Here is a 72,089-nt window from a genome sequence, read left to right as displayed (position 1 = left end):
GAACATCCTACTGCGAAGGCCCAAATATATGCCATGGCCGTAGTTGTGTCGACCTAATTCAGGAGGATTGCATTTCCCTTCCAAGGAGGAATTACAATTGTCGACCAACAAACATTTCTCCCCAACAGTTCAGAAGTTACGGGAAGCATTCCAATGATCCATGGAAGCAATCATTTGCTTCAAAATATTGGAGTAGGCCTCCTAAAAGACCCTGCCTTAATGGGTACTTTTGCCCTGCCACCTTCGAGTAATCTGGCGGAAGTGGCCATAGTGGAAACCTGCAATATGAAATCTTCTATATCTAATGGATTTGGAAGATTCCTAAACATTTTGTCAGCATGGATCATCGCCACTTTAGAAATATTGTAGCAATCAATTTTCTTGGCCTGGGGGGCAAACCGAAATCAACACTCATCAAGTCATGAGGATAGTTATTTTACTGTGCCAACGTCATTAAAAAATGAAACAACTCCCTTTCCAAATCGAGTCTTTGATTGCGATCTCGTAAAATCCAAGACGAGACTTTCAAAGATCTCAACGGTAAAGCTTCATTCCAACCACCGAGATGAATGCAATGAACCTTGGGGGCATGCACCTTGATTTGCGTTATTATGCTGGGGGCAGTTTACCCGTTCCTTTACCGTACGAAGGAAGTTCGTCAGATTCGTACCCGACCATCTATTCGGTCCCACCTCCAAGTAACCTAGTTGTTTCCTTTGACTGGAATATACTAGGCAGACCCCGTTTACCGGCTAGTGTACCATTCCAAATCATTGCTCAAATATATAGAATGGTTATGGGTGGTACGATCATAAATGAAGGGGCTTCTATGAGTATCCTTTCCTCGACTGCTTGGAAAGCGCTTGGTTTGCCATCATTTTTGCCTGAAATGAGAAATTTAACAGGCTTTGACAAAGGAACCAGTCGACCGTTAGGAATCCTTCCCAATGTGCCCATAACATTGAGAGGGAAAAATATTCACATGAACGTACTGGTAGTCCAAGGACCCCTGGATTATAATCTACTCCTTGGACGAGACTATATTTATTGCATCGAGGCCATTGTCTCCTCACTCTTTAGAGTAATGTGTTTTCCGCACGAAGGAAGAGTGGTCAAGCTCGTAGACCAGCTTTCATTCCCCGGTTCACGCATAGCAAATAGTCATATACCAACCCTGAATGGTCTTTTCACGTAAGGAATGTCTCATCAATCCATAGTCCGTCCACCCGATGAGCGCGAGTGATTCAGGGGACATGACTGAAACCCACGGGGCATGCACCCTGGTCTTCTTCGACAGGAAAACTTTAGGTATAGGGTATGTTTCCACGAGGGATATATGACTAGTCTGACACACCCATCCGTTTAGGAAAATGGGATTAGACTGGAATAAGATTCCCTCGTGAAAGTTATGTGAGTGGAGGCGTCTGCGCCACTCACCTTTGTCTATTTCGGTAGACATCGCCGAAGAAGTGATTGTTTGTGGTACGAATAGAACAATCTTTGGTAACCTGAGAAAGGTAGGCCTTTCCCGATAAAACAAATGTTTTGTTTGGAAATTGAGGGGTAACCTCGAAACTCTATTTCACTATACCTGGGGGCATTCAAACATTTTGGCATGCAAGCAAAGAGTGACCATTTATCTTTTTTATTGGATTGGTCGTTTCCTAACTTGCATAAAGAAAGGATGAGGGGCAAAGCTTTGAAAGTATGCCATTTTTAGATGAGAAATTTTTATTATACGTCTGGATCAAGCAGTTTTAACGCGGACTTCATGCTCGTTAAAAAATAAACGTAAGCAATGAGCAAATGTTTCCCCCAACGTTTAAGCTCATTAAAAAATGAACCAATTTCCGGTAAATAACCATCGTGAATGTAGTACTTCAGCCTTTGAAGACTTGGTCGTTTTCTCATTATCACCTCCACTTTGTATTGGCCGGTCATTCACCTCCACTTGATTGTTTACCCCTTTTGAGGAACAGCTGTGAAGAGTGATCTTGTTAGCCATCCTTGTGACACTGCCGTGATTGGAAAATTCCAAACCTTACCTGGAATCAACTGCTACCCGAATTTATCACTTGTTGCTCAAATACGACTATCCTTTAAGCTCTTTTCAACTGACTCGTAAAATATGAAAAGATTGCCAAGCCATTGGCCTCTACAATGCGTTAAAATGACCGGAAGTGATATCCCTCCTTCATATTTTAATATTTTTGGACCTGAGGGATTATTACACAAAAGGATCGAGTGCTTGTTTTGTTCGGCTCGTTAAAAGTAATGAAAATTCATCCCTTCTGTATTGTTTTATACTTTTTCGGACTTAAGGAATTAGATGATGAAAAAGGATTTTTGGAGTTTCCTTTACGTCCCTTTTCAGACTCTCTAAAATTGAAAAGGACCGAGTTATCTTTGATGTTAAACTCGTTAAAACCTAATAGCGACAAACTTGTCCATAATAGACAAGAACAAGTTTCACTATCTCCAAGCTTGTTAAAACATAGCGATAGGTTTGCCCGAAGGGAAAATTATAGAAGAAGCATATGTTATCCTCCTCAATCTTGACAAAAATAAAGTGGTACTGGTCAGCAATTACTGGGGAAAAATTGGGAAGAAATCTTGAAGAAACTTTGTTGGTAGCAAGTCACTCTTGAACATAACACTTTCACTCTGCATCCAAGTCAGGTTGGGTTGTTCCATTCACTGGTCACATCACCATGGTTCCATCACACCATCCACATTTGGGGTTAATGCTACCAATCCATCATGTCAAGTGTTGCCAATATGTTCAAGAGAAGTCGCTCAGAGAATTCACCTGTGTCTCACCCACTGCAATACATTTACGCTCCATTCTTTCATGACCACCACCCTGAACCTTATATCACCAGATCGTTTTCACCTCCATTAAAATCATTTGCTTCGTTCCATGTCATTGATGTGGGATTCATTAAGGCCCTCCTATGACGGATCACTTCTTGTCCACATCAGCTCATTATCCAAGGAGTCGATCTAGGAACAACCCTTTTAGTACTTTGAAGCTTGCATGCCTCAATGGCAAGTTTCTCACTTCCGGTGACAGGTTTATGTCAATGGCCTTAGATCAAAAGATTTTGCATGGTGGTCGATGCCAAGTCCCTTATGCATACCACGGGAATCGTACTGCAGTACCTTGAGGATCATTATCATTATCGACGATTCCTCTCACGCCTGTTAACAGCTTACATCACTGGCTGGTAATCAGGCGATGTCTTTCCATGTTCGACTCCAAAAAAACTCTCAGATGGATCGATTTGTACTTTGACTGAAGATCAAACGAGATTGAAGACCCCAGATCTAGTTTCATCCTCCGGGTTTCGATATATATTACGGAAAATAAAGACATCAAATGTACATCATTGCTACATAGATAATCATCCAATCTAAGGGATGATGGCTCTACCAGAATCATCAGTCTACACTCAGACGATTGTCTGTCTCATGTACATGAAAAATGAATTTATAAAGTTGAGCATTGGAATGCTCGCCTCAGCTAGATCATGAAAATAATATGAAGATAATGTATTGTATTGTATCTTATTACAAGTTTCCTTCCAGCTTGAAAGAACTTCAGATCCTCATGATAAAGAATTTCACCCAACATAAAAAATATTAACAACCTCATACTTTAGGGGGCAACTATTATAGACATTTTTGGGCACTGCAACCCCAAGCATAAATTTCCATAAACCAAGGGCTTCTAAGTCCCTAAAGGTGTTGTTCCAACCCCTAAAAGAACAAGGTCAACTAATTACAGCATCTCCCAGAAGTTCTCCATGAAAAACCACTCAGAACTGGTCAAAACTAGACCATTTCACCTACTCCATAGGCAAAGTGCATTGCATCCCACCTAAATACACATAGTAGGTGCATTGCATGTCAAAAATCCCTTCTATGTGGTGCGATGGGCGAAAAGGGACAAATGGCAGGGTCTATCCGCGAGGTGGAGAAGCACAGAATCTTCCAGAAACTTCTCCTGTGACACTTGCCTCTTTGAATTCGACCAGGGATGAGTAAGAGATCATCAATCTCCAAGTGGAATCAAGAAATATCAAAGGGGAGACACTAATCAAATCTCAAAAGCTGACTCACCTCCCTTGTAGACATCTATATATGGATCCCTCATCCCAGCGATCCAGAGGCTGGAATTTTGCATCTTGTAAGGAAGTGTTGTTGGTTTATTGGTGAAATATCATAGTGTTGGGTGATCTAAGCTTTTCCTGAGGTGAAGAAGGGCTTCTTGCTGAGAGGATGATGCTGGGTCAGAAAAATTGGTTGTAATTCTCTTGGCTCTTTCTTGATTATCAATAAAGTTATTCAAGTTTTCCTCCATACTCTTGTATGATTTATGTTTTATGCATTTGTATGGTTAATATACATATGATCCTATATTGCTTATGAGAATAGATCTATGTTCTCGTATAGTTTTATGCTATTTTGATTCTACAAGTACTCTGTGAAGCTGGGTATACAGGGAAGCAAGTAGCAAAGGACTATCAGAAGAGAAAGGAATCGAGCAAGGAACCAAGCGCAAGACAGAGGTTGGTCTCCTTTATTCTTCTCTCATATATCTTTCATAAAGGAAAACGAAAGTAGTTTTAAGTTTGTTTGTTTCTAAGGGAGCTACCAACCTTAGTGGGATTAGCAGCTCTGCATAGACACTATTCGCGGTAACACGCAGATTGAGGACTCACTCGAAGTAGAATGGGGGGATGTTGGAATTAGGTTTCCGCACCCTTCAGATGTATGAGGGGTCGATTTAGTCCAACTTTGAATACCCTAGTGTAGGTTACTCCACACACTTTCTTGACCTGGAAGGCCTTCATGCCCTGTTGTATTCACCTTCGCGTAGCACTACCCAAGTGGTGTGGAGATTTTGCACTACTAGAGCAGTGATCTACACTATTTCCCAAAGTTACACCGCGGATCTTACTTATCTTCTTATAATAGGTAGTTATCCTCATGTAAATAGATACTTTATCTTATATTCACTTATTCAATATATTCATATAAGTTCACACAAAAAATAAACAGTAACCTTACAATGTATGCCCAATACACTTCAAACCATAAAACAGGAAACAATACACAAAAATAATGTAAAACTTCTCTTTATTATAGCTTTAATCAATTATAGACTCAACCTGCCCTGTGCACTCAACTGCAGGGGTCCTCACACTCAGCTCCAGACTACTAGGCCTCTTCACACTTAGCTGCACAGCCTTCTCCTACTCTACAACCCAATGACTCACCCTATACTTAGATCAGACTCAATTCATTGTGATTCGTCTATTTCAATCTTGCCTTATTGTCTTTTTACAACTTAGATCCTCACTTTATTTACACAATCCCATCATCCGTGTACCATGGGTATATCTCTCAAGCCAACATTACATTACAAAAATGAGGGCAGACAATCCTCTGACTCATTTACAATCTTTGCTCTCCACGCCCATGAAACACAAAGTATTTACATTAGACTTAGTCAAAACTTGGGCTCTAAGCCCGAAAACTTTCCTTGGGGGATCCCATGCCCAAAAATTCCTACCATGTCTCCATCATCCATCCTCACTTTGAGGCATCAAAAACCAATTTTTAAGCATTTTTCAAGCTTCTACAAGGTTTCTTGTAGTTACTACAAAAAGATTGTGTGGTATTACAGGATGTCCTGAAAACTACAGGAAAGGAGTTCTAATTGGAAAAAAATTATGCAAGCCTATTATAGGTTGAAAAAGAGGACCCCACACTTCACCAAATCATGACCATACCTACCTATATGTCCATAAAAATAAAAAAAATTCACAAAAAAATGAAAACAAATACAAAGAAAAAGAGAGTCCCAGGGACATGCCTCCATTGGCCTCACTCACCTATAACTCCATCTACCTCATTTCCATCTCTCCACTCCAAAATCACCACCCATCCCCCCTCCATGTAAAAAAATATAATGAAGAAAAGGTAGCTACAGGATCTCCTATAGTAACTACAGGATCCCCTATAGCATCCTGTGTTACGACAACAACAAATTATCTTCGCATTCTACTTCACCACCCATGTAAATAGATAATGCCAACATCCCTACAGGCATTCTGACTCCTATGCAGAGCTTAGTAGTAACAACAAATACCAAACACATGCACACCACAACAAAACAGACAACTACATCAACAAGAAGAAATCAATACAAAGATGAAAAATGGAGAGCACTTTCCTGAGAAACAAAAAGCACAGCAACGTCACCCTCCATCATGCATCAACCAAGTGAAGGAAGGAACATGTATGGTACCTCATCTAAAATCTTCCCCAAGTACAATATTGTAAAAGTGTAGGAATATGAAAAATTTTGTTTTTATAAGCTCGAGGTGGCCAGTTAACTTGGCCACCCTCAGCTCGAAGACAAAAAGTAAACTCTGATTTAGCATGCCATGTTTCAATGTCACATCAAGGATCATCAGTTGAAAATTTGGTCGAGTTAAGTTTTGTTAGAGTCAATGATGATTATGAGGGGAAGCTACATGATAACCAACGGTGAGCCAACAGTCTGAATGAGGAAACCTTGTACACTTCTATCCAAGACAACACTCCAAGGAATCAACCATAAATAGAAAAAAAATCCAAACTTTGATGCACCCATCATTCCTTTTGAGATCAGGGAGACTGGGATCACCTTGGAGAGACATCAAGGAATAAAACATTTGGTAGCCACCCTACAGGAAGTGCATAGAGCTTCATGAAGCATTGGAAATTCACAAATAACACAAGGGGGGTGCCTAGGGTCCATTTATTCAACTAGGTGGACCATATATCTTGCGTTTTGACTTGTTAGCTAGGAAAGGGAAAAGAGAAACGAACCTGAATTTTCTAGTAATTACAATGGGCCAAGGGTTTAGAATTTTTTTTGTTAAGTTAAAAAAAATTGTGTGGGGATAGAAAGAAAAATTGCATTCATCCTCCAAAAATTTGGAACTATCACTCACCTTGAAAAACACTAAATCTATCCCACCAAATTCCGTACAGTTAGCTCACTAGATAAGACAAATGATAGAAGGATTAAATAGAAGGGAACCCACAAACACATCCAGGATACGCCTCCATCCCCTTGTGGTAAAAATATCTAGAAGGCATCACTCATTGGGATTCTTTGAGTTACTCAAAGGGCATGATGATGATGTAGCTCAGGAATTTTCCATGGCACTCAACCCTCAGGCTAGAATGAGTGCTATTACTATAGTAAGAGGACGTAAGAGGACTGTCAATTACAATTAATCCTAAGGTAATTAGCATAATCACTATACTTCCTCAACGGGTGCGATGGAGAAAGGAGGATAAATCTAGAAACACATTTGCTAAGGAAAAAAATATTGAAATATGAAAATCCAATTGAGAAGAAAATGTGATCAAAAGGGAGAGCCTTCTCTATCCTTGGAATGAGGTGATCTATCAAATTCTCAAATATATTCCTTCTGAAGGGAGGCTCAGTATAGTCTATGGCTACCAATTTAGACTCCTCCATGAATTGAGATTTGCAGAGGAGTTACCCATTGATAGAAGATTCAATGTACCCTACTTCTTTTTGCAGTCAATAATAGACATGATCTTAAAGGTAGAAGAGGGGAAACACCAACAATTGGGACATCATGGACTCATTAAGTTAATACTAGAGGATGTTTTGAGCTAACTAAGAATTCCTGTTGTATGGTCCACATTTAGAGAGATGGACAGAGAGGTTGTAATTGAAATCCAAGCCCTTGAATATGATAGGGACCCAACCTCTAGTGGTGAAGAGGTGGCATAAGATGATGAATAAGAACCAAAAGAAGAAGAGGGGGAGGCATAAAAATATAAAATAAAGGTGGAAGAAGGAAAAGAAGGATATTAAGATAAAAGTGAAGAGGAAGAGTAGAAGGAAGAAGCAAGCCCTGAGCAACATACCAAAGCAGGGGATGAATCTTGATGGTTGTCACCTTAACCCACTGAGAAGGAAGAAGTCGATGTCTTGACTACCTTAAGCACACCTATCAAGTCGAAAGTGAAAACACAATGGTATACTCCCCTCTATTTCAAAATATGAGAAGCATGAGGACCAAACAGGAAAGGCCACAAACACTCACCAGAATTCCAATCATAATTGAGGAGTCACCAAAAAATAAATAAGAGGTAGCTTCCTTGGAAATAAATTTAGTTAAAGAGGTTACATCGCCTATGTTAGGAAACCTGTTACCAAGTCAACGTAAAAAACGTAAGATAAGGCATATGTGACCCCATATTAGAGAGGAAAAATACTTCTACAGGATCCTTAGATAGTCCTATACGAAATTATGTCAGTATTATAGGAAATGCAAGAAAATCTACATGAAAGACAACATGGAGAGGAAAGGAATTTGAAACACAAGTGCAGGAGGGGGAAACTTCCCAAAAAAATGCGAGTGGGAATTCCAAGCACTGAAGGATCCTATCCTAGAGCCAAATATGAGCTCTAACTACAAATTCAATGCGCGAGGCAGAGTAGTACCATAGAAAATTTTCATCCCTCTTCTTTGAGATTGAGAAAGAGAGAGGAAGGACACACCAGTGGATGCAAATTTCGAAGTCAGAGAAGGTAGAAGATGTGGTCCATATGGAAGATAAAATTCTAGAGATGGGTAGGGAGTTGATTGAGATAAGAGATAGGGAAACAATTATGATAGCTCAACTACATTCATGAAACACATGGCTAAGGAGATAGTGGCATGAAGAAGAGAGCTAATTGGCCACTGTGGCAAGCCTCTCCATGGAGGCACTTCAGTGGAGGATGCCATCAAGATCATATGCACTATACCTCAAAGATAAATGGCTACAATTTTAGATCAATACACTAGCACAACATGGGACTATGCCTTTCCAATAATATAGCAGTTCAGTGAACTATGTGACAAGATCACTCTGGAAGATAAGGCCAAGGTATCTGAGTTTTACCTACACAACTTGGCCTTAACAAATTTGAATGTGTGGGACCCCAATTCAAAGTTGGGGGATTTACAACTAATGGACCTTGCATCATGGATGATTCATGATGAGGCCAGGGCTAAGGAGGTGAAGAGAATATTGGAAAAGGAGGAAAAGGATCCCCTTTACATTAGAGCAGAATAGGTAAATTCAATTATTGTCATTACCACCGAGAACATCATCTCCAATGATTCCCATCTTGCACAAAGATACCTAGCTACACAAGAGCAGGCCATTACCAACTTTGAATACACCTTGAGGTTTTTGGGAAATGAAAGCCAACAAGCATGTCAGAGGAGATGGAGAAACCTACCACATAGTCTGAGGATTAGATAATACCATTCCCCTTAGAGGTTGAGGAATGCACTAGAAAGGACCCCACTGAATAAGAATGCCATGTAGAGACTAGAATTAATTGTATTGGATTGAAACGTAGTCCACCCTTGTTGTTGGGTCTGAGAGAAGGTAGGAAGGAAGAGGAAAGAAAGCAGTGGGAAGAAATAGAGAAAAATGTATGGTTCTATCCTCAAGAGGAAACTCTATCAATAGAGGTCTATGTTAGGTTGTGTTATATTCCTTCCATCAACAATGGAGCACCCCCTTCATTTCACTGACTGTGCAGTGAGTGGATCACAGGGGGTTTGAGGGAGGCAGTTATCTCCCCTCTAAGGGGTCCAGGGCAGCGCCTCAGGGAAATTTTCTTTTAGACCCTATATTAGGTGGCTAGACCTACCTATGGTTTTGTGCATCGTGTTCACACATGGTTTTGTGAATGATGGCTTTCAGTCCATGGTATTGGATTCTTCGGCATGTATATAGATGTATTGTGAGATTGAAAGGAACACAATGAAAAATAAATTTTGTAGTCCCAGGTTTTGGATCCAGGGGAAAATCTTTGTGTATATTTGTTTTATGTGTTATGCTCTCGCTATTGCTTATTTTCAGTGCTTTAGAATTCGTATGCAGGTAATTTTTGTATGGGTTTCAAACCTACATTTGGTATCAGAGCTTTTTTGGCTTCAAGGGGATGCCTTTGTTGCTGAGGGGTTTCATTCGGACCTATGGTAGACACTATTCAGTGGGAGATTTGTGGGATCAATTCCGGTGGTGAAAGAAGATGGCGAGTAGTGGAAATATAGAGATCGAGAAATTTAACGGTCAGAGTTTTGAGTTATGGAAACTCAAAATGGAGGATCTGTTGGTAGATAAAGATTAGTGGATCGTGGTAGATCTAGGTACTAAGCCAACGGGAGTGTCTGATGAAGAATGGAAGAAGTTGGATCAGAAAGAAAAGAGAAAAATACGATTGTGTGTCTTAGATTCAGTATTTCTGAATGTATCAAGGGAAGCTACGGCTAAGGCTTTGTGGGACAAGTTATGGACTTTGTATCAATCTAAGTCTCTGGTGAATAAATTGTTCCTGTGGAAGAGGTTGTATAACCTGAGGATGAAAGATGGAGACTCGGCGAAAGAGAATCTGAATGCATTTAATACGATGGTAAGTCAGTTATTATATGTTGATATTAAAATTTCAGATGAAGATAAGTGCACTGTTTGTTGTGTTCTCTACCATATTCATGGGATAGTCTAGTTATTGCAACATGTACCAATGCAACTGCCTTGCAGTTTGATGAAATAGTCTCATCCTACTAAAGGAGGAGATGAGATGGAAAAATATGGAGAGCCAGAATGGTGGTTCCTTGTCTGTACAAAGAAGGTCCCAGAACATAAACAAAAAATATTCATCAAGTGGGAGATCTAAATCTAGAGGGAGATCTAAATCTCTAGGAAAACATATAAAGATGTACTGGAAATGCGGAATGAAGGGCACTAAAAAAGGGACTGTAAATCTAAATCTCTTGATGATGCTCCTTTTCCTAAGGTGAAAACCACCTTAGATGAAGGTGTGGATCTGTACTTGGCTTCTTCAAGTACACATGTAGATCATGAGGCATGGTTGATTGACTCAGGTGCACCCTTTCACTTTGCTCCCCATAGAGAGTATTTATGTGAGTATGAGAAATATGATAGTGGTGATATCTTCTTGGGGGATGATAGGAAGACTAAAATCATTGGACATGGAAAATTTAAGTTGAATTTGCAAGGTGGAAGGATTACAACACTTCTAGGTGTTCTGTGTATTCCTGCATTGGCCAAAAATCTGATTTCTGTAAGCAAGTTGGATAATGTAGGTGTAAAAACAGTGTTTGAGAAGGGTACCTACAAGATGGTTCGAGGAGATCTGGTATTGATATGGGGATTTTGGATTTGAACTCTATACAAGCTGCAAGGTAGCACTACTTTTGATGGGTGCAATAGCTTTGTGGTTGCTAAAAGTGGAGCATAAAATCTAGTGGTCTCTGGAGAAAAGACCATGCTATGCATCAAAGGCTTGGAATATTGGAGAGAAGGGCCTTCAAATACTTCATGGTAAAGGTATGGTAGAAGGTATGAGTAATAGATCTCTGGATTCTGATTTCTTTGAAAATTGTGTGTATGGAAAGCAGAATCGAGTGAGCTTTTCCTCTGGTGGTAAGAGGGTGAAACAAATATTAGAGCTTGTGCACAGTGATGTGTTTGGACCTATGAAGTTTCTGTCACTGGGTAATTATGTGTACTATGTATCATTTATAGATGACTTCTCAAGGAATACATGGATATATTTCCTTAAGAATAAATATGAAGTCTTTGAGAGGTTTAAAGAATTTAAGGCTCTGGTGGAAATCTAAACAAAGAACAAGATAAAGGTGGAGACTTTTGCAAGAAGGAATTTGAAGAATTATTTAAGAAGTGTGGTATAGCACGACAGAAGACTACTCCATATGCACCTCAGAAAAATGGAATTGCAAAACGAATGAACAAGGTGTTGATGGAAAGGACAAGAAGCATGCTCAGTGGTGTCAGGTTAGGATAGGAATTTTTGGCAGAGGCGATGGAGACTGCATGTTACTTGGTCAACAGATCACATTCATTACTGTTTGTTGGCTTTCTAGGCCCCGACCTAGGTTTAGTGTTAGTTAGCCAAACAAATTCCTACACTACTGGCCCTTTCGGTATCAGCGTGCAGAGCGTGGACCAAAGTTTGACCTGAAGCAGTATGGGGGGATGTTGAAACCAAGTTTCCACACCTTAAGATGGTTTTGATGTCGGCTTATACCTCATGCTCCTGCCTTCACACAGGTGCCTAAGCCTTAGGACTTACCATTCTACCTTTGATCCCACCCTTCAATACCACCGCAAATGTGTATGACTAACCTTCGCACAGCCCTAACAGTGGTTTAGGTACTTTTGCACTGCTATGATAGTGTATTGTATAGGTTCCCTAGTTATCTCAAGTGTTCTACTTATTATACCAATCAATTATAGTTATCTTCACGTAAATTGATATTCTTACTTGTGCTCAATTCACATATATAATCACATAAATTCACACATCAAATAAGCATTGTAATATAAACCAAAATTGTAACGCAATATAATCAGATGCATTAAGAGTGACTTAAAGACACAATAATTGCAGAATTCTCTCTTTATTGATATGTTCCAATTTTATACAAAGTCTACCCACCATACGCACACAGCTGCAGGGGTCCGCACACTCAGCTACGGACTTCCACCCTTAAGGCTTAGCCACCTGCATGAAGGTAGGATAAGGAGGTATAAACCGACATCACAACCATCTCAGGGTGTGGAAACTTGGTTCCAGCATCCCCCATACTATTTCGGGTGAGACTTTGGTCTGCGCCTTGCGGGCGAATGCCGAGATGGCCTGTAGTGTATGGATTTGTTTGGCTAAGTAATGTTGAACCTAGATAAGGGTCCACAAAGCCAAAAAATAGTTCTTTTTCTGAGACAGGAATATGCATGAGAGATGTGTTATGTCATATCACTGGAATCCAACTAAGAAAGAGATCAAAGACTGGTTGCATAGAAAGATCCATGAATTCGTAGCACGGGAGAATAGAAATCTACAACTAACAAGAACAGTGGCTAGATAGGTACTTGTATACAGAAATCCACGAGATCCTTTTTTGTTCCTTTCCAGTTGAGTTATACGAGTGGATCGCGAAGCTAGAAGATAGCCAAGGAAAGTGGAGGCTTGACGGTCGTATTATCTGGACCCCAGAGTTAATGCAGAGACTGGAGGCATCTGTGGATAATATCACCTCTGTTGTTGATCATTGGCTCAATTGCATCATACGAGGATTTGTGACTAAATTCCCTGTCGATACCTCATTCAATTACAGTGAAGTGGAACTATGCTTTTTCCAAAGTCAATGAGGTAAGTACTTGAACTCTTTAAATACTTTGATTAAGATGTTATTGTGCGAAAAGTAGGTTATGTAGCTATGGTGATGTTCAGAGGTACACGAAGTGGAAATACTTACAGGAACGAAGGAAGAAATGGTCCTAAAGATAGCCCAATGATTTCACCTCCCTTGAGTAGCGAAGGAGGAGTAGTGTAAGTTTCTCCACAAATTGTAGTTCAGTTGATAAAACAAGGGTTCTTGTGACTACCAACTCCGCCTACACCACCTCCACCTTCACCACCATCACCTGGGACCTTGTCCACACCACCACCACCTCCACCACAATTCAATATGGTAAATTTACTGAAGTTTCCTTTGTTTAAAGGCTTTGGAAATGAGGACCCAAACTAGTTCTGGTTCATCATAAAAGCTGTATGGGAAGTTGAGGGTGTCACAAATGATCACATGAAGAAGGAAATGTTTGATATCACTTTGAAAGATCACATGCTAAATTAATACATCAAGTACTCTAATGATTACCCAAATGATGGGTTGATAGAGATCTAGACCGTTCTAAAGAAAGAGCTTAGTAGGCCTAAATATGAGGCGAAGTCAATTGTGGGATTCAAGGAAATCGCGATGAAACTAGGTGAGATCCCTTGGGAGTTGTATCAGAGATTGAAGTGTAAAATCTGCGAATCTAATATGACTTTAATAGATTAGCAACACCATGAGTGGTTCATGTCTTCGCTCCTACCTCACCTAAGGGTTTCACTATCACAACATAAGATTATGAATTAGGAAAAGGCCTTGAAGATTGCAATAAGACTTCATGAAACATCGATGTAATGATCGAAATCTAGGGATTCAGAAGATCCACATGCAGTTATAAAATATTTGCCTCGAAATGCAAAGCCTGAAGTAGGACAAAACAGTTCGGCCAAAGGTGTGCGAAGAGGTATGGTGTCTAAAATGTAAAGGTGAGGGACATGACAAAGACCACTCCACGGTCTTTGTGAATTATATTGCAGGAGCAATACCGATGCCTTTGAGGTTAAAAGCCCAGGCAAGGTCAATCGTGGGGCTTCCGTTGTGGTGTGCTATATGTCAGGTAGCAGGGAAACATACAACTAATAATTGTCATTTTTTGCAGATGTTTGTACAAAATCCTCAACAATTGTTCTACAACTTCTGTAGTTTGGTAGGGCATGATGAGTGCAATTGTGGAAGTTATGGATTGATGATAGATATAACACCCACATATAGAGTTTAGGCAAAAACACAACCTCCTGACGAGGGTGCTAGGATGGCACAGATAGGCTTTTAGGGGTACAGATGAGGCTGAGGCAGAGGAGGACCTGGTAGAGGTCAAGGATAGCTAATCTATTACAATTGTGGAGGACCAGGACACTATGCCCATGAATGCACTAACCAAATGCATTCGTCATGCAAATATTGCACTCACTTTGATCATGAGACTAAGGATTGTCCTACGTTAATAGTAAGGATATGTTAAAGGGGTGCTACCCCTATAGCAGACTCAGAACTTGCAAATGATGAGGGTTGAGCCTCATGAAGAAGATACAAATGTGAATATAGATATCCGAACTGGAATTTCAATGGGAGAAAACAAGGGGAAACAACCTGAGGACAACGCATGGGTTCGCAAAGCTCTAGAGAAGGAGTATGAATTTGATTTGGAGCATGCACGCGAAATGTTCATGGAATGAAAGGAGAGCTTCACTGATGACTCTACCTTAGGGCGTCAGGATAAACATGTAGAGGAAATGGATCCTTCTATGCTTACAACCTTTCTAGAGACCTACATGAAGTTGTTGCGCAATAGAAATGTTGTGAAGGTGTTACAAGAACTTATAAATAGATTTTCTAGAAACACTCTTCGTGAATTGCGAATGGTATGAAAGATTGGTAAGCATAAGGAAAGGATAGGTTGTGAGTTGAGACTCATCATGCAGATTGGAGAATATGAAATGCATCAAGTTATTCTGGATCTGGGGTCAGATGCAAACATTTTTCCAAAGCATATTTGGGAGCGGATGGGGAGACACATGTACAATGGTCTTTGATTCAGTTAAGGATGGAAAATCAATAGAAGATCATCCCCATGGGATGACTATAAGGAGTAACTATAGATATTGAAGGCACATGCGCATTAGCTGATTTTGAAGTAATAGAAATTGTGGATGACAAAAACCCCTACCCTGTGCTCCTTGGCATTTCTTTGGCTACTGACATGAATGGGGTAATCAACCGAAATATGTGAAAGATGATATTTGAAAAGAAATCACTTCGCTTAACAGTACCCCTAGATCCTACTGAAGGATCGCGCCATATTGAACTGGTCCGTGATTATGAAAGCGATGACGATTTTGACTACATATATAAGATAACAGTGCAAGACCAAGATTGGGTGAATCCAATAGTAGATGGATGAATTACATGGGATCGTGAGAGTTCCTGCAACTCAGACTCTAACGAAGAATTCGATCACTGACATAATCAGCTACGTGAAGTAACTACGCTTAGCTGTAACATGATGACCGAGTCGCTGCGTTGTGTGTCGTCAGAGGTAAGAAATCTACCCATTTATGATGGCTTTAATGATGTGGATGTGTTTTTGGATGCATTTGAGACGGAAGTACCAAAGAAGCAGCACTTCCAGGCTTTGGATTGGGCACTGCGGGCTACGCCCATGAGATGGTGGGGTACACACAATGGTAGTTTTGGTGATTGGTGTGAGTATAGGAGAATGATGAGAACACTCTTTGGGAAGCTGAAGGTATGAGTGAAAGATAAGTATGATGGGAAGGATGATCTCTGTGAACACTTGGCCAAATGGGATATGGCTTATGGAGCAAAGTCCCGACCTAAATGGGTACACTTATTTTGTCACACCTTGGATGTCATCCCGATGAACTGGTACTTAGAGAAAAAAACTCAGCCATGGAATAGAAGAATGAGATATTTTGCGTGAAGGGTTCATAATGACATTTAGCTATGTAGACTAGTTTGACTGTATTGATGAAGCGCTACAAGAAGTTAAAACAACGATATTTATGATATTGCAGGATCCTTTGGATATGGTTCAACCGGATTGGACTACTCAGCTGAGCCACACGATGGAATGCTATAACATGACTGTTTAAGAAGAATACAAGGACCCCCAAAAGATCAACATCCTTGAAACCAAGGGTCACCATGAGGTCAAGGGACCAGAGATCGAGAACCCTAATATAACCGCGTCACTGAAAACTAAATAGATAAATATTGGCACGGAAGCAGAACTCAAATTAGCGAATATTGGAGATTACTTGGATGATGCAACAATAGATAAGGTTGCCAAATTGCTTTGTGAATACCAAGATTTGTTCTATACCAAGTTTATAGAGTTAAAAGGGATACTAAGAGACCTGGGCATTATGAAGATCACGTTAAAACCCAAAGTGAAGCCAGCTAAGAAAATACCTTACCGTCTCAATCCAAAGTATAAGGAGAAGGTCCGCTTAGAGTTATATAAGATGCTCGCGGCAGGCATCATTGAGCTTGTAGAAGAATCTGATTGGGTGAGCCCAATGGTGGTATAGTAAAAGAAGCAGAAGGATGAAATAAGGATATGTGTAGATCTTAGGAAGCTAAATGACACTTGCATGCATGATCCTTTCCTGACTCCATTCACTCACGGGTTATCTGGTTACCATCAAATCAAATTCACGCTTGAAGAAAGAAGCAAGGCGACCTTCACGACTAAATGGGGATGTCTTCAGTACGCCTTAATGCCATTTATATTAAAGAATACGCCTGAAATTTTTTCACACATAGTTATTGTTGCATTCAAAGACTTCATTCATAAGTTTCTGGAGGTGTACTTTGATGACTGGACTGTGTTTGGGTTGGTAAAACACCATGTGGCAAGTTTTCACTTAATGCTAGATATGTGTTCAAGGTAGTAGATTGCACTCAATTTGAAGAAATGTTTGTTTTGTGTCCCTTTTTGGACTCTACTTGGTCATGTGGTATGTAGACAGGGATTGATGGTAGATCCCATGAAGATCGCAGCGATAATTAACCTGGAGGCACCAAGGAGTGTGAAATAGTTGCACGCAACATTGGGACATATGGGTAGTACAAGAATGTTGTCAAGGGCTATGCCCAAATCACCATGCCTATGGAGAAGTTGTTGAAAAAGGATTTCATGTTCTGTTGGAATGAGGACTATCAGAAAATCTTCACTGTGTTAAAAGGAAAAAAGTTCACCGTACCAATTTTAGTCTTCTCAGATTGGAAGAAGGAGTTTCATGTACATGTAGACGCGTCATGTATAATATTAGGAGAAGTGCTAACACAGGCTAGTGATGGAGAATTGGACCATCCTATAGCATTTGCAGGCAGGAGGCTATCTAAGGCCGAGAGGAACTATTCCACCACTGAGTACGAAGGACTAGCCATGGTATACGTTCTCTAGAAGTTTAGAAACTATTTTTTGGGTGGACATTTTAAGATTTATACGGATCATTCTATGTTGAAATACCTAGACAATAAGCCTGTGTTGGGGGGGAGATTCTACAGGTGGTTGTTATTATTCCAAGAGTATGACTTTGAAGTTATTGTGAAGACTAGATGACTGAACGCACGACCAGACCATTTGTCGCGCATCGAAACAGGGAAAGAGCCCACCAATTTGGAGGAAGGATTATTTGACATGAAATTATTTGCAGTGCACATCACGGATGGTGACTTTGAAGGCATCATACACTTGCTAATGGCTGGAACTTCCCTGGAAGGCTACACCACCTAGAAAAAAAAGGAGTTAGTGGTGTGTGCACCAGACTTTTTTTTCATTGTCGGACATCTATACAAAATGGAGTCTAATGAAGTATTACAATGATCTGTACCAGATTTTGAAAGAAGCAGTATCCTTGCGGATGCTCATGGGGGTGCTATGGGAAGCCATTACGCGGGAAGGGTGACTGCAAAGAAGATTCTATGCGTAGGGTTGTAGTGGCAAACCCTCCATCAGGATTCAAAAGCATACTGCAAGGTGTGTGACATGTGTCAAAGGACTGGTAGTCCATCATGGAGAGATGAGTTTCCTCTGAACCCACAAATGACGTTACAACCTTTCGATAAATGGGTAATAGATTTCGTGGGATCCATTCAGCCTCAAGGAAAGAATACAGGTGCATAGTACATTATCATCAGACTGAGTATTTCACTCAATGGGTAGAGCCACAACTTTTGAAGGATTCCACAGGTGCCACTATTGCGAAGTTTCTCTTTGAGTATGTACTGACGTGATTTGGGCGCCCAAAGATTTTGATGAGTGATCGCAGTACGCACTTTCTAAATGAAACGATTAACATGTTGATGGAGAAATTTCAGGTATATCACCAGAAAAGCATGCCTTATCATCCACAGGCTAACGGGACAGTGTAAGCATTCAATAAGGTACTGGAGAACACACTGACCAAGGTTTTCAATGCTTAGCGAAGTGATTGGGACCTACGCATACCCGCAGTACTATGTGTGTATCGAACGATGTGTAAAAAGTTGACTCAACAAATGCCCTTTAGGCTTGTATATGATGTTCAAGCAGTGATGTCAATGGAATACATTGTGCCTTGTCTGTGCATAGTGGCACTCACAGGTATAATGGATCATGGAGCCCTAGAAGAGAGGCTCATGTAGCTTTATGAGCTCGAGGAAGAATGGTTTCTGGCTAGATTTCACCAACAGGTCCAAAAGCGGGACGAAAAATCATGCCATGATCAGCACATTAAGTTTCACACCTTTAAGGTAAATGATCTGGTTTTGTTATATGAAAACAAGTTTGATAAATTTCCAGGGAAATTCAGGATGCACAGGCTAGGGTCCTATGTCATTAAGGAGATTACCAATGGTGGAGAATTTCAGTTGGTTAAATTGAATGGAGATCCCTTCCTAGGAAAGGTGAGTGGTAGCCGATTGAAGCCATACATTGGTGATCTGTCCATATGACTATATGAAGGTAGTATAGTATTATTGCTTCAGGCAGCTGAAAGGAGGCACGAGACTATAAACTACACTGCCCAGGTTGGGACACTACCCGATCAGGGGATTATGAGGAATGAGGAGATGTCATAGGGTTTGCAACAGAGAGGATAAAGTTGTGCTACTAGGGGATGCACTACGCAGATCAGCCAGAAAGTGACCATTAAATTCATTGTTCATGATTTGATGATGATAATGCGGCCAAATGGAGCATGTGGTGAGCATTTAAGATGAAATTTATGGGTAACTTATGTTTCAACATCGTCAGAGACTACAATTACTCCAATTATCTCTGGTACATCTGCCTTTACAGAAAAATTTCTACAGTTACAAGAGGACACTAGAACTGATCCTAGTGTAACAATAGACACCTCTATTCCTAAAGCAGCTCCACCTAAGACTGATCTAGAAACTGAAGTTCACTTACCTGAACATCTAGAAGTTCAGTTCCAGAATTCAAAAGGTGTCGCCCCTCTAGTATCTATTACTGCAGAATCTACAATTTCTTCGGCTCCAGAAATATTTTATGGACCTAACGGTCTACCTCTTCCACCTGGATTGATTGCCATAGAAGATACAATAGAGGATATTCCACCCAGTACTCCAGTGCATTTTGGAACTGGAATCCACCTACATCCTTCTATTACAGAAGTTAGTCCTTGTAATCATCCTTCATAGCAAGTTCATGTCAAATCGCTAGGAAATATTTTGGATAGACTGAATATGTTTGAACAACCATCAACATCTAGGACTATCTCAACTGACACAGCTACGGCAGAACTTCCTGTGGTCGTTCCTATAATGTTTGTTGGTATACCATCTATCCCAACTAGTTATCAACAACAAGTTGGAGTACACTCAGGGACTGTTTCGACGACATGGTATGTTCCTATTTCTTCATCCAGAATCTCATCTGGTATTTCTTATGTTGAAACTCAACAAGTTGATCCAATGTGTCTTCAAAGGCCAATCTACCCTTTAAGTACTGGATTTCCACCATATGGGGGGAAACATGCCTTTTCATTGTTCCCTCCTGGAGAACAACCATATGAGAGTTTACAACAAAATTCAAGTCAAACTAGAATTACATCCAGCGGTTGGGTACCAATACTTCCTGAACAACCAAGGGTTGTATATTCAATGAAACTAGTCCATATTGTGTCGAATATTCCCACTACACCTACTATTGTGACTGTATCGCAAGTACACGCGCTACCTATTGTATGTCAACCTCAAGTCTCTCAGGTTGCAATACAACAACCTCTCATCTCAGTGATTCAATCACAACCTCAGGTTAGTGCCTCCTTATCTGGAGTGACTCAGGCTCAAACATGTGCTATCACTCTTCCTCTTTGTCAATCATCTAGTATTGGACAATAGAAAATGGTCCAACAACCATGGCCAGTACAATATCAACAATCAAAATTCCAGCAATCATACCAAGGACCTGAGCAACAAGGCTTTGTAAGTAATGGACAACCGCATTTCTAAAGTGGTTATCAACAACCATACTATAATGGTTATGCCCATCAACCTTATCAAAGTTACCAACATCAAATACACTATGCTGGTATGCAAAGACCTACTACTCAGGCGATTGCATCCTATCCTGGGTGTGCTTCGCCTAACCTGAATCAACAATTGCCTTTTGTAGCAACTCTAGAATTACTAGATCTAAACCAACTGATGAATGATCCAATTGCTTACGTCCCTTGGTGGCCTGCGATTCCTCATAAACTTCCCGCTAATATTCCTAAATTCAATGGAAATCCAGGTGAAGATCCATCGAATCATGTGATGACATTCCATTCGTGGTGTTCATCCAACACCTTGAATGATGATTTTATTAGGATTCGCCTTTTTCAGTGAACGTTAATTGGTCCAGCTGCAAAATGGTATATATAATTGCTTAGAGCTTCGTTTGATAACTTCAACACCCTTGCCACTACCGTTTTAACCCATTTTCAGTTACCCATAAGGTACAAAACAGGGACAAAACTCCTTACCAACTATAAACAGATGATAGCCACTCACATATCTGATCATATTCATGAGTGGCGGTGTCATCAGAGAATGGTAAAGACGTACGTTCCTGATCAGTTTTTAGCTGAATGGTTTATAAATTCATTGTTACCCTCTATTCCAGAGGATGTGGCTAAGGGAGGAGTTGTCATTGAATAGCAAGTCACTGCTTGTGCACAATATTTAGACTTGATCTATACTTAGTCTAGCATGCTCTATGAAAAAATTCATGATGCTCTTAGACCAGAATTTTTTGTTCCTGTGCCTCTTAAATCAGACAAGGACTCTCATGCCAGCGATGGCATGATCAGTACCAGAAGCATGAAAACCGAAAAGGCTACATGTAGAAAATCCCATACGATTTCTAGTCAAAAAGTAGATGAAGAACCTCTCGCCTTGGAGGTTAATGCCGTGTCAACTAACAAAGGCAAAAATCCTAATCAACCAGGGGGCAAGAAGAAATAGGAAGTTCGACTCCTGAGAAATCTTCTGGGAACCCTGTTGGGAAACTAAAACCTCGTTATCCATGTTTAATATGTAACGATGAACATTTCATGAGAGATTGTCCACATCGAGCTGAGGTTGCGAAATTTTTAAAAACTTCAACTACCTCAGCGGTGTTGACTGATCTGTTTCCAAACCCAGAAACTAACCTGGTTGCTATAGATCATGCTTCCAAATCCCAAGTGCTTATGCTATCCATCTTGAAATAGCAAAATGATGCTTTGATATCAACAAGGAATAAAGATTATGGGAATCCACAGTCGTCGAACCACAAGGCTACAGATCAACCCAATAGTTCGACAATAGCTTCGCCAGAAGTTGTTTTACCAATCATTCCTGAATTAGCTATAAAACCACCCAAAGGAGTAGTACATAAATCAACATTTAATCCTCATGCTTGAGCAGCAGAGGATTATAATATAGTGGAGGATTTGGCTCAGTCATAATCCCCTATGTTGACACCTGAAGCAATGCAGAATTGCCCCTCCTAAAAGCAGGCTTTATTATCAACAATAGGTGGTATTGATCCAATGGATTCCAATCTTGTGGCCTTTAACCATAAAGGATACGAACCTCAGGTAGCAGCCCAACTCGCTTTCTTTCTACAGGTAAAAGCCCTCAACAAAATTGCTCATCAAACAATCATTGATGAGGTGGCATCTACCTGTATTATGTTAATGAGTTGCTGGAAAACTTTAGGCTCGCCACCCTTGTCATGATCATCAACGACATTAAAAGTGTTCGATGGAAGAACATACACGCCATATGGGATATTAAGTAACTTGCAAGTTGAACTAGGGGCAAGACAGTAGAAATTGAAGTCGAGGTCATTGATGGAAACCTTGACTACAATATCTTAATGGGAAGGCCCTGGATTTATGCTATGGCTGCCGTTGTGTCAACATATTTTAGAAAGATTTCATTTCCCTTCCAAGGCGGAATTACAATCTTTGACCAACTAACCTTTATCCCCAATAGTTCACATGATACTTGAAGAATCCCAATGATCCATAGAAGCTCTCAATCACTTCAAAATGTCTGAGTAGGTCTCCAAAAGAACCTAACTTAATGGGTTATTTTTCCCTACCGCCTCCCAGTAATCTGGCGGAAGTGGCCACAGTGGAAAGTTGTCATAATATCTTCTACATCATCAAATATTAAGAAGAACTCTGACCATTTTGATACTATGGCTCAACGAGGATGGTTCTTATCTTGTGTTGACCTCGTTACAAAATGAAACAAGGGTTATGAGGATAGTCCTTTTAGTGTGTCAACCTCATTAAAAAATGAAACAACTCCCTTTCCAAATCGAGTATTTGATTATGATATCGTAAAATCCAAGTCAAGTCTTTCAAAGATCTCGAAGGTAAACCTTAATTCCAACCACTGCGTTGAATGCAATGAAGCTTGGGGGGCATGCACCTCGATTTGTGTCATTATGGTGGGTGTATGCGAACTTATAACAAGCATAGTTTTTTGTTTTAAGCTTATGTAAACATGAAACGGAATAAGAGCAATGTTCCCATAAGGTTGAAGCTCATTAAAAAATCAACCTGCATTGAGCACATGTTGGTACAAGGTTCAAACTCATTAAAAAATAAACCCGCCTTTGGTAAATAATCTTTGTGATTGCTTTGCTATCAGCTCTTTTGAACTTTGGTTGTGTTCCTTATATCACCTCCATTCATTTGGCCGACCATACACTTCCACTTGATTATTTACCCTTTTTAGGAACATCTGTGACGAGTGATTCGGATTTCCACCCTCTTCACACTGCCATGTTTTGAGAAGTTCCAAACTTACATGGAACTAGCTGCTACCCAGAAATAACACTCGTTCCTAAAAAACGAGTCCCTCTTAAAATCTTTTTAGACTCATTAAATATAAAAATATTGTCAAGAAATTGGCCTCTCCAGCTCGTTAAAGTGATTGGAAGTGCGAGCCCTCTTGTATTCTAATCTTTTGGACGTGAAGGATCTTTCCATAAAAAGATTGAGAGCTTGTCCTTTTTGGCTCACTAAAGTGATCGAAAAAGTCATCCCTTTTGTATTATTTTAATATTTTTCGGACTCAAGGGATTATGATACGAAAAAGAAATGTTGGAGTTTCATTTTCGTCCCTTTTCAAACTCTCTAAACATGAAAAGGACCGAGTTATCTTTGTCATTAAACTCATTAAAACAATAGCAACAAACTTGTCCATCTAGACAAGAACGCGTTTCACTGTCGCTAGGTTCACTAAAACATAGCGTCAGGTTTGCGCGAAGGGAAAATTATAGACCAAGCATATGTTATCCTCCTCAAGCTTGACAAAAATAAAGAGGTATTGTCAGCAATGACTGGGGAAAAAGGGAAGAAAACTTGAAGGGCATTATTAATAGCAGGTCACTCTTGAACATGACACTTTCACTCCATCACTGTGATTGAGTTGGGTTAGGTTTTTTCGTTCACGATCACCATTGGTCCTCTGTACCATACATGGGGTTAACACTACCAAGTCCACATCAGTGTCACCAATATGTTCAGGAGAAGTCATTCATAGAATTCACCACCTAGCAAATGCCTCATCCACTGCATTACATCCACCCTTCATTTTCCATGAGCACCATTTCTGAACCTTATATCATCAAATCGTTTTCACCTCAACAAAAATCATTTTCTCTATTTCGCATCGTAGATGTGGGATACATCAAGGCCCTCCTATGACAGGTCACCTCTTGTCGACATCAACTCATTATCCAAGAAGTTGACTTAGAATTAACCCTTTCAGTACTTTGAAGCTTGCGTGCCTCAATGGCATGTTTCTCACTTCCAGTGACAGGTTTACATCAATGACCTTTGACTAAAAGACTTTGCATGGTGTCTGACATCGGCTTGTATATTCACACCACATGAATTGTAATGTAGCACCTTGAGGGTCATCATCATTATCCATGACTCCTCTCACGTCTATTAACAGTTCACATCATTGGCTGGTAATCAGGCGATGTCTTTCCATGTTTGACTTCAGAACATCTTTTCACATGGACCGACTTGTACATTAGGTGAAGATTAGATGAGTTTTGAAGACCCCATAACTAGTTTCATCCATCTGAGCTGTGATATATTCAGGAAAATAAAGACATCAATTGTACACAAAAGTTGCACATATAGTCATCTAAGCCAAGGAAGATGACTCTTCATGTGAAGAATCACCAGTCTGCAAGAGAAGATGATTATCTATCCTATGTACATGAAAATGAATTTATAAAGCTGAGCATGGGAATGCCCGCCTCGACTAGATCATGAAAATAATGTGATGATGATGTATTGTATTGTATCTTATACAGGTCACCTTCTAGTACAAATACCTCGGATCCTCATGATAAAGCATTTCACCCGACATGAGAAAATTTATGACCTCATGCTTTAGGGGGCAGCTGTTATAGACATATTTGGGCAATGAAACCCCAAACTCATATTTCCATAAACTAAGGGCTCCTTAAGTCCCTAAAAGTGTTGTTTCATACCCTAAAGGATCATGGTCAACTGATTACATCATTTCCCAGAAGTTCCACCTAAAAAACGACTTAGAACTGGCCAAAACTAGACCATACAGACTACTCCATGGGCAAGGTGTGATGCATACTGACTGCCAAACTAGCCAGGTTCGATGCATACTGAAATGGCCTTCTGTGCAGTGGAATGAGAGAGAATAGACAAATGGCAAAGATAGTTTGATAGGTGGATGATCATGGAATCTTCCAGAAACTTCTCTTGTGACACTTGCCTCTATGAATTCGCCCCGAGATGAGTAAGAGATCAATGAAATCTCCAAGTGGAATGACACTAATAAAAAACCCAGAGCTGACTCACACCCTTGCAAGATATCTATAAATGGATCCCTCATCTGAGAGATCTAGAGGCTAGAATTTTGTAATTTGTAAGGAAGTGATATTGGTTTGTTGGTGAGAACAGACATTGCATTGTTGGGTGATTTGCTTGTTCATGAGGTGAAGAGGGCTTCTACACTGGGAGGATGATGCTCGATCAGACAGTTGGGTTGTAATCTTGTCTTTCACTACTAATAATAAAGTTCTTTGAGTTTTCCTCTATATAATCGTGTGTTTATGAATCTTTTGTTTATGAATGAAATTGTATGGTCAATGTGTTTCTGATTCCGCATTGTTTATGATGTTTTAGATAGAGATGCTTTGATAGTTTGTTGTTACTTTGACTCTACAAGTACTCTTTGAAGCGAGACAAGTGGGAGAGGAGTGGAAAATTCCATCAAGGAAAGGAGAAATCAAGCTAGGATCAAAGCGAAAGATCCAGGTTGGTCCTCTTTTCTTCTCTTCCATCTATCACACTTAAAGGAACTCTTGAAAAACTTTCGTTGTTTATTTCTAAGATAGATACCCATCTTAGTGGGACTAGTGGTTCGAATTGACACTAGTTTTCCCTGAAACAGGGGGGCCCAAGACAACTTGCCAAAGGTACAAGGAAAGAAAAGTGCCGCGAAGCCGAAAAAGGACACAGGAAAGTGGTGTGAGTTTCATAAGAGCTCCACTCACAACGCAAGTGAGTGTCGGGCTAAGCAGTCACTGTTGGTTGAGCTAAAGGTTTTAGAATTGGATTTATATTCCAACTCTGAGTTAGAACCTGACAAGGGGAATGAAAAAGGGAAGCATATTATCAATGCAGAGCCCAATGGCACCTTTGCCACCACGAAGATCTAGAAGGAGGAACCCAAAGATCCAGAAGAGGAGGAGTGTCTCTTCCACTCCCAGATGTGGGTAAAGGGCTCCCCGCTATAGTTCATTGTCAACATCAGGAGCCAAAAGAAGCTCATTTGGGTAGGGGCCGCGAAGCAACTGGGCTTACCAATCACAACACATTCACAATTGTACAACATTGGGTGGATTAAACAAGGATGGGACATTCACGTGAGTCAGCAGTGTCTCCTTCCATACAACATCAAGCCCTTCACGGATGGGGTATTGTGTGAAATTTCTCCCCTTGAAGTTTGTGATGTATTATTAGGATAACCATACTTGTGGAAGTGACATGCTATGTATGAAACAAGGCCCCGTGTTGTTATTGTTACTTTGGGAAATAAGTTGTACACGATACCAGAGGTATCACTGCCTACCACCATCTCTTTGGTTACTACAAAACAATGAAGTAAGCTCATTTTCAAAACCGGGAAATTTGTTTTCCTGATGATCTGCACTCAAGGAAAGAAGAAGATAGTGGCCACGACCTCTAGATAGGGCCCCTCTGCACGACAACTACAGATGGACAAGGTCATGGAGGAGTATGAGGACATCTTCACCTCCCTTGCAGGGGTTCCTCTGCACTGTGAGGTGAAGCACTCTATCGATCTAACCCTAGGTGCGTTGGTGCCTAATGAACCAAGCTATCAACACTCTATTCTAGAGAACGATGAAATCAAGAGGTAGATTTAGGAGCTGCTGCAAAAAGATCACATCCATCTGAGCTCATCACCTTGTGGGAGCCTGATCGTGTTGGTACAAAAGAAGGATGGGACTTTGTATTTACTATCGGGTGCTGAACAAGATCACTTTCATAATAGGTACCCGATCCCACGGATTGATGGCCTCCTAGACCAACTAAAGGGAGAAAAATATTTCAACAATATCGATTTGAAGTCAAGATATCACCAGGTACCAATCCAACCCTCCGATGTGTGGAAGACTGACTTCAAAGCCAAGGAGGGCCTTTTCGAATGGTTGCATATGCCTTTTGGATTAATGAATGCTCCTACAACCTTCATGAGGATAATGTATGAAATCTTGTGGCCATTCACCAACTCATTTGTAGTGGTATACTTCGATGACATCTTGATCTTCAGCTAGAGGTTGGAAGAGCACCTCCACCACATCCGACAGGTTCTCCAAACACTGTGGAAACAAAAGCTATGTGCCAATTTGGAGAAATGCACTTTTGGCATGACGCAGGTTTAGTATCTAGGATACATTATTGATGAATAGGGGGTGCATGTGGATCCAACCAAGATGCAAGTCATTTGGGATTGGCCATCTCCAACCACTATGACAGAGCTTCGCAAGTTTCTAGGTCTTGCCAACTTCTACTGCATGTTCATGTTGGGATTTTCTCCTATCACTTGGCCCTTGAGTCAAGTCACGAAGGGAGGAGCAAAAGAAAAATTCTTTTGGTCTAAATCTCAATAGAAGGCATTCACAAAGTTGAAAAATTTCCTTTTCTCCGCACCAGTGCTCACATTACCAGACTTGCAATAATGATTTGAGGTCAAGACAGATGCCTCTGACTATGCTATTGGGGCAGTCCTTACTCAATACGAGCATCCAATGGCATATCATAGTGAGACACTTCTAGACACAGTTCGGAAGTATCCCACTTATGACAAATAGATGTATTCCATTGTGCAAGCCTACTGACAATGGAAGCATTACATTTTAGGGAAGGAAACAGTCATCCACACAGACCACTGACCCTTGCAGTTCATACAGACCCAAGTGAAATTGCAGAATTATCACCATCAGAAGTGGTCCACATACCTACAAAAATTCCATTTCATTATCAAGTATAAGAAGGGCAGCTCCAATAATGTTGTAGACTGCCTCAGTTGACCACCAATCATGGTGTTAACCATCGTGCTCAATTCTTATGAGAACGAGACTTCTAATTGGCCACTTCTCTACAAAAGTGACCCAGAATTCAGCCACACGTACCAAAAAATCTTGGAGGGTCAACATGTTCTAGATTTTCACCTCCAAGATGCAATGTTATGCCACTGGGTCACCTTTGTGTTCCTTCAAGTGACTGTGAAAGGTGATTTTGGAAGCACACTACAGTCAATCTGTTGGGCATTTCGAGGTCGAGAAAATGGTGGCAGTACTGCCGAAGTATTTCTATTGGCTGAATCTTCGACAGGATGTCAGAAAGTACGTCAGATCATGCATTCCTTATGCCATTGCCAAATCGACCATGAAGAAGCAAGGCCTCTATACCCCACTGCCTACCCCTAGTTGACCTTGGGAATCCATCTCCATGGATTACATGTCAGGCCTTCCTTCCACTAAGCATGGAAATGATTGTATTTTTGTGGTCGTCAAGAGGTTCTCGAAGATGGCCATTATGGCGGCCTGCAAGAAGAATATCACAACAGAAGCCACTGTTAAATTCTTCTTTGAATGAGTGTGGGTACACTTTGGGATCCCATGGTATACCATCTCAGATTGGGATAGTAGGTTCCTCAGTACATTTTTTTCTAGTCTTTGGTCAATGCTGGACACCAAAATCATTGAGTCCACAGCCTTCAATCCTCAAACTGATGGCTAGACAGAGGTTGTCAACAGGATGATCATACACATTTTTCACATGTAAAACTCAAGGCATCCACATACATGGGATGAGAGCCTCCCCTATGTTCAGCATAGCTACAATCGATCTCTCCATAGCTCGACTGGCCACAACCCTTTTCAGGTGGGTTTTGGATTCCAGCCACTATGTTCCGTTGATATGGCCATGCCATTTGCAGCTACTCACGCAGATTCAACTCGTGTCTAGCCCAAAACAGATAAGGCAAACAGCTTCATTGATCACATCTAACATATTCACCAGTAAGTCCATGACATTCTAGAGAAATCAAATGCCAAGTATAGGCAGCGACATGATCAACATCGGATGCCACACAAGTCTCATATGGGCGACAAAGTCTGGTTGCATTTGCAAAAGGAATGCCTTACCGGAGCCTATCGAAAACTCATACAAGTCCGATATGTTCCTTACACCATTACGAAGGCTATGGGAGACAATACATTTGAGCTTGAAATTCCCCCATTCCTTGGCCTAAACCTAGTGTTCAATGTGGACCGCCTTCGACCATACTTTCGACCATTATTAGACACATCTGACATTCTAGAACATCTCGCACCTACCGAGTTAAATCCAGATTGCATGGAACAAGCTGCAACTCATTGGATCATGGACACACATATCAAGCACATTCGTGAGTAGAATATCCAATTGTATTGAGATTTCAAAGCAGGCCAACTCTTTCAGGAGGGCAAGTGTCTCACTAGGGATCAAGTTCAGCAGAAGTTCCCTCATCTCATGGAGGAACTCAACCCAATGGGGACCATTGCTTCCTAAGGGGGGAGGAATGAACTAGGTGGATATTGGTGGCCACCAGCCAATTCCACTTGGATACCCACCATTGCTTCCTTCAGTTTTTCAGTTTCCATAATTTTAGCATAGTTTACTATTTTTAGTAGTTTTTTAGGTCCTAAACTTACGGAGCAATTTTCAGGCCCTAAACGACGCTTTTTTTGAAATATACCTTCCAACTAATTTTTGTCTAAAATCATCTTCTCCGTCTTAGTCCTCGGAGATATCTTTCCAGTGGGCTGTCATGCACGCCAAACGGAAATAATATGACCAAGTCGTAACCCCGAGAAGTTGGTTGTCCAACTCACCCCAACGAGGCCCATAAACTCTTTGTGTTACATCTCCTCGGATTAGGGTTTTTCTTGTTTATAGTTTGCTCTTATTGTTCAATAAGAAAAAATGCCCTTGAGCCTCATTTTAAGGAAGTTCAGAGGCATGTAGCCGCCACATCTCTTCTCAGAGATAAGCTACTATCACCCTAGCTAGTTTATTTCCATTCCTGTTTGTAAGCATATTTCAGTATTTTACATTAATGAAATGAAGTATTATTTCCACTACATCTTTGTGTTTATGGTTATCTCTGTAATTTGTTGCGTTCGTGTTCAAATCTGGATCATTTTTCTTCTTCTTTCTGCTTATTATGAGAAGGGTTGATGGATCCATATTTCTTAGGTCTTTTAATGTTCTTATCTGGTTGTTTTCCATGTTGTATGTGGAGGTTCATTGAGTTTTTCATGCATTCTTTTTCAACATGCCCAAACTTGTTACAATCATAACTCTTATATGACTAGAAAATGGAGTTGATGAATGATTGTATATTTGTTTCATATTCCTTCTATTGCAATAAATAGCTTTATGGCCAAATATGTTGCAAGAAAACAATCTCCCTTAAAGATACTTGAGTACCTGGGAGCTGATGATATTCATGTGAAGTGGCTTGTTTGAGAATGAAATAATCTACTTCTGCAATTGGTTGCAACCTATCCATAATTATGACATATAAGGAACTCAACATTATTGATCAGAGGAAACAATCGGTTAATGTTTCTATTATTGGGAGAAAATTGTTTTTCTTTAAAAATCTTCTTGGATGTTGATCTAGTTCACTTCTTATCTCTTTAATATGAATTTCATATTTTGTATTGTTATCCTTCAAGATCATTGTACAAGTATGTGAACTAGATCCTCTTTTTACACTTTCATGAAAACCAAGACAAAATTTAATAGAAGGAGACCTTTGATTACTAAGAATGTTATCCAAAATCTTAGTGCTATCTTGTAACCTCAAGTGTTTATTCTTTTCTTCGAATTTACCTCTTAGAATATTTACCTCAACCTCCATTCTTTGGTATTGTTCTTCCTTTACCTAATATTTCTTCCTCATTTCTTCTTCAACCTTTCTTCCTTATTCCAATTTCTCCTTCAATTCAATAGCCTCTTTCTTCAACCCATTTTATTTTCCTTCAAATACTTGAAGTAGCTCTTAATTTTTTTTGGTTTGAATTTTCAAGGTTTGCTCTTAGAGAGATGAGAAACTTAGCCTTTAGAGTGATAATCCTTTTCATAGAAAAATCATGTTTTCTTCTAATTTTAAGAACTTCCTCGAATGTGTGAGGTTTTGAATCAATAACTCCATCTAAAATCACAAAGGTTGATCTATCATCATACTCATCCTTTGATACATCTTTAGAAATAATATTACCTGATGATTTTCCTAATGAAAATTCTTCCTTTCATTTTCCCTCATGAATGACTTGCAATTTATCCCATACTTTGGAATTTCATAATGCATAACTTCTCCTAATGTTGAATCAGCTATGTTACTAATGATCTAAAAGTCACTCGTGAATGATCTCAGTTAATTTATGAAGGTATTATAGACTCATGTGTTGGGGTGTGTCTATGTTATTTTAAGAAACGGATCTATAAGATTGTGAAATACACAGAAACTTGAAACAATAAGAGAAACAAAGTAAGAAAATACAAAACAAAACAAATTTAATAAGGATTTCACCCAATCCTCCTGTGCTACGTCTCCTTGTCCAGCCTTTAGTGGTGACCTTTCTATTGTGTCTTAAAGCAAAGATTTTACAATAAGGAGCTCAATTTTAGTCTCACATAATAGATGATGATTAGTAGGGTGGTACTTGGATCCCCCAAGCCTCTAGAGTACACAGACTCCCCATTACTAAATCCCGACCTCAAATAGTCTCGATGGTATGAGCCCAATTTGGTACTCAATACCAAACAAGTATACATAGAGGATTTGCTTGAACCTCTCAAGCCTTCTCTGGAGTTCACAAACTCTCGAACTCTCTCTATCCTTGTCTACTCGATGCTGCCCTTGCTCTGCAGGTCAACTCAGATTCTTTGTTCTCTACAATTTGCTTCTTTCTCTACTTCTGTTCCCCCCTGCTCTTTATCTGTTCATGGCTTAAAGGCCATCTGCTCTCTAACTGTTTGTTTCCTCTTCCTGGCTCTCTAGATTTCCTATCTATGTCTGCTGGAATTCCCCTGCTCTGCGTCATCATCGTTGTGTAACGCTGCACAGAGAGGTGGCCACTTGTCGCCTTATGAACCAAGTGTCAGTTTTCTTTGAACAGTCATTATTTCCATTACTCTAGGATTTTCCCATGAAACTAATTCTTCTACCAGCTCATTGGTCATGCCAGACCTCAAATCTTTATGCGCCTCAGTCTATTTCCCTGTCGAATCTAGTCATCCATCGGGTCAAGGAAAATTTTAAGGATGGAAAATTTTCTTGAAGTTTAAAAACATTGGTGAATCTCACTAATCCCTAATATGCAAACTATAAAATGTGTATTGATATATTTGTGAAATTATTCAAATCTATAGTGATTTTATATATAGTCTCTATATAATGTTGGCGATTTTTAAGGTAAAATAATTTTATATTCTAAAATTTGGGCGAATCATATTTTATAAAAATTGGTAATTGGCGAATCTTTTTTTGGAAAAATCAACGAAAATTAGCCCGCTGGGCGAACATTAGCCCCTAAAATTTTCCATGCATCGGGTCGATTCTCCATCATCGATCTGGAGCCTCTAGATCCTACAGTCTCCATTTATATCGTTCAGGTAAGTTTTTTGACCATTACTCATGCGATTTAAGCAGTTTTCTCTCTCATCCCTTGGACACGTGTCACTCAGTGTATGGCATCACAATGAACTTAGCCAAACCCGCTTACCACTCGAAGTGCACATGATATCCTACTGGTTTTGGGTGTAGGACCTGCCTTTTAACGGTTTTTGCATTGTTTCCTATTTTCCTCGTGACCGAGTGCTTAAGGCTTTCCTTCTCTGAAGGTTTTTCTAATCATATATCAAAAACTGCCTTTGCTTCTGGATCTGAGCTTCTGATTGCAAATTTGCATCCATGCGTGGTCTCCATGGGCCAACAGTCAGCGTGATTTAACCGAGGGTCCTTGTTGTTCCATGCTAGCCACAAATTGCTACTATCCAGAGGTCATTTCTAATAAGCTCGTGATTCATAAGATTTGATATGACATAATTTGAAACAGTCATGAAAATGTTTAAGGATCCAATTTGGATCACGACCTTCCCACTGAAAAAGCTTTTGGACCACGAAAAGTTTGTTTTTAGGCATCGACTAAGTGAGGGTATAACTGTCTCACTTGTCCAATCTCTATCCATTTTTCATTGCTTGGATTTGAACCCTTCAGTCCAATCCTGAGGTACTCAACATCTCCCCTACATGTTGTCCTCACCTTCCTGTCCAGAACTATGTCTTCCTGCAATTCATTGAGATATTCAAGTAACAGATCATCAATAGAAGGCAATTAACTCCACTCTTCAGGATCTTCAATTAATGAAGGTTCATATACTCTCAAGTTGTCTACATTAATGACTGAGTAGATGTGCATGTAAGCTGGTAAATCAAGGTGAAAATCATTCTCACGAATTTTCTCAAGTATCTTGAAAGGTCCATACCTTATTGTCTTTAGCTTTTTACCTTCACCTTGCATTCTGTCTTTGTTGATGTATAGCCAGACTTGATCACCAACTTGGAAACTATGCTCCATCCGATGCTTGTCATTCCTTGCCTTGTAATTGGCTTGGCTCTTTTCCAGTTGTTCCTGTACTTCCTGGTGAATCTCTTTGATTTGTTCAATGAACTTGGTTGCCTTGTCCACATCACTATGTCCATTAACTGCTATCTCTTTACCAAATACAAAATCCAAGGGAGACCTTGGTGTGAACCCAAAACAGGTCTCAAAAGGAGATCTCTATGTAGAAGAATGTTTTGCTTGGTTGTAAGCATGCTGCACATAACACAAATGTTCATCCCAGAGATTGGGATGCTTGCTGCAATAGCCTCAAAGCAACTGGATCACTATCCCCTTGATGACTTCTGTCTAGTGATCTGTTTGTGGATGAAAGGTTCTGCTTTTCTTTAGTCTAGTGTCCATCAATTCCCATAGACTTCACCAAAACTTCCCAAAACATCAAGTGCCTCGATCAGATACAATGGAAGTGGGTAATCCAAAATGAACCCATACATGCTGAAAGAACAACTTTGTGGTTTGTTTAGCTGTAATATGTTTGTTACAACGTATCAAAATACACATTTTTCTTAATCTATCCACAACAACATATAAATAGTCATGACCTTTCCTATATTTAGGAAGTCCTCCAACAAATTCCATGGAAACACTTTCCCATGGATGAGAAGGAACTAGCAGTGGAGTGTACAAGCCTAGTTTTCTATTTTTGGGCTTGCTTTTAGCACACATGGTACATCCTCTTACATATCTAGAAATTGTCTCATTCATTTTTGGCCAATAATAAAATATTTGTAGTTGTGCAACTATTTTACTTACCCCAAAATGACATGATATTAGAGAATTGTGTGCTTCTCGAATTATCTTTACTCTTTCAGTTTGTGGAATGCATTGCTTCCCACAATGATACAAGAGTTGGTCCTTAACATGATAATCCAATTCCTCTACTCGTTTGCCATGACTTAAAGTTGCATATACATATTTGAAATCTATATCTTGAGCATATTGTTCAATGTAGCTCTCATGTAGTACTGAATTATGCTTATGTATAGTAGATGCATTTATAATAGGTCTAGATAACATATCTGCAACTTTATTGTGTATTCCCTTTTTATATCTGATGACTAAATGAAACTATTGTGGAAAACCCATCCACCTATAGTGTCTTGATTGTTGCAATTTAGTTTGGGACTGTAGATATTGAAGTGGTTGATGATCAGTATGGATAACTGTCGCTCTTCCCATTAAGTAATGTTTCCACTTTTTCACACTCTGTACTAATGCATACAATTCCTTATCATATGTAGGATAATTAACTACTACAAAATTAAATGTCTTAGAATGATAACATATGGGTTTACTGTGCTGTATCAACACTCCTCCCATGGGATAGTCACTGGCATTTGTTTCGATCTCAAATGGTCTTTGAAGATATGGCAGTGCTAGTACTGGTGTTGTACTAATCTTTTGTTTCAAGGTGTCAAAGGATTTCTGCTGTTTGCCTCCCCATTGAAACACCTTGTTCAATCATGTTAAAGCATTTAAGGGAGCCGCAATTGAGGATAAGTTAGAAATGAACTTTCTCCAATATTGTGCTACTCCTAAGAAACCTCTGACTTTTGTAGCAGATTTGGGTTTAGGTCAGTTTACAATGACTGCAACTTTAGAGGGATCTATCTTCAATTCACCACCCCCTACTATATGTCCCAAATAATTCAAAGATGTTTTTCCAAATTCACATTTCTAGAGTTTAACATGAAGTTTTTCTCTTTTAAAAACATCTAGTGTCTACCTAACATGCTTTAAATGCTCTTCCCATGTTTTGCTAAATATAAGAATGTCATCTAGATATACAATAAAAAAATCATCAAGAAAAGGTCTGAGTACATCATTCATTATTCTCATGAAAGTAGCAGGAGCATTAGTTAAGACAAAAGGCATAACCCACCACTCATAAAATCCCTGCTTTGTTTTGAAAGCAGTCTTCCATGCATCTTGTTCTGCAACTTTGACCTGGTGATAACCACTATGCAAGTCTAACACGGAAAAATAAACAGTTTCCTTTAACTGATCTAATAGATCATCTACGCGAGGAAGGGGATAACGATTTTTTATCGTTATCTTATTCAGTGCTCGGTAATCAATGCACATTCTCCACGAACCATCTTTCTTTCTCACCAAAAAGATTGGCGACCCACATGGTGATGTGCTAGGTCTGATGAATCCCTTCTCGAGCAACTCTTGTAGCTGCTTCTTGATTTTTTCATTCTCTAAAGCGGACAACCTTTACATTCCCATGTTAGGTAATGGAGCATCTTGCTGCAAATTAATATCATGCACTATCTCCTTTTTGGGTGGCAGACCTTTAGGTTCTTGAAACAAGATATCATACTCTGAAACAACTTTTTCTAAATTAGCTTGTTGTTTAGCATCACATCCCTCAAATACATTGGTTTTATCAGGTTTCTTTTCCTTTACAACCATCAGTAAAAATTGTTTGCATGAATTTACAATTCGTTTCATCTGCCCTGAGTTTACGAGATTATAATTATTCTTGAGCTTATGAGGTCTTACAAAGTATTCGATTCCATCTTTAACGAGCAGATATTTTTTCTCAGCTCCATAGAAAATAACTTTTCTATGATACAAGTAAGGACTTCCTAAAACAATTCCACATATATCTAGAGGAATTATATCTAACTCAACCTCATCTACAAATGCTGACCCAAAATAAAACTTAAGTTTACATTGTCTAGTCACTTGTAGTTGTGCTTTATCACTTAACCAACCTAATGGGTATGGCTTCCTGTGAGATGTAGTCAGTAACCCCAACTTCTTTACAATTTCTTCATGAATTAAACTTACATGTAAGCCACTATCAAACAAAGTATCAGTCTTTTGATGTTTGGAAATAACTCGAATATGGAAAAGCTCATGCCTTTTTCTCTCATTTTCTTCATCATTAATAGATTGTGTAGAATTACTAGTAGATGCTTCAGAATTTTTACCTTTTATACCTGTGGCTGCAATGGTTGCTTCATCTCTTGAGTCCAACCCCAAATCTTTCTGAATAGCTGCAACAATCTTCTTCTTCTTTCCCTTGAACTTCTTAGGTCTCAGCTCTGGATGCAGAATCCAACAGTGCTCATCATCATGCCAATCCTTTTTATAGTGAGTGCATGAATACTTTGTCCTTTATGCAATATTGGCCTTCCTTTCTTTCCATTTCTATTTTCTTTTCTCCTCATTCTTGCTTGCAATGGGCTTGGATGATCCTCCAACTTCTAGGTTCCCTTTCTTTCCTCTAGCTTCTAGATGCGTAGCTTGAACAGATACCTCATTTACACTAGTGGGATTAAACATGAGGATAGTGTGCCTCATGTTGCTGTGCAGACCCCCTATGTACTTCAATAGAGTCTTAGGTGAGTTTAATGAAATTCCTAGAATCAAACCTCTCTTCCTAAATTCTTGAGTGTAACCCTGTACACTTTGCCCTTTTACTTGGTGAAGAGTTTGCCAACTCATCATGGCTTGCTGCATGTAGGCTAGTGGATAGAACTGTTTTTTATTGTAGAAACAAAATCACTCCAGACAGAAAGAATCTTACTATGTTTCTTCATGTTAGCTTGGGTCCTGCCTTGCCACCATACCAAGGTAGTGCCTCTAAGGCGTAGGTTGGCCAACTGAATCTTACTCTTGTCTAAGTCGATACTCTGCACTTTCCAATACACATCAATTTGTCTGATCCAATTATCCAGCTTCTCTACATTCAACTCTCCATCATATATTGGTAGATCAAATTTAACATCAAATTTAATCAAAGATGTCTTCTTTTTATGTTCAGGGCTATTAGGAGGTGTGAGAAATCTTTCTTCTTTCCCTTTGCCTTTTGAGTGGTCATAGAGGAGAGATTCTTCTTCTCCTTTATCTTGTTTGGAGCCTGATGAAACTTCATCTTTATGTTTCCTGAAGTCCTTATACATTTCCTCTACCATGGACCACATGACCAGGAAAGTATCTATAAATTAGGGATTTGGTCCCAAGGGACTTTCTTTTGACATTTTCTTCTGAGGATAGACTCTTCCAATCTCTGGGTTAGTTTCGACCAACTCTCCTTCTCCTAATTTAAGCTTTGATCTAGTTAGCATTCAACAACAAAATCCAGCACACGCTTGTCTAACCTTAAACAACCTTGGAGCTCTGATACCACTTGATCTGAAAATCACTTGTGAATGATGTCAATTAGTTTATGAAGGTATTACAGACTCATGTGTTGGGGTGTGTCTATGTTATTTTAAGCAACGAATCGATAAGATTGCGAAATACATAGACACTTGAAATAGTAATAGAAACACAGTAAGCAAATAAAAAACACAACAAATTTAGTAAGGAGTTCACCGAATCCTCCTGGGCTACATCTCGTGGTCTAGCCTTCAGTGGTGGATTTTCTATTGTGTCTTAAAGCAAATATTTTACAATAAGGAGCTCAATTTGAGTCTCGCATAATAGATGATGATCAATAGGGTGGTACTGGGATCCCCCAAGCCTCTATAGTACACAGACCCCTCCTTACTGAATCTCGACCTCAACTAGTCTCGATGGTATGAGCCCAATTTGGTACTCAATACTAGACAAGTGTACATAGAGCAGATGCTTGAACCTCTCAAGCCTTCTCTGGAGTTTACAGACTCTCAAACTCTCTCTATCTCTGTTTTCTCGATGTTTCCCTTGCTCTGCAGGTCAGCTTAGCTTCTCTGTTCTCTGCAATTCGCTTCTTTCTCTACTTCTGTACCCCCCTGCTCTTTGTTTGTTTTTGGCTTAAAGCCCATATTCTCTCTAACTATTCATTTCCTCTTCCCAGCTCTCTCGATCGATTACCTCTGTCCACTGAAATTCCCCTAATCTGTATCATCATTACTATGTAACACTCCACAGACAGGTGGCCACTTGTCGCCTTACGAACTGAGTGTTAGTTTTGTTTGAACGGCCATTATTTCCATTACTCTAGGATTTTCCCATGAAACTGACTCTTCTACCAGGTCATCTGTCCTGCCAGACCTCAAATCTTTATGTGCCTTAGTATATTTCCCTGTCGAATCCGGTCATCCATCAGGTTCATTCTCTGCTGTCGATTTGGAGCCTCTAGATCCTACGGTCTCTATCTATAGCATGTGGGTAAGTTGCTTGACCATTGCTCACGTGATGTAAGCAGTTTTCTCTCTCATCCGCTGGACACGTGTTGTCTAGTGTATGGCATCACGCTGAACTCGGCCAAACCTACTTACCGCTTGAAGTGCATGCAATATCCTACTAGCTTTGAGTGTGGGATCCGCCTTCTAACGTTTCAGCATGGTTTCCTATTTTCCTTTTGACCGAGCGCTTGGGGCTTTCCTTCTATGAGGGTTTTTCCCCGCGATATGCGATTAGTGGTATCAGAAACTACCCCTGTTTCTAGATCTGGGCGATTGCCAATTTGTGTCCATGTGCAGTTTCCATGGGCCAATGGTCAGCGCGCTTTGACCGAGGGTCCTTATTGTTTTGTGCTGGCCACAAACTACTACTGTCTAGAGGTCGTTTCTAATAAGCTCGTTATTCATAAGATTTGATCTGATATAATTTGAAACAGTCATGAAAATGTTTAAGGATCCAATTTAGATCAAACAATGATTTCATTTAATGCTACATTATTATTTTGTGACTATTGACTTGATGGAATAGTATTAATGCAACCATTACATACTAAATTATGAACATAATATCCCATACTTATTCATTGAGACTTCATATTTTATTTCCATTCGTGATAGTTATCATCCCTTAGCATAAACATACCTTTATTTTCCATGGTTTTTGACTTTCCTCATTCTTCTACTGCAAATTGTTCTTTACACATAAACATAGTTATTCATATCGCATCAGATGCATCACTCCCATCACTCACATTATTCTCATGAATTGACTTGTTACTTTGGGTTTCCTTCTTCTTTTGCATCCTTCTCATCATTCTTGATCTAACTAATGTAGGTAAGCTTCAACTAAAGTGACCTGCTATGATTCCAATTGTTGGGAAAAATAATCGGGGTGGGGGGGGGGGGGGGGGGGGGGGGGGGGGGGGGGGGGGGGGTGAATCAGTGTTTTAAAATCACTTCACCTTTTCTTTTCTTATTTTGATTTTGATATGCTAATGTTACTTAGGTAATGTTTGTATGTACATGACTGTGATGAATACAAATAATGTACACCGAGTTAACAAATTTTATTGTATTTCATCATTTGTTCATCTTATTGTGGGAGAGTTTTAGGGGGCTAGTAGCCTCCCTGCATGGGGTTCAAGGTATCACCTCAGGATTTGTTTTGGGACACTATATTAGGTTGATGGACATACCTATGGTTTTGTGCCTGGGTTTTACACATGGTTTTGTGCATGATGGTTTTCTTCCCATGGTATTTCGTAGGTACAATCAAGGGAACTACGGTTATGTTCTAATCCAAGGTTAATAGATTGGGATTTATGAATGCTTAATCATGTGTGTGTGTGTATCTATATATATATATATATATATATATTGTAACATTGAAAGGAACATAATGAAAAATCAACCTCTTAGTTCTGCTTTTGGGATCCAGCGAAAATCTTTGAGTATTTTTTTGTGTTTCTCACCATTGGATATTTAAAAAAAAAAAAAAAGAATTCGTTTGCAGGTAATTGTTCTACAAGATTAAAATCTACATTTGGCATGAGAGTTATTTTAGCTTCTAGTAGATTCATTTGCTGCTGAGGGCTTTTCTCAGCCTATGGTAGAGCTTCTTTACTGGGAGATATATGAGATTGATTCTTGCGGTGAAAGAAGATGGTGAGCAGTGGACATATAGAGATCGATAAATTTAATGGTTAGAGTTTTGAGTTGTGGAAGATTAAGATGGAGGATTTTTTGCTGGATAAAGATCAGTGGATTGTAGTAGATCTGGGTACTAAACAAGTGTCAATGTAAACATAAGATTGGGTGAAGTTGGATCTGAAGGAAAAGAGCAAAATATTTTTGTGTATCTCAGATTCAGTATTCTTTAATGTATCAAGGGAAGCATGGCAAAGGATTTGTGGGTCATGTTAAGGACTTTGTACCAGTCTAAGTCTCTAGTGAAAAAATTGTTCTTGCTGAAAAAGTTGTATAACATAAGCATGAAGGATGAAGACTTGGCAACATAGCATATGAATGCCTTTAATATTATTGTAAGCCAATTTTTATATGTTGCTATAAAAATTTCAATTGCAGATAAGATCATTATTTTGTTGTGTTCTCTACCAAATTCATGGGATAGTCTAGTTGTCGCTATAGATAGCAATACAAATAGCTTGAATTTTCATGAAATAGTCTCATCCTTATTGTCGGAGGAGATGAGATGAAAAATATGGATATCTAAAATGGATATGCCTTATCTGTATGAGCACGGTCCCATAATAGAAACAAAAACAATTCTAAGTGGGAAATCTAAATCTCTAGGAAAACCTATAAAGGTATGTTGGAAATGTCGAAAGGAAGGGCACTGAAAAAATTATTGTCGATCTAAAGCTCCTAAGAAAGTAAAGGGATTTGATGATACTCCTTCTGCAGATGTGAAAATCACCTTAGACGAAGGTGGAGATGTGTACTTATATTCTTCTTCAAGTACATGTGTAGATCATGAGGAATGATTGATTGACGTAGGTGCCTCCTTGCACTTCACTCCCCATAGGTAGTGGTTTTACGTGTATGATAAATATGATGGTGGTGATGTCTTCATGGATGATGAAAGGAAGACTAGAATCGTCACACATGAAAAGGTCAAGCTAAAGTTGCAAGGTTGAAGGATTACAACACTTCCAGGTGTTCTGCATATTCCTGCATTGGCCACAAATTTGTTTTCTATAAGCAAGATGGATGATGCAGGTGTAAAAATAGTGTTTGAGAAAGATACCTACAAGATGGTTCAGGGAGCACTGATTGATGTGGTAATTTCGGATTGGAACTCTATACAATCTTCTTAGTAGTATTGTTATTAATGAGGGCAACAGTTCTGTGGTTCCTAGAAGTGGAGAAGAAAATCTAGTGATCTCTAGACAAAAGGCCATGCTATGGAATCAAAGGCTTGGAGATATTCGAGAGAAGGGCTCTCAAATACTTCATGGTAATGGTATAGTAGAAGGTATCTATAATTCCTCTCTGGATTTCGATTTTTGTTAACATTGTGTATATGGGAAGCATAATCGGGTGAGTTTCCCCTCTGGTGCTAAGAGGGCAAAAGGGATATTAGAGTTTGTGCATAGTGATGTGTTTGGACCTTTGTTAGTTCCATCACAGAGTAAGTTTATGTACTATGTATAATTTATATATGACTTCTCAAGGAATACATATATATATATTTCCTCAGGAAGAAATATGAAGTTTTTGACAGGTTTAACTAATTTAAGGCTCTAGTTGAAAAGCAGACAAAGAAGAAGACAAAGGGGATGATGATAGATAATGGTGGAGAGTTTTGAAAGAAGGAATTTGAAGAGTTCTATAAGAAGTGTGGTATAGCATGAAAAAATACTACTCCCTACACACCTCAAAAAAATAGAGATTCAGAACGGGACAATGATGGAAAAGGAAAGAATCATGCTTAGTCATGTCAGATTAGGATAGGGATTTTGGGTAGAGGTGGTGGAGATTTCATGTTACTTGGTTAATAGAACACCTTCATCATCATTGGAGGATAGGACTCCACATGATGTATGGATTGGTAAGAAACCCTCTCTTTAACATGTGAGGGTATTTGGTTTTGATTCATACGTATGTGTTGCAAAGGAGAAAAGAACCAACTTGGATAGTAAATCTGAAAGGTGCATCTTTATTATGTATAAGGATGGTTTAAAAGGTTATAATATTTTGAACTCAAAAACAAAGAAGGTTGTGTACAAGCAAGATTTGATGTTTATAGAGATGAAATATTTTATTAAGCATGAAGTCCTACCAAAGGAATTTGATAATATAGAGTTTGAGCTAAAAGAGCAAGAATTAAACTCTACAATAGAACAAGAATCAGAAGATGAGAGCCACAAACCCTAGTTGTGAGAAGATTAGTTCGAGAAAGAAGGCAACCAAAAATGTATAGTCCATCTAATCTTTGTTCAAAATTTTCTTTATCTATTATTGATGATGATACCAAAACTCTTAGGCAAGCAATAAATTTAGAGGATGAGAATATTTGGAAAGAGGCCATAGTTGATGAAATGACATCTTTGGAGAAAAATGAGGCTTGGTATCTGATGGAGTTGCCAGCTGGAAGGAAACCCATTGGAAGAAAAGGGGTGCTTAAGAAGAAGACAAATGTAGAAGGCAAGGTGGAGAAATAGAAAGCTTGATTGGTAGAAAAAAGTTATTCCTAGGTGTCAAGAATTTATTTTGGTGATATGTTTTCTCCTATTTCCAAGGTAGCTCGTATTAAATTACTTGTATATGTTGTTGCTCATTTTAATTTTGAGGTAGAATGTATGTGAACAGAACATTTCTTCACGGAGATCTAGAACAAGAGATATACATTAAGAAAACTGAGGGTTTTGCAATGAAATGAAATAAAGAACTGGTAAGCACATTTAAAAAGTATATGTATGTGTTAAAACAATCACCAAGGATGTGGTATTTGAAATTTGATACATTTATATGGGGACTTGGCTTCACCAGAAGCAAAGTGGATCACTAAATGTATTTCAAATTAATTGGCGACCCTGTTATTTATCTACTCTTATATGTGGATGATATGTTGGTGATTGGAAATGATAAAGAAATTTTCTATGATTTGAAGACTCGATTCTCCTCCAAATTCAATGTGAAGGATCTTGGTGCTGCAAACTATCTTTTCGGCATGGAAATTAAATGTAATCAGGAAAAGAGGAAGCTTTGGTTAAGCAAAGTAAATATGTTGAGATAATACTACAGAGGTTTAATATGTAGGATAGTATATCAGTGAAGGTTCCTATTCCTATAGGTGTAAAGTTATATGTTGAACAGTGTCCCAAGAGAGAAGAAGAGGAAGGGGACATGTCTTTTGTTCCATATGAAAGTGCAGTCAATAGAATGATGTATGCAATGGTATTTACTAGACCATACATTTCACATGCAGTGGGAGTATTGTGCAAGTTTGTGCCAAAACGAGGGAAGGAGCATTGGACAATAGCGAAGTAGATTTTTAGGTATTTATATGGCACTAGTGATTATGGTTTGTGCTACCAAGGAACACTAGGGTTGGACACATTTTTGGAGATCCATGGATTTGCTGATGCAAATTGGGTTGGAGATATGGATCAGATAAGATCTACAAGTGGGTATGTGTTACACCTATTTGGTGGTGCAATTAGCTAAATGAGCAAGAGACAATATGTACTGGCACTTTCAACTACAGAGGAAAAAGACATGGAATCCACTCATGAAGAAAAGGAAGTAGCTTGGTTGTAGACATCGTGATCAAGTATGGGGTTGGTCCAATGGGATATAAGGATAGAATTTGACATACAAAATGCAATTTTCTTGGAAAAGAACCTTGCTTATTATTCAAAGACAAAACACATTGATGTTCAGTATCACTTTGTGAGGGATATGGTTGAGGAAAAAAAATGTTGCTGGTAAAGATTGACACTTTGAACAATGTTCTAGATGCATTGATGAAATCTCTAAAAACTGAGAAGATTTCTTAGTGTAGGCAAACGATTGGCATTACAAGGTCGGAGCAATGACTAAGCTCTCTTGTGATCCCCTGTGTGGAAAAGAAAACAACAAGCGGGAGAATGTTGGGTGTGTGTTATATTCTTTCCATGACTAATCGCACGTGCGGGGGAGTGACAATTGTTGTTGCTCGTTGTGCCAAGTGCAACAAGGATGTCACAGGGGGGTGTAACTCCTCTGTTAAGGGGTTTCAAGGGGACAACATCCACCATGCACGGGCTCTATGGCAATGCCTTGGTAGAAAAAAAATTAGGACATTATATTACGTGCGCAAACCTACCTGCAGTTTTGTGCGTCAGTTTGGCACATGGTTTTGGGCATGATGGTTTTCTGCCCGTGATATTTTGTATATCCGGTCAAAGGAATTACAATTATGTTCTAATGTAGGATTAATGGATTGGAGTTTATGAATGCTTCAACATGTATATATATGTATTGTAACACTGAAAAGAACATAATGGAAAATAATTTTAGTAGTCTTGATTTTAGGATCAAGGGGAAAGTTTATGTGTATTTGTTTTTCGTTTCTCACCATTATATATTTTCTAATTTTTTTAAGAACTCATTTGAAGGTAATTTCTCTATAAGATTGAAACCTACACTTCTAACAAGTATGTCATTACTTCATTATTCATTAATTAAAAAATAATTGTGAGTAGCAAGAATAAGATGATCATCAACACACAAGAAACATATCAACACACATGAACACCATGATTTTCATGAACCTCTACTTAGTCCCATAATATTTTTTTTATTTTTTATATATACTTATATCCAATTACTTATATTCCAACTAAACTATTAAATAAGAATTATTTCCCTAATAAATTAACATCCAATATTCCATATGGCAATGTAAGTTATGTATTTCATAATCTCTCTTTGGTGAGAGTTACCTAGTCACTTATTCCTTCGTCGTTCGGGTACTATAGTCATTCTCCTTATTTATATTGTATTATACCATATATACTATTAGGTCTTGATGGTTGTTTTTGTTCTCGCTTAGTTACCACATAATCACATGCTCATTTCACTTGGTATATATGAGTATGTTTATGGTTCAAACATTGCATTAAATTTCTTACTTTACTTACATGAGCGGATTAACAATATCAATGTAGGACCTCATGGAAACCACATAGCGCCAACACCACATTAACAATAATACTCCTTTTTGTTCTGCCTGGAGAATGTGTTCTCATCATTTATGGTCACGACATTTATGGTCACATCTCATTGTGTTTGTAGCACGTCGTTGTTGTCCATGCGTTGATAGGTGGTCATCTTTCCTTGTTCGATGATTTTAACATAAATCCCCAAGTTTAACCCTGGTCCCTAATTCGCACCTTCCTCTGGCATTTCACAATTTTCTTTCACATCTATCTTTGTTTCCTCTCTCACCACCAGCTACATGTGAAAACCTGAAATCTCCACTGATAATCATCCTTCCGTCACTCAAGGTTGGCTTTAGGATGTAATGACACGACAAGGAACTTCGTATCCATATATTCATATGTCACTGGTTTCCAGATCTTGTTTTAGGAGGCTAGTTGGAGCTGACGAAGGAGTAATAAGTATGAATATATCCATATATTCCTAATTTCTCACCCTATTTTAATTTCCATGGTCAGATTGACTTCGGTAAATGAGCTCCCTTCTGTTGTTTTTTTTCCAACTATATTGTCTACTGAGTGTTAATTATCCGTTTTCTTCCAGGTAGCACAGTCATCATGAGGAGCTCGTCATATGTCCCTCCTGGTTACCTTTTCGCTCCGTCCACTCATCTAAAGGTAACCCACTAAAGTTCGATTTACCTTATTTTATTGAGGACGTGTTGTCTTCTTCGAGGTACTTCAGTGTAGGTTAATGATTCTGGAGGCCATTAGAGCCGTGGCTATCTTTTTCCCCAAGAGTTATATATTTTCAGAGCCCTCATTCAACCTCAACCCCATGGGTTTTGTTACTGCTTTGGTGATTAGGTTTATTAATTAGAGAGGTTCTTTTGCAATTACTTCATAGTAGGTTTATTGATTAGAGAGGTTCTTTTGCAATTACTTCAGAGGGCACATGGTGTCAATTTTCTTTTCCAAGTAAAACATACCCTTCACCATTTTCCTTATATAAATTACAATTACAATTTGACTCAGCCTCACTGATTGAATTACTAAATTAATTTTCCTCGCACGTACGAGGTTTCTCCATTCGAGTGATTTTAATTTTTGGCAGTATTGGCCGTCCTAATTTCGGCTAAATGAAATGAATTTAACCCTCTATTTCCCTTCCCCTCCAGTTCGGTGACTTACTATGCCTCCCATAAGGGTTGAAAGTTGTTATTGTAGGTCAGAAAGAGAAATGGACAACTCGGTTCTTCTTCTATTTCTTGGTTTCGTCCCCTATAAAATATGGCGAAGAACGAATCTTTCATGTGTTACTTAGCTCTTTCATTTTAACGCATATGTTGTCCCATTGTTGACACTCGAGATCTCTTGTAATGTATATATATACTAAGCGATGCTTTCAGACATTAGCTTCATCGCTCTTCAGTAGAGATAATTCGGTGATATGCATGTCATTCGTTCCCTCTATAAATGCAATTAAGTCATTTTCCTGCTCAGGCGTATGCGTGAATATATGACTTCTATGTTTGATATGTCTGTACAAAGTGTTTTATGGGCCCTCGATTCTCTATAAAATTATGGTATTGAACATGGTGAATTATTTTTCTATTGATTGGGAAAAACCCAGGCTTAAGTGGGTGTCACAATTCCTGCACTTTATTCTATTAAAGTCTTCTTTGATTTATATTGAATTCTATGTTGTGTTTGTCCATCCTCACGGGATTCTAGAAAATTCTATAATACTAGTTCCAACTTCCAGTTTAATGATTCTATGGTCATTTTTTTCAGGGATTTATTCTAATTATTTCGATCCTCTATAAATTAACTACGCACAGGTTATATATTTCGTAGTATTATTGAGTTTAATGGTTTCACTCTTTGCTGGACCGGGTGATACTAATTAGCTTAAACCTCAAATGATATCATTTCTTCAGTTTTACTTTCTGCTATAACTAAATTTGTACATCTGAGATTGTACTGTCCAATTGCTTCCGATTGATTACATCCTTACTAGTGTACTCATAATCTAGAGAGATGAAACTTCTGTGTTGTTTATGGAGTTTACCTTCAATATTTTCCTTTCCTTGCCACGATACTACACAGATCCTTGTACCCTAATTATAGCTAGAGAACTTATTTTTATATTTTTCTAAACTAGAATGATATTTTAATAAAATTTATACCAAGGCTCCTACCATATAGAAAGGGCTCTTTCCCCATCCTCACAGCTATAGACCGCAACTTGCATTCGTGACCAAATGAGTTATAATATCTTATATTATTACTACATCTACCTTTGATAGCACTGAATCATTCTACTCACAATTTTCGTACGCTTTCTAACTCATATAGCTAATTTTGGTTGACATCCATTTGTCACAACTATCCCTCATTTACTATTACCGATACAACTCTACCTAGAAAGTTGGTTTGATACTAAGAGTAAAACCAATCCCTTCATTTACTATTACCGATACAACTCTACCTAGAAAGTTGGTTTGATACTAAGAGTAAAACCAATCCCTTAGAATCAAATGTATTGACTTTGTCTATACCAAATTATTATGATTTAAAGGCATTTTTCTTTTGATATATTTGATCTTTTTCAATGTTTAGTAAATTCAAAATTAAGATCCATCTATGATGGTTTTACTAAAATATAATCTAATACATTAAATATTATGAGTAAGAAGTTTATATACTCATTAAAACGCCATGCAAAAGAAATTCCTTTTATCTCCTAGAGAAAATAATCTCTTTTAAAGAAAATAATCTCATATTGGAATGTTATACCCTCCATGAGTGACATCTCTGGCCTATTATGATAAGGCTTAAGGAGTATACTTCCCTACCCTCTAGGCATCTAGGCTCTTTCTAAGTCATAAATTTGTAGAAATTCCTTGTAGATTCTACTCTACCAACAATAGACTTGAATCTACTCTACCAACTGTGAAAACAATTAATTAATGCAAAATCATGAAGCATATAAGAGTTCAATCAGCACATTACACAATGACTTCCTAGGGAAAGCCATAGCTAAAAACCCCTTCTATCTATATATGGCATTAGGAAAAAAAACATGAGAAGATTACAATATTTTTCTCAAGCCTAAGCAACTTCTGCACTATCTCTATTAGTCTCCTTTTTTCCAATATAAGCCTTGGCCAATACTTAATGAATTATCTACTTTGTCAACTCCCTATTTCCTTGTACTATTTGGAGTTAACCCCTATTAATTAGGGAAATCCCTATCATGAATTGAGCAATTCCTATAGGTCCTTCTCTCGCTACATGCACCACCCTTACAACTGGGAAAATTATACAACCGATAGTACATTGTCATTGAACTCCAATCTCAACTAAGTAACTTGTATATCACACATGAATGACTTATTTATGGTTGATTTATCAATCAAATGGTTGGATACATTAAACTTCACCTCAATGCAAGACCTCTTACTATTTCCTCCAACAGTTGAAACTAGTTTAACTCACATTAACTCTGTTTAAATGAATTAGACAATTAAAACTCAAGTTAAACTCAACCTATGATCCTAATATTTATGAACCACTCTACATGACTCAAATTAACTAACCCAATTAAGTGAAATTTACCTAGCTAACTAATACAAGTTGTCTTATGTTGTGCAATTACAATTTTCTCCTAATTGAATTCAACAAAAAATTAAATCAGGATTTTCTTATTTCCATTTTCAACACCCCCTCTCAAAAAGAAAGGGATTCACATCTACCCTATCTAACACCTTTTAAATGTAATGCATGAAACATCTCACATTGTTGTTGCTCCTACTACAACAATTGCAACAGAGAATACAAATAAAATAAAAATAATCATTGAATCAATATGCAACTATCTACTTGGGAAAATGTGTTTTTTCTCACTCTACTACTAAGCCTCCTACTCTTTCGTGAATTCTAATAGACACTCCTCAATATTTGACCAACATTGATCCTACTACTACTAAATACTATGGGCCCACATAGCAAGGTAATGATCCATGATACGAAAATACCTCAATGGACCCTGTCCACATTTTCGCAAATGTTGGGACTATTGCTTCACAACACCCCACCTAACACTAGGAGGTATGGATGCAAGTTTTCCCTCTTCCCACTTAGCTCAAAATTCACACTACTTGGGTTCTCTTCTTAAGTAGATGTTTCCACTCTATGTCCTCAATTATTTTGCAATTGTGGTTTCTTAACAACTTGCTCAGGCTACTTCTGAGCATCTATTTTGAGAGGTAAATTATGTTCCCTCTCAATCACCAAGTCTTTAACCTTTTCCTTTTTCCTGAAGGCTTTGCATGCATCTTCGACCTCAAGTGCATACAATTTCTTCACTCATACACCAATCTCGTTCACTTGTCAGATGTAACCTATTATCATCTAATATCGCCTCAATATGAATCTTCGATGCCACAAAATTTTTGGTTTCTTCTAGAGCATACTCAAGTCTGAGTCCAATGGAAGTCATCTTCTCATTCGGGGAGAAAACCAGCAACACTAATCTTGTAATTTGAACATCTTGCACAAAATTCAATTTTTCTTCTCTTGTATTTCGATTCTTTCTTGAATACCATGTACAAATTTCATGTAGATTCAGACTGCTAATTGTAATTTAATAAAAAAAATAGACTTGAATCTACTCTACCAACTATAGAAACAATTAGCAATAATGAAATCATGAAGCATACAAGAGAAAGAATTCAATCAACACATTACACAATGAATTTCTTGGGAAAGCCACAGTTAAAAACCCCTACCATATATATATTTCATTAGTCACAAAAATATGAGAAGATTATAATGCTTTTCTCAAGCATGAACAACCTCTACATTATCTCTATTTGTCTCAGTGCTTCCTAGACAAATGTTGGACAATACATAACCAATTTTCTACTTACCCAAGTCCCTATTTCCTTGCAATATTTCTCAAGGAAATATCCCCCTATTAAGAGAAAGACCCATCCTTAATTGTGAAATCCATATAGGTCCTTCTCTAATTGCATGGTCACCTATACAACTCGAAAAATTATAAAACTGATAATACATTGCTCTTGAACTCCAATCTCAAGAGGGTAAATCTTAGATCACACATGCATGAGTTAGTTATGGCTAATTTATGGATTACCTGGTTCAACACATAGATTTTCACCCCATTGTTAAACCTCTAAGTTCCTCCTAGAGTTGGAACTACTTTAACTAACATTAACTCATTTTAACTTAATTAAACTATTACAACTCAAATTAAGTTCAGCATAGGCTCTTAAAATTTAGGATCTACTTCAGACCACTCATGTTATACCCTCAACTCAAAATAACTAAGCCAATTAAGTGAAATTAACTTAGTTAACTATTGCAAGTTGTCTTGTGATGTGGAATTACAATTTTCACCTAATTTAATTGAAGTGAAAAATAAATTTGGATTTTCTTGATGCCATTTTCAACAAAACTCCTACTATATTTGGCTTATGGAGGCCCCTTCTAAGTCATAAATTCTTATTATACATGGTTTAATGAAGATCTTATTATGTCATAAATTCCTAATGTATCTATCTTACAAAGGTTTTTGTTAAGTCATAAATTCATGGCCTATTTTGCTTAGAGGATGTTAGATATACTCTTTATGTTATAGTGGTAGTTGCTACTTTGACCTCCCACAATATTCCAAAGTGTTATAGTGATAGGCACAACTTTTGATAATGGGTAGGGGAAATTGCTTCAACTAATTAAGAATTAACCATACTAAAAATAAATAAATAAAGTAATTTGATGTAAAATATATAATTAAAAATTAAAAAATTATTGGGTCAATAGGGTTTCACCAACCTAGTATGGTAGAGGTGATGTAACATAATATTTCACATTTTGACTTGGGTCAAATTAATTAAAAATAAATAAATAAGTATTAAATAAAATAAAAATAAAAATATAATGTAATGTAAATCTTTTAAACTCAAAAAAAATAACAAAATGAAAATATTCTTATAAAAATGAAAGTGACTCATAGTATTGAGAACCTGTCCTATTGATTCATGGTATTCATGTGGAATATAGCATATTTAGAAGGGAGCAATTGAAGAGAATAGATCCATCTTAATTTGTGGATTTGACTTGAGTGAAATTACTTTATATATATATATATATATATATATATATATATATATATATATATATATAATGTAAAGTAAATATTTTAAACTCGTCAAAATAAAATAACAAAATGAAAATATTCCTATAAAAATGAAAATCACTCATGGTATTGAGAACCTATGGTGGTATTGATAAATGGTATTCATGTGAAATATAGCATATTTGAAGGGGGGAGTTGAACCACCCTAAATCCATCTTAATTCAAGATCTGAGGTTTTTATTGTTCTATATTTAAATGTATAATTTTTAAAAATAACATATATGAAAAATCCAACATAAATTAAGAAAATTAAATAATTTAAAACTCTGGTGATGAACCACATTCTGTGTTCCAAACAGTTTTACTATAAACTTATCAATGGGATCTTTCACGAAAGGATTTGCATAAATTTATATCTTGTTAGAGTAGTAATCTTAACTTGGTAGTAATTTGACCAATATAGTTTATGAGTACCTATGAAGTTTTGGGATTTTAAACTAGCCATATTCCATATGAATATCATATATCAATATATTGGATTCTAAAAAATAAACCTAACCAATGATGATATTCCATATGAATATCATGTATCAATACTAAAAAAATAGACCCAAAACAAATGATATTCTATATAAATACTATGGATAATACTTTGATTCTAAGAAGTAGAGCCAAAAAAAACACAGAAATCAAAGTTAATAAAAATAATAGTAAAGTGGATTCGTTATCTAAGTAACTCGCACTTCAGCTTTCTATTGAGATATGTTCAAATATTGGGATACTAATACAGTAAAAAGCATTGTGTTCGAAGTCTCCAGTCATCTCTGTAGTGATGGCCGTAATTACCGATCTTCCAGGTGATATTGTTCGACAGTTCTTGCTAAGAGTGCATTACCACTCACACAAGAATCTCAAAGCAGTTTGTCGAAGGTGGAAAGATATGTTGAGTGATCCTAACTTTTATTCTGAGAGAAAACTGTCTGGAAAGAGCACTCAACTTTTATGTTTTCATGAAATAAAAAAGCATCCTAATCTTGGTGAGATAACTTTCTATGACCCTGCGGAGGGCATTACCCCCCACTGTAATGGAATTCCAGTGTACTGTAAGTGTGTTTACTTTGCTGGCGGGCAGGAGGATGGCAACGATCTAGCGACTGCAGTCTTATGACGTGGAGGAGGATAAGTGGGAAGTTTTGCCTCCCATAAGCGAACCACGCATCAGTTGTATTAGGCGGATGGAAGGGACGGAACGGAGCCTACGAGAGAAGTGCATAAGTTTTCGATCCGAGGGAGCGAAGTTGGACAAGGTGGGAAGTTTTCTTTTCTTGTTTAGGCTTTTTATTAGCTTACAAGTTCAATATTCATTTCTTACAGTTTTGAATTTGGTTTTTTTTTTCTTTTCTTTTTCTTGTTTGGGCTTTGTTTAGTTTATAAGTTTTATATTTATTTCTTACAGTTGGCAAATTAAAAGTTTGACCATCATTTTTAGATATATTTTAAGTGATGAAATGAGAGGGTTTAGAAAGTTGTTTAAACATTGAAAAGTAATATTAATTTATTAAATTTGATATTATTTAAGCTTTTTTAAGTTTATAAGTTCAATATTCATTTCTGATAGTTGAGAAAATTAAAAGCTTTAAAAGTTTCACGATCCTTTTTAGATTTATTATATGGGATGAAATGAGAGGGTCAAAAAGGAATATTAGTTTTTCTCTAATATTATTAATTAAAAATCTTATTTTATTTTTTATAAATATTTCAAATTATTTTTAGTTGGCTAAAAAGTTAATGTTATTTTTAAATAGCTAAATAAGTTAAATTTTTAAGAGTAAGTCTATTTTTTGGCTTCTAGGTGTACAACTCAGTATGGGATAGATCTCATGTAAAAATGTAAACACATAAAAGTAATGTTTAATATTTAACATATGGGGGATCTCACCTAAAAACATAAACACATAAACATAAAGTTCAACATCAACTCAGTATGGGGTAGGTCTCATGTAAAAATGTAAACATATAAAAGTAATGTTTAACATGTAACATATGGGGGATCTCGCCTAAAAACGTAAACACATAAACGTAAAGTTCAACATAACTCGAGGGTGTAAATTACTAAAACCTATTTTTATACATACTTCAAGGTATGGTAAATAAATAAAAATATAAATAAACTAGAGGCATGGTAAATAAATAAAACTTGTTTTTATATTTACTCCATAAACTTCTTTGTATTTACAAAACTCAAAAAAACGAGTTGTCTGCACTACACTTTTTGATGCTTTTCTAGTTGGAATTTATTGAAATCGATGGTAACCTTGTACAATCGAAGTACCCTAAAATCTGACATGAATTTTTGAAATGGATGGAATTTATTGAAATTGAAGTACCCTAAAATTTGATAGGAATTTACTAAAATTAATGGAATGATTGAATTTATTGAAATCAAAGTACTCTAAAATCCAAGAGGAATTTATTGAAATATATGGAATTGATTGAAATTGATGGTGACCCCTATACAATCGAAGTACCCTAGGGTTTTTCAGGGTGTTGGCTTGTATGGGTCTGACCCAGGTTCAAAGGTGATTTAGCCAAGCAAATCCTGGTATTACTGGCCCTTTTCGACAATAGTCCATGGAGCACGGACTAAGGTCTCACCAGAATTAGTATGGGAGGGTGCTAGAACCAACTTTCCATACCCTGGGGATGTCTGATGAGCTTCTGGCGGTCCGCGGTCTGACCCTGCGTGCACGTCACTATGCGCACCTATTAGTCCTTCGCAACATATGAGGTTGCCTTCATGCAGCCCTACCCAGGGCACGATCCATATTATACTCAACTTATTTTCTATTTAATCTGTTATTACTCAATCACTTAACTTATCGGTGTAAGGTCAATGATAATTAACAATATATCTAGTAATCATATAAGTGTGGGCGATAAACAAAACAACATAGATGTAAAGAATGAAATACACAAGTAGATGCACAAAAACTAGAATTAACTTCTCGTTATTATTCTATGTTCAAGATTACAAACTCGACCCCACCCTGCGCACTCAGTTGCAGGGGTCTGCGCACTCAATTGCAGACTCTACTAGGCCTCTATGCACTCAGCTGCAGAGCCTCTTCCTACTACTATGACCCAATACCCTTAGACTCTTACTCTATGCTTGAACCATTTGTATTCATCTCTCCAACTTGCTATCTTTACAACTTAGAGCCTCGCTCTATTTATACAATCTCGTGGTCCACAGACCATGAGTAGGCTGACATGAATTTACATTACATTACAATACTTTAGGGTGGACATCCATATGACTCAACCTATACTTCACGCTCCGCGCTAAGAATTCGCCGAATCTTACAATACATTTGACCAAAACTTGGGCTTTGAGCCCTAAAACACGTTGTGTGGGGATTCCATGCCCAACAGGCCCCCAACACAATTATCGTGACTCGTCCACGAGTCACTTAGTCGGCGCAAAAATCTTGGCGTGGAGTCCCTCCAACTAGTCCTGTACTCCTTGAAGGTTTGTGTTATAGTGTTCTATGGTTTGCTGGATCTGCTGCATTCTTGCTTCAGAATCATCTGTGTCTGAATTGTGTCCTTACCTCGGTACCGGCATCTGTTGCATGTGTTTATAGTCTCGCGCCCTAGTCCAGCTCTGCGGGTCACAAAGACTATGCTTCGGCTGGTTAGTCAGATAGCTAGCCCACTCGTGTAGGGATTCAAGCGACTGTCATTTACATTGCTTGGGAAGGGTTCTCCATTTAGTTTAACTAACTAGACTGCGCCTCCATCTATTGCTTCCTTAACCACATATGGTCCCAACCAGTGCATTCTGAATTTTCTCGGAAATTTTTCAAACATATTGTCGTACAACAACATTAAGTGGTCTACCTTAAAGGTGCGCAACTTGATATGGTGGTCGTGCCAGGCCTTTTGACGTTGCTTTTGTACCTGCTGATGAGATCCAACAAGAAATCGTTCCTCCTCGAGTTCTTCTAATTGCGCGAGCCTTTCTTCTAGAGCTTCGCAGTCTGTCATGCTTATCATCAATACTATTCGGAGACTATGTATGATGTATTCCATTGGTATGACAGCTTCCGTGCCATAGACTAATCGGAAAGGTGTATGTCCCATCAATATTTTTCACGCTATCCTGTACGCCCATAATACGGTAGGTACGCGCAGGTCCCAGTCATCTCGCTACGTGTTACATACTTTGGTTAGCCCAGTCTCCAGTATTTTGTTGAATGCCTCTACTGTCCCATTAGCTTGCAGGTAGTACAGTGTACTTTTTTGATGATACATATGGAACTCTTCTGTGAGCGTGCTAATGTTTTCATTCAGGAAATGTGTTTTGCGGTCACTCATTAGGATTTTCAGACAACCAAATCGTGTCAACACATTTTCAAACAAAAACTTCACTGTCATAGTGGCTGTGTAGTCCTTAACCAGCTGCGCTTCCACCCATCATGTCAGGTAATCCATCACAGTGATGTTGTAGTGCGCACCCATCTTTCCATGTGGTTTGATCCAACCCACAAAGTTGATTGCCCATTTTTCGAACGACTGCAGTGTCATTTGTGGATTTAGTGGCATATCATCTTTTCGTGATGGTTTTCCAGTCCTTTGACATATATCGCAGGCCTTACAATGCGCTTTCGAATCTTGGTGCAGGGTTGGGCCCCATAACCTTATGCAGAGAATCTTCTGTGCACTCGCGCATCTTGCATAGTGTCCTCCTGCAACACCCCCATGTGCTTCCATGAGGATCTGACCTCATTCAAATTCAGGTATGTATCTTCACAATATTTCATCATTTCCCATTCTGTAGAGGTGCCCTGCAATGACAGAAAAGTCCGTCGTGTGCACCAACAATTCCTTCTTTTGTTGGACTAAGTATTGCTTCGGCGTAGTCCTTGTTGTTAGAAAATGGATTATATCTTCTAAGTTTCCATCTGTGATGCATACTACAAAGAGCTGTGCATCAAGTAGTCCCTCCTCCAAATTTATTAGTTCCTTGCCCATCTCAATTAGTGACAAGTGACTTGCTCCTGCGTTTAAACACTGCGGCTTTATTATGACCTCAAAATCATATATTTCACCAGATATTTCAATGCAGAATGGTGAGTATACATCTTGAAATGTCCTCCAAGTGAATAGTGTCGGTATTTTTGGAGCGCATACACGATTGCCAACCCCTTGCACATGGTGTAGATTAGTTCTTTTCTGCTTTGGATAGTCTCTGACTTGCAAACACGATCGGGTGATCCACGCCCTTCGTGCCTTCCTATGTGAGTATGGCTCCCAGTGTAATATATGATGCAGCAACATGTACATGAAATTCCACATCCCATTTTGGGAAGACCAGGATTGGAGCGGAGGCCAGTTTCCCCTTCAAGACATTCAAACTCTTCATGCAATCATCATTCTAGCAATATGTAGTGTCCTTTATCAACAGCTTTTCCATCGATGCCATTATTTGGGCATAACTTTTGATGAACTTCCTATAGTATCCAGTGTGCCCCAAAGTAGCACGTAGTTGTTTAACACTTCGTGGTGCTTTCGAATTTAGAAGAACGACAATCTTCACAGGGTCCACCATCAGGCCTTATTTGCAGACCACATATCCCAACAGGTTTCCAAAGGGAACGAAGAATGTGCACTTCTTAAGGTTCAACGTAATCTGGTGTCGGCAGCAAGTATCCAACATCAAGCGTAAGCTCACGACATGGTGCTTAACTAATCCAAAGATAGACTAATAATCTAGATAGACCTCCAAGAACTTGCGGATGTATTCTTTGAACATGGCCACAATGATGCAAGAAAATATAGCTGGCACATTTTTCAGTGAAAACAGCATAACAATGTATTGAAAGTAGTCCCATTCTTTTGCGAAGGTCATTTTGCTCCTATCTTCCACTGCAATTTTGATCTGATGGTACCATGAGAACCCATCTGTGAATGAGTATGCTCCCTGACCGCCAACATTTTCTTGTACTTCATCTATGAATGGTGTCGGGAATGGGTCATGTACATAGGTGTCGTTAATCTTCTTGAGGTCCACACATATTCTTATTTTTCCCTTCTGTTTTATCTCTTATACTACCATAGGACTCAACCTGTCAGATTACGGGCATCTTGTCTAATTTGTCGCAGGCCTTCTCATTATACTTCGGATTCAAGCAGTAAGGCCGCTACTTAACTGACTTCATGTTGGGTTTCAGAGTGATCTTCATCATCCCTAAGTTGCCAATGATCCCTTTTAAGTCCATAATTTTTGTCGGGAACAAGTCTTGGTATTCGCATAGTAACTTAGTGACCTTATCCACCGTCGCATCATCCCAATAGTCCCCATGTGTTGTGTACTTTGGCTCTGCCTTTGTTCTAATGTTTACCTGCTTTGTTTTTAGCAGCGTGTTGATGTCGAGATCCTCAATTGATGGTCCTCAAACCTCACGACAACCTTCTGTTTCTGGAATATCAATATTTCGTGGGTCCTCATCATCTTCCTCAAAATTTATGTTATAACACTCTAGTGCACTGCTTAACTATGTCGCCCATTCTGGCTAAAGTACTTCCATTAGCTCCTATGGTATTTTGAAGATAGTGGATTTTACTGCTTGTAGCGCATCGTCAACAATATCAGACCAACAATCTTCAAACATGAAGGTTAACAAAAATCCCTCATGCAAGATATCCTATTTTCTTGTACCATGGTGGAGCTTCATCTCAGTATACCAATTCATGGGTATGACATCCAGGGTATGGTAGAATAAATGTACCCATTCAGGTTGTGGATCTTCCCTATATACCTTGGTCCATTTAGCGAGGTGTGTGTGGGGATCATCTCATCTGACATATTTATCTAATAGCCGTATTCATGGTTTCCTAAATCGTAGGCACATCATTCTTCTGCAGCCATGCCAATCCTCAAAACTTCCTTTATGTGCACCCCACAATCATCTAGGCGTCACGTGTAACACCTACTTCAAAGCATCAAATCACTTCTGTTCTGGTACTACGCATTCACAGTTGCTCAGGAATTCATCAACCGCTATCAATCTTTTATCACTAAACAAATCTCAAAGGAAAAGGGTAAGGTAAGAAAGATTTGGTCTTGGTTATTGTCATGCTCCTTTCATGCATAAGAAGCACTTGGCAAACTCAGGGTCAGCATACATAAAGGTTATTTGAAGGCTCAAGCAAGGCAAGCAAGTTTCAAGGCATGTAAGCTGTGTTTTTGAAATTACACAGCAGTTTCGTAGCGCGCTACGAAACTGCTGTAGGTGATGCCTCATGCACAGCAGTTTTGTAGCGCGCTACGAAACTGTTGTAGCTGCATATTATGACTTTGTGGGCAAATATTGAGAAGAAAAAAGATATATTTTTGAGGATGGGCAGCTGAAAGGGACTAATTACAAGGTATAAACATCAGGCAAAGGAAAAACAAGGACAGGAAGGACATCCATGAACTCTAAAGTCTATGTTATGAAAATGGTCATTATTTCATAGCTAGTATTGATTCATAATGTTCCAGGCACCATTAAAGAAGTTTTTTCTTAGCACAAGTATTTGAGCAGAGTCTATGGTTGATTGAATTCATTTCATGTGATTAAAGAGACAGCATGGTCAGCAGAAGGATTCGAAGATGAGCATAAGAATGAAACTCTAAAAAGGAGGAGTTTTGTTTCCCTGTTTTTTCTAGTCAACTTCTAGAAGAGTTTCTGAGCAGTTGGAAACTCATCTCTGAAAATTGAAAAAGGTTTTTATTCCTAAGATACTAAAGTACAAAAACCTCTTCCACTTTATTCAAATCCATTACGATCTGGGAGAAATGAAGGACCAAACTTGCGCTACGAAACTGTTGTAGGTGCAGTTTTCTACAAGTTTATTTCTCTGTTTTACACCTATTTTTCAAAGACACATTCTCGGCGGTAGGAAAAGTGTTTCAAAAACCCAAGAGAGGTTTTTGTTAATCACGGATTGGTTCACAAAAAACTCCTTCAGTTTTTCCTAATACATTTTTTACGAGAAGTTATGACCTCTTTCCCAAGACCTATTTTTCAGCCAGAACAGAGCAAGGGACAGTTTCATGTTTGACATGTGTTTTTCAAGGACAGATTTTGAACAGCTGGAGGAATGTTTTAAACAACCAGGAGAGTTTTTTGTTCTAGACAACATGGGCTACAAAAACCACCTTCAGTTTCATAAAATGTGTCATTGATGAGGAGATAAAGGCTCTGTCCCACGTGCCAATTTTCAGGGATCCTAAACCTAAAAACAAGGAAACATGTTCCCTAATTTCTAGGGTTTGTCATCAGCAGTTGGGTGACCAGGTGGGAGGCTTCATCAAATTCGACTTCATGGAGTTTTAGGTGTCAAAGAATGCTTTAAATTCTTAGATAAGGTTGTTGAATCATAATAAGGAGTTACACTCCTAGTTGTATTAGGTCACTAGCACTCCTAGTTAATAGCTAGTTCTAATTAATGGTTTGTTTTATGGTTAGAATAGGTGTCACTGATGGAAAATTCGAATTCTCTTGATGAGGGATGATGGAATCCTAATTTTAAATGCTTTATATAGAGCAAGAGGTCGAATTAGCAAGGGGGTTGGAGACTTTTTGGCTCAGCTGCTGCTCTATGTGCAGACTGTGTATATTTTTAACCTAATGCAGATTTCTACTTAGACAACTCAAGATTCATGAAGAGTTCTTGTATGTTCTTGTTTTGATGGCATCTTCCAATACTTACATTGCAGTGGTGTTTACTTATGATACTTAGAATTCATCACTGATGCTCTGACTTCCTTCATAGATAAACTTACTATGTTTCACTGTTTTGTATTGTCATTTCTACACTCGAACTATATAATGCCTTGACTTCCATGCTAGGTAGAATGCTTTGGCTTCACTACTCAGGATTCATGAAGGATTTCTTATATTCAGAATGTGTGTTGTCCTTTCCTTAGTTTTGTTTACAGTTGCATAGGTGTACAATCACTCAGAATTCACTGATTGTGCTCTGACTTCCTGTGTGCACTTATGAGCTGTGGTTCCATATGTGTGTTGTGTTCTGAATATTCAAATGTTGAATGCCCTGACTTCATGTTAAGCTGATCTTGTTGTGGTACTGAAACATACTTTGACTCCATAGCCCAATGGTAGCCAGCCTTCATCTTTCAACCTATAAACATATACAATTACAAACCATAGAGTTATCCATCTATTCATATCTTTAATCTAAATCATTAACCCTTTGAGAGAGCCCTCTCAAGCTGAGGAGGCTAAGCCTTAGCTAAAAGATTGGTTTGAAATAGTTACTTGAAGTCTTCCTGGTTTGCAGCCTTCCAGGGCTTGATTTTGAGATAACATTTTGGTGCGTCTCCCGGGAGTCTGAAGGTTATTCATTCCCGAAATCAATGGTTGAACTTCTGAAGGTAGCAGGAGCTCAGACATCTTTTTGAGGCTGCAAAACTACCTTGGCGACTCCACACATCAAATAAGAAATTGGAAGGTGACTCCACTGCTAGAATATCAGTAGCTTGATGAAGTTTCAAAATGAATTCCACTGCAAGAATGAATGCCAGGTATGCTCCTATGAATCGGTCTCATATCCCTGGTTTTCCAAATCATATGCCAAAGGTTGATTGGTTAGATGATCTTCCAATGTTCAAAGATGAAAAGAAGGATAATGTTGCTCTTCATTTGGTTAAATTCCACATGCATGTACGCAGTCTTAAGGTTCATATCCCTGAAGATTGTCTCATGAGGATGTTTATGAGGACTTTAGAAGGAAAAGCATGGTCTTGGTATAAAAGTTTGGAAAATGGTTCAATATATTCGCTTGCTAGTTTTCATGATGAATTCTATGAGATGTATAAAGAATGTTATCCATCCTTATTGCTGCTCAAAGATTGCTGTAGATGTTCTTTAAGTCTTATTCAGTATTTGGAGGATTGTTATGATGATGATGAATTTACAGATGAAGAAATTTTAGAGGCTCTTCATAACAATGTATTTCAGCACCAAGAAGAAAGTATAGCATCTCATGAAACGCAGCATGAAGATCAGCAAGGGTTTACTTGTGAAAACCATGTCTTATCCTTCGATATGAATGTAGAGATGCAGCAGACCTCTCAGTCTTCGAATCATAAAGAAGATGAAAATGATTACACCCAGCAAGAAGAAATACTGGAGGAAATTTTCTATGACCCTCAGGCGCAGGAAAAGGTTGTTCATTTTTGTGATTCCTTGCAGCAGCTTGCATCAAAAAATGATCTGTATAATGAAGAAAATTACATTGTTTGTAGGCAACCTTCAGAAAAGCAGTTCGATAGCATATCAAGAGAACCTTGTGTGGTTGAGAATCAGTTGTCTAAAGATGCAGAATGTTATGATGATCATCAACATAACCATGTTTTCTTTGACCCTATAAGTGAATATATGGACAAGCTTTGCACTCCGGTCTTTCATTTTCATTTGTATTATGAAGATCAAGTATATTATGAGTTGATGTGGTCATCTCACTACCATGGTTATTTTGAGGTTGAATGCAGTCAGGAGCCTCCAATATCAGAGAAGACAATTGATTGGCTTTATTGGAAATATCATGTTGCTTGAGCTACAAGTGGAGCTTGCAGCTGATAGGGTAGGTAGGTAGGAAAGCGCAAATAAGCTCAAGGTGATTGAGCATTTTTTTTTTCAGTAGTGGTAGATTTCTTTCTCCTACAGTGGTCATCAAGCTTAAGCCCGAGGTGAAGGCCCAAGAAGCTTAAAGGGAACACTTGTCAAGCAAATTTTAGTTTGTCATAAAAGGATAAAGCACTGGACCTGCGAGTTCTTAGTGTGCTACAGGAGCACACTATCCCAAGTGGAGCCACTGTTATCACTAAACAAATCTCAAAGGAAAAGGGTAAGGTAAGAAAGATTTGGTCTTGGTTATTGTCATGCTCCTTTCAAGCATAAGAATCACTTGGCAAACACAGGGTCAGCATACATAAAGGTTATTTGAAGGCTCAAGAAAGGCAAGCAAGTTTCAAGGCATGTAAGCTGTGTTTTTGAAATTACACAGCAGTTTCTTAGCGCGCTACGAAACTGCTGTAAGTGATGCCTCATGCACAGCAGTTTCGTAGCGCGCTACGAAACTGCTGTAGCTGCATATTATGACTTTGTGGGCAAATATTGAGAAGAAAAAGGATATATTTTTGAGTATGGGCAGCTGAAAGGGACTAATTACAAGGTATAAACATCAAGAAAGGGAAAAACAAGGACAGGAAGGACATCCATGAACTCTAAAGTCTATGTTATGAAAATGGTCATTATTTCATAGCTAGTATTGATTCATAATGTTCCGGGCACCATTAAAGAAGTTTTGTCTTAGCACAAGTATTTGAGCAGAGTCTATGGTTGATTGAATTCATTTCATGTGATTAAAGAGACAACATGGTCAGCAAAAGGATTCGAAGATGAGCATAAGAATGAAACTCTAAAAAGGAGGAGTTTTGTTTCCCTGTTTTTACTAGTCAACTTCTAGAAGAGTTTCTGAGCAGTTGAAAACTCATCTCTGAAAATTGAAAAATATTTTTATTCCTAAGATACTAAAGTACAAAAACCTCTTTCACTTTCTTCAAATCCATTATGATCTGGGAGAAATGAAGGACCAAACTTGCGCTACGAAACTGCTGTAGGTGCAGTTTTCTAAAAGTTTATTTCTCTGTTTTACACCTGTTTTTCAAAGACACATTCTCGGCGGTAGGAAAAGTGTTTCAAAAAACCAAGAGAGGTTTTTGTTAAGCACGGATTGCTTCACAAAAACCTCTTTCAGGGTTTCCAAATACATTTTTTACGAGAAGTTATGACCTCTGTCGCAAGACCTATTTTTCAGCCTGAACAGAGCAAGGGACAGTTTCCTGTTTGACACGTGTTTTTCAAGGACAGATTCTGAACAGCTGGAGGAATGTTTTAAAAAACCAGGAGAGGTTTTTGTTCTAGACAACATGGGCTAAAAAAACCTCCTTCAGTGTCATAAAATGTGTCATTGATTATGAGATAAAGGCTCTGTCCCACGTGCCAATTTTCAGGGATCCTAAACCTAAAAACAAGGAAACATGTTCCCTAATTTCTAGGGTTTGTCATCAGCAGTTGGGTGACCACGTGGGAGGCTTCATCAAATTCGAATTCATGGAGTTTTAGGTGTCAAAGAATTTTTTAAATGCTTAGATAAGGTTGTTGAATCATAATAAGGAGTTACACTCCTAGTTGTATTAGGTCACTAGCACTCCTAGTTAACAGCTAGTTCTAATTAATGGTTTGTTTTATGGTTAGAATAGGTGTCACTGATGGAAAATTTGAATTCTCTTGATGAGGGATGATGGAATCCTAATTGTAAATGCTTTATATAGAGCAAGAGGTTGAATTAGCAAGGGGGTTGGAGACTTTTTGGCTCAGCTGCTGCTCTATGTGCAGACTGTGTATATTTTTAACCTAATGCAGATTTCTACTTAGACAACTCAAGATTCATGAAGAGTTATTGTATGTTCTTGTTTTGATGGCATCTTCCAATACTTACATTGTAGTGGTGTTTACTTATGATACTCAGAATTCATCACTGATGCTCTGACTTCCTTCATAGATAAACTTACTATGTTTCACTGTTTTGTATTGTCATTTCTACACTCGAACTATATAATGCCTTGACTTCCATGCTAGGTAGAATGCTTTGGCTTCACTACTCAGGATTCATGAAGGATTTCTTATATTCAAAATGTGTGTTGTTCTTTCCTTAGTTTTTTTTACAGTTGCATAGGTGTACAATCACTCAGAATTCACTGATTGTGCTCTGACTTCCTGTGTGCACTTATGAGCTGTGGTTCCATATGTGTGTTGTGTTCTGAATATTCAAATGTTGAATGCCCTGACTTCATGTTAAGCTGATCTTGTTGTGGTACTGAAACATACTTTGACTCCATAGCCCAATGGTAGCCAGCCTTCATCTTTCAACCTATAAACATATACAATTACAAACCATAGAGTTAGCCATCTATTCATATCTTTAATATAAATCATTAACCCTTTGAGAGAGCCCTCTCAAGCTGAGGAGGCTAAGCCTTAGCTAAAAGATTGGTTTGAAATAGTTACTTGAAGTCTTCCTGGTTTGCAGCCTTCCAGGGCTTGATTTTGAGATAACACAATCCATCATATGTCGGCAGCTCCCTTGCCTTTGTTGTTAGGCAACACAGTGATCTAACTATCATGTTATAGTAAATCGTTGTTACTTCGTGGAGCCGATTCTGCCAGTGTTCTACTTCCTCATCTGAATTTGAAGTGCAGGAGCTTTTGCGCTCCCACGAAATCCTTCCATCTGCAGTTGGATTCACCCAATCCTGTTGTCATGCAGTTATCTTGTAAATACAATTGAGATCATCATCACTATCATCGCCGCACACCGGTTCAATGTATCACGCTCCTTTGGCTGGATCTAGTGGTACTACTACGGGTAGTGACTGTTTCTCAAAGATCATTTTACCCTTCCTCATATTTATGACTCTGTTCATATCATTGGCCTAGTTTATTCCTAGTAGTGCAAGATAGGGATTACTGTCATTGACAATCTCTATCACATCAAAATCTGCTTGCGTGCTCGCACTTTCAATATCTACTGTTACTCCTTGCAATCTTCCCATGGGAAAGATCTTTTGTTTGTTCACCATTCGTAACTAGATAGGAGACCATTGTAGCGTGGGTTTGCCCATGTGTTCCCATGTTTGTTTTTGTAGTACATTCGCTTCAAATCCCAGATCCAGGATTAACTGATCCATTTCACACTCATTGATTTGCGCAATCAACCTCATTTCCATTCCTGTGCGCAATACATGCTTTCCAGGTTTGGGGACCACACATGATTCTCCTGACCCCGCACACCTAGTGATAAGTTCCTGTAGTCCCTTGACTGCCTTGCTGTCACGCAACAGTTTGATGCATGTCTCCATAAAGGTAGTGAGCATTGAAGGATCCATCCTTCGTTCTAGTTTATCCTTACTACCTAAACTGGAGTTCTTTGTGAAGCTCTTCTTAGCTTCCATGAATGTTGCGCGTTCTAAATCAGATTCGGGTTCCTTTGTAGGAGCGTTGCGAACTCATACACTTTCTTCTAGATGCTTCCATTTATCATTGCCCATGGTCATACTGCTCTTGAGCATTATGTTTAGATTTGGTTCTTCTTCACATGGCTCAGACCTCATCATCTGCAAGTTCTGAGCCAGAGGGGGCTGGAGTACCCATTTCTTTCACATTCTCACTATTAGCGAAGAGCAGTCTTCTGCCTGATGATCAAACTGAGTATAGTACAAACATGATGTCCTTGTTGGGTTTGTACAATCGCGGGTATAATGCCCTAGCCCTCTGCAATTGTAACAAATTAGTTGTCGGCAATCCCTTCTAGGTTCCATTCCACCTTGACCTTAACTGCGCCCCTAAAATCCAGCACGTGCCATCCCTGCATTTGGGTTGAGGGCTTGCATTTCGGTCTGCACACTGTAGGTAGGAGTCAGATCCATCATTAGTCCATAGCTTCAACAGGTGTGTTCATCATGGCCTACCAACTTACAGATATTACAAAGAAATTATGGTCCTTGTCATGCCCTTGGCCTTTGCATTTTATGCACCATACCTCCTCACGTGCCTCTGGCCAAGGTGCTTTGTCCTATTTCAAACTCTGCATCTCCAAACATAGATTTTACAGTTGTGTGTGGATTTGTTAGACTCCCAACTCAGGGTCATGTATAGGGGTCTCATGTAATCTCATTGCGATCTCCAAAGCTTTGGTCTGGCTGGAAAGTTTTTGATGTGACAACGTCGTCCATAAGTGCAGTGTAAGTGACACTACAAACCATGTGCAGTGTTTGGTCCAGATCCCAGGGGGTCTCACCTGGGAGCATCGTGATCTCCATAAACCGGATGATTGATTGTATTTCTGACTTTGTCCTACTAAATTCCCTCTTCAGCGTGGCCTGGATTTTTGCAATTCCTGTGTTTGGATGGTGATTAGAATGCTTGATGTACCATGTTAATGTGTGATCCTGCAGTACGCTCACCAGCGTAGCCTTCTTAATATTGTCATCCACGATGCCTTCTTCTTCCCATACTACTCTTACCACGAACCAGACTTGGTCTGGATCTTCATTCCACACTCCTCTGAATACCGGTAGTTTGATCGCACTCGCCATACTGTACTATGGTCGTGGCAGAGGTGGGGTGGGTGGAGATGGAGGTGAGGAGGGTGAGACGGGTGGCAGTGTGGGCGGAGGTGGTAAACGTGGAATTGGTTGCCTTATCAAACTAACAAAGATTCTCAGAGAAACTTTCACAAGCTCTTCCTCGCTTTCCTGTGAGGGTGAAATTAAGTGTCTGGTTTCTAATTCTTCGCTACCTCCACTTCTGTAGATCTTCTGACTTCGTGTAGCTCCAAACATTAATTTATTTGTATAACCTGCTTTTCACACAATAGCATCCTAATCCAAGTGTTCAAATATTTAATATACTTACCTCACGATCCCTTAAGAAAACATAGCTCCACCTCACTGTAGCTAATGGTTGTGTCTACCACGAACCTGGCGATAAATCCTCCTATTATTTGGTCAAGCCAATGGTCTATAGCTCGCGTGATCTTATCTCCTAAAGCTTCTACTCTTCGCACTAATTCTGGTGTCCACACTATTGGTTCATCGATTCTACACCTTACCTGGTTGTTTGCTAACTTCATGATCCACTCATACAACTCAGAAGGAAAGGATTCAAAGAAAATTTCATGGATTTCTGTATACAAGTAACGCTCCAACCACTGTTCCTTAGATATTCGCGGATTTCTGTTTTCCTGTGCCGCGGAATCATGAATATTCTTGTTCAACCACTCTTCAATTCATTTCTTTGTTGGATTCCAGTGGCACGACATCATACATCCCTTATGTAGATCCCGGCCCTGGCAACAGAACCATTTGTTGGCTTGTATGGGCCTGACCCAGGTTTAGAGGTGATTTAGCCAAGCAAATCCCCATACTATTGGCCCTTTTTGGCAATAGTCCGTGGAGCGCTAAATGAGGTCTCACCCGAAGTAGTATGGGAGGGTGCTCGAACCAGGTTTTCACACCCTCGGGATGTCTGATGAGCTTCTAGTAGTCTGTGGTTTGACCTGCGCGCACGTCACTACGTGCACCTATTAGTCCTTTGCATCATGTGAGGCTGCCTTTGTGCAGCACTACCTTGGGCGTGATCTGTATTATACTCAAGTTCCTTTCTATTTAATCTGTTATTACTCAATTACTTAACTGATCGGTGTAATATCAATGATAATTAATAGTATATCCAGTAAGAATATAAGTGCGCGTGATAAACAAAACAACATAAATGTAAAGAATTCAATACACAAGAAAATGCACAGAAAAAGGAATCAAATTCTCTTTATTATTCTTTGTTCAAGATTACAGACTCTACCTCACCCTGGGCAGTCAGCTGCAAGGGTCCGTGCACTCAGCTGTGGACTCCACTAGGCCCCTGCACACTTAGTTATAGAGCCTCTTTCTACTACTACGACCCAATACCCTTAGAATCTTACTCTATTCTTGAATCATTCGTATTCATCTCTCCAATTCGCTATCTTTATAACTTAGAGCCTCACTCTATATATACAATCCCATTGTTCACTGACAATGGGTAGGCTGACATGACTTTACATTACATTACAATACTTTAGGGTAGACAAACCTATGATTCAACCTATACTTCGCACTCCGCGACCACAATTCACAGAGTCTTACAATACATTTGACCAAAACTTGGGCTTTGAGCCCAAAACATGTTGTGGGGGGATTCCATGCCCAACACAAGGTCCTCCGTATATATAGTAAAAAAACCAATTTAAATAACACAAATCAAGATTTTACCTCAAATTTTTCTATCGATTCTGCGAAAGTCCAAAAGGTCCCACTAAAAACAACTCCCTCAAAAAATAAGTTTATTTCGGTGAAGCCCATGTGCCAAATACCATTTTTTTACAAGGGTTAAATATAATGGGCCAAATACCATGGGTCAAATTATTATTAATACCTTGCAAGAAAATATTACTAACCCTAATATTAATATAAAAAGATTAATATTATCATTATTATGAAATCTAATATTCATATTAATATATTATACTATTAATATTATTAAATTTAATAATTTTGAATTAATAGAATATTAAATTTCTTATATTATAATATATATTAATATATCATGATATATATTAGCTTTCGATATATATGGGAGTGTAGAACAAAGACATAGAGTGATAGAGGTGGAGAGATAGGGCAACGACAAGGGAGAGATGGAGATAAATTGAAGGAGAGGGGGGAGAGAGAGGAGGGAGGGAGGGAGATAGTGAGAGGATTAGAAGGCATAGAGAGAGATAGAGAGATGGGGGAAGATAGAGGGAAGTGGGAGAGAAATGGAGAGAGAGAAAGGATGAGAGAGAAGACTTGAGAGAGAGGAGAGAGTGAGGGATAGAGAGATGGAGTTGGAGGGGGAGAGATAGGACTTGGGAGAGAGGAGAGAGGGAGCGATAGAGATATGGAGTTGGAGGGGGAGAGAGGGAGGGAAGTAGAAAGACATAGAGAGTGGCAAGTGTAGAGAAGGAGGGAGTGACAATGGAGAGATGGAGAGAGAGTGTGTATGTTTAGGGGTGAGATAAAGAGACAAAGAAGGAGAGATGGAGAGAAGGTGGGAGAGAAGGAGAGATAAGGAGAGAGAAGGGGAGAGGGATGGATATAGTAATAGAGTTGGAGGGCGAAAAGAGAGAGAGAGAGAGAGGTCGGAGAGAGAGGAAGGAAGAGAGTGGAGAAGGGGAGGGAAAGAGATGAAGTTGGAGGCAGAGAGAGAGGGAGGTAAGAAGAAATATATAGAGAGATAAAGGTGGAGAGAGAGAGATAGAGAGAGTGATAAGGAAGATGGAGAGAGAGGGAGAGAGGACAGCAAAATGAAAGAGAGAGAATCATGGGAGAGGGAGATGTTGGCTTAGTGGGTCCTCACCCATGTTCAACGTTAAGTTTTCCAAACAAATCCCTACACTACTTGCCCTTTTGGCATCAATCCACAGAGAGTGGACCGAAGTTTCAACCAAAGAAGTATGTGGTGATGTTGGAACCAAGTTTTCACACCGAGAGATGGTTATGATGTCATTTTTTACCATTTATCTGACTTTGCATAGATCGAAAAACCCTCGAGTCTTATCGATATAACCTCCTCTTACCAACCTCTAGACCTTCACAAAGGTCTATGACTATCTTTCATGAACCCTAACCAAGTGAATCAACCACTTATGCATCTGTGTAATCACTCCTAAGTCTCTTATTACCCAGATCATCTTAACTATCTGATATCTTTAGCATGCATTAAGATATTCTTCACGTAAACATATATTATTACTTGAGATCGTATATTAATGTAAGACATATAGATTCACGCATCAATACAACAATAAATCATAAACCCATTATTCATCATAACATAAACACATTCATTTATAACAAAGTAAATGGATAAAACACAGATATTTCCAAAACAGTCTCTTTATTGATACTTAAGATTTGCTTACAGAATCAAAACTAACCTACGCAGTCAGCTGCAAGGGTTCGTGCACTCAATTGTACACACTACTCTTTGCCTCTATATTGACCCATTACATTCATCCTCAAAACTTCTATGAACTTCCATAAACTCTCTATGACTCTCCTTTTTATACAATTCCATGGTCCGCAGACCATGGGTAGGTCTATAAAAGCCAACACAACTTACATAAAAGAAGGATAAAGACCCATTATGAAACTTTACATCTACACACTTCGTGATCATAACTTGTGGAGACTTTACGCCTTACATCACAAAAAATTGGGCTTTTAACCCCAAAACTTGGGCTTTTGCCCCAAAATTTTCTTAGGAGACCCTATCCCAATAGGCCCCCAATGTTAATATTGTGACTCGCCTTCGAGTCACTCTGTTGGCATGAAGATCTTATGGTGAAGACCTTCCAACTCCACTTGCACTGCTGCAACTTTAGTTGTGCACTCCGTAGCTTCTTGCTTGATCTGCTCCACCAGCTGCCTGGTTGTTGCTCTTACGCTATATTCCTAGATCTTCTCCTATGACCTCTGTAGGTTGGCCAACATCTCCTTAATGGTGGTGGAGATCACATAGGCCTCATCTAGCCAAGGCACCAATATTTCCTTGTAGACTACCTCTTTCCACTGCACTGCTTCCACTTGTTCTTGCAGTTGCTTTTCTTCCTGCAACTTTTCCAATCTCTACATGGCAATGATGGCGTGCATTGTTCCCTTTTCTTTGTCATAATATTGCTATAGTTCTTGGGCCTCCATGTTCAACCTCTGTAGGTTAGGATCTTCCTGTAGACTTGTTATTATCTTCATAGATTGCTCGAAGAGCACACTACATTCTACCACCACGACATCTACTGTAGCGACTCAATCCCTCATAGCATCTTCACATTGTTATTTGACCTATGATGGAGTTGAAGGTTGTGTAATCAACTCAAGCTTTGTAATTTTTAGGTTCAACTCAAACTAAACCTTTGCCATCTCAATCTTCACTTCATGCACACCTGCAACCAACTAATGAGTCTTGGCTTCCACTAGTGTTTCTTCCAGGATATGCAGTTCAGGAACGGTTCTACATGCTTCGGCTACTACGATGGTGGTGTGCTCATTATTCTCATAAAACATCTTCTGGGCTTCTAACACAGCTGTATCCTCAACGAATACATGTTCCTTGTTGATTTTCTGCTAACTGATTGTGCATAGTGCGTGCTTCTCTTGGGATTTAAGCTCTTCAATCACACATGCTTGCAGTGTGTGAAGGAATTCACTAGGGAGGATGGCCAAGTTTAGTCCAACGTTCCTAAAAGCGTTGACTATCACCTTGTCAGCATCCACCTCTGCTCTCAACGCTCTGTCAAGTAGCATTATTTCTTGAAGATCCAAAA

The sequence above is a fragment of the Pinus tabuliformis genome, chromosome 8 (assembly GCF_031772625.1).
Source record: "Pinus tabuliformis cultivar Carrire ecotype Pingquan chromosome 8, CPIR1, whole genome shotgun sequence".
Classification (NCBI taxonomy): Eukaryota; Viridiplantae; Streptophyta; class Pinopsida; order Pinales; family Pinaceae; genus Pinus; species Pinus tabuliformis.
The sequence above is the reverse complement of the archived record's forward strand: the minus strand, read 5'-3'. Positions refer to the sequence as shown.